Source organism: Pseudorca crassidens, chromosome X (genome assembly GCF_039906515.1).
Source record: "Pseudorca crassidens isolate mPseCra1 chromosome X, mPseCra1.hap1, whole genome shotgun sequence".
NCBI lineage: Eukaryota > Metazoa > Chordata > Mammalia > Artiodactyla > Delphinidae > Pseudorca > Pseudorca crassidens.
Genome location: NC_090317.1, coordinates 91,491,816 through 91,561,483, shown reverse-complemented (window position 1 = coordinate 91,561,483; position 69,668 = coordinate 91,491,816). Strand labels below are relative to the sequence as shown.

At 43.3% G+C, this 69,668-nt stretch overlaps 3 protein-coding genes across 3 annotated transcripts in view; all 3 read right to left on the bottom strand.

Annotated features, from left to right (window-relative positions):
• Positions 1 to 4,923, bottom strand: part of CFP (complement factor properdin) — an 8,411-nt gene extending 3,488 nt beyond the window's left edge. The window contains exons 1-7 of the mRNA XM_067722999.1: positions 3,317 to 4,923; positions 3,083 to 3,233; positions 1,725 to 1,900; positions 1,082 to 1,252; positions 753 to 944; positions 389 to 562; positions 1 to 137 (exon numbers count right to left, since the gene is read on the bottom strand). The exon at positions 1 to 137 is cut by the window's left edge and continues 55 nt beyond it. Of these exons, the coding sequence (XP_067579100.1) occupies positions 1 to 137; positions 389 to 562; positions 753 to 944; positions 1,082 to 1,252; positions 1,725 to 1,900; positions 3,083 to 3,233; positions 3,317 to 3,392 (1,077 nt within the window). The 5' untranslated portion in view covers positions 3,393 to 4,923. The remainder of the gene's footprint in view (positions 138 to 388; positions 563 to 752; positions 945 to 1,081; positions 1,253 to 1,724; positions 1,901 to 3,082; positions 3,234 to 3,316) is intronic.
• Positions 4,924 to 8,944: 4,021 nt separating this feature from the next.
• On the bottom strand, positions 8,945 to 23,108 carry ELK1 (ETS transcription factor ELK1). The gene is made up of 6 exons (XM_067722164.1): positions 22,925 to 23,108; positions 15,487 to 15,730; positions 12,375 to 12,824; positions 11,214 to 11,681; positions 10,430 to 10,531; positions 8,945 to 10,344 (listed from the first exon to the last, which is right to left on the bottom strand). Exons 2-6 carry the CDS (start codon positions 15,694 to 15,696, stop codon positions 10,246 to 10,248), a joined length of 1,329 nt encoding a protein of 442 aa, XP_067578265.1. The 5' UTR covers positions 15,697 to 15,730; positions 22,925 to 23,108; the 3' UTR covers positions 8,945 to 10,245.
• Positions 23,109 to 24,229: 1,121 nt separating this feature from the next.
• On the bottom strand, positions 24,230 to 30,786 carry UXT (ubiquitously expressed prefoldin like chaperone). The gene is made up of 7 exons (XM_067722443.1): positions 30,648 to 30,786; positions 30,364 to 30,470; positions 29,314 to 29,395; positions 29,111 to 29,178; positions 28,734 to 28,841; positions 24,541 to 24,604; positions 24,230 to 24,325 (listed from the first exon to the last, which is right to left on the bottom strand). The coding sequence occupies exons 2-7, from the start codon at positions 30,459 to 30,461 to the stop codon at positions 24,275 to 24,277; spliced, it is 471 nt and encodes a 156-aa protein (XP_067578544.1). The 5' UTR covers positions 30,462 to 30,470; positions 30,648 to 30,786; the 3' UTR covers positions 24,230 to 24,274.
• Between the last annotated feature and the right edge of the window lie 38,882 nt (positions 30,787 to 69,668).

The window sequence follows — 69,668 nt, the reverse complement described above, 5'->3', positions numbered from 1 at the left end:
TCGCTGTCCATTAAACTTGCGGCCCTTGCAGAGCCTGGAGCGGGTCTGCTGGCCTGGGATCTCCTGGCAGCTGATGTGTTTTATGCTCCGGCGGATGCAGGTGCTCCACTCCCCCCAGAGCTCCCACTCTCCGTTCACTGCAGAGACGGGGGCAGCTGGGCTTGCACCAAAGAAAGGAGCCAGCAAGGGTGTTCAGAGGAAGGAATGGGGGCTGGGAGACGGGGTGGGAATGATCAGATGTGGGAAAGGGGGATCAGAATTGGAACCAAGGCATCGGAGCCAGGAATGGAGGAATTAGAGACAGGAACAAGGTATTAACAGCGGGAACAGGGCAGCAGAGACGGGTGGGGGGCTTAGGCACAGAAATGGTGCATCTTGGGGTACTGACCAGGGCAGTGCACGGCCGTGTTGCAGATGTGGGTCCGGGTGGCATCACCGACACAGAAGGGGCCCCCGTGCTGGGGCACAGGGTGATCACATGTCCGTCGTTCCCGGGTCTGACCCAGGCCGCAGGTCACAGGGCAGGGGCTCACAGCACCCCATGGCCCCCAGCCACCAGCCACTGTTGGGGGAGACAGGAGTGAGAAGAAAGGCCACCTCAATCTCCCCCCTCAGCCCCTAGACCCTTGAGACGGACTGCCCCCAAACGAAGAGCTCCATGGTCACATGGTCTCAGATCGCTGTCCCTTGAAATGGCAGAGCATCTGTGCCTAAATCAAGAGCAGAGTGTCAGAGGCCTCATCCCCGAGTACCTGGGCAGGGTGGCAGGCCGGTGCAGGCCCGCTGCTCAGAGGATGACCCTGGGCAGGGATTCCCAGGAGGCTGCGTGGAGGGCTCAGGTGCAGAGCATGTGCGGCTTCGTCTCTCCTCAGATGCCTTGGGTCCATTGTGGCAGGTGCCTGAGCAGGGGCCCCAGGGGCCCCAAGCAGCCCAGGCCCCGTGTGCTGTGATGGGGTGGGGGTGGGGAGATGCCAAGTGTGGTCATGCATGCTGAAGTCCTCCCACCCTGGAAGTTCTGTGCTGTAACCCCCAGACCCACCCTGGGTGCCCACATCATTGCTCTGTGGTTGCCCTCACTCACTGGGGCAGACCTGTTCGGTGTCACAGGCCTCTGACTCCTGTGCCTCTCCTGGGCAGTGGCCCCCACACTTGGGGGTGGGGCGATCACATGCTCGACGACGAATCCGGGTCCCTTTAGAGCAGGTGACAGAGCAAGATGCCCAGGGCCCCCAGTCGGACCAACCGCCCATCTCTGTAGGAGAGAAAAGAGGGGGACAAGATGGAGGTGGTGGTGTCATTCAGGGGTCCAGGCTTCCTCATGTATCCCACATCAGCTAATCCTGCGCCCATTGTTTCTGCCACACCTGGCCCACCATCATTGCTCATCTGGACTATTGCAGTAGCCTTCACAGTGGTCCCTTTGCTTCACTACTCACCACATACAGTCTGTCGTCCTGACAGTGAGAGGGATCTGTCACAACTCAAGTCAGATCATGTTTTTCCACCATCACTACATCACTCAGAGTAAAAGCCAACATCCTCACTGTGGCCCACAGGGATAAGTCCCCCTCTGACCTCACCTGCCACCACTCTCCTTCAGCCACGCCAGCCTCCTCCTCGACCTCACAAACATGAAGCACACTCCCACCCTCAGGGCTTCTGCCCTGATAGTTCCCAGTGCCGGGTAACTGACAGCGCTCGCCCGCCTTGCTGCTCCTTCTCACCAGGACAGCACGGCTTGTCCTCACACGCCTGCAGCTGCCACTGGAGGGTCCCAGGCTCCACCTTCTGGGGGCATTGCCCACCCCAGCCTATGCAGCGCCGGTGCCGCAGCTGGGAGCCCTCCGTGCAGGTCACTGAGCAGGGGGCCCACTCGGACCACGGTGACCATTGTGGGAGCCTGCAGAGAGAAGCACATGTCCCATCCTGGCACGCTCTGACAAGGATGGTGTATGGGACCACAGAGGGTGGGTAGGCACAGACAGGGGTGCGGGATAAACGTATGTGGAATGGAGTGATGAGAGTATCTACCTCTTCGTGATGTTGGGGAGGAGGTGGGCACACAGCAAATACTTAAATATCATTTACCTTCATGATCAGGAACCTGGAGTTACCCTTTGAAGTCCCCCAAGGACAGTGCCAGGCACGCAGTAAACAAGTACAAGGACTAAGGGCCCAGAACTGCTGTCAGAAGCCTACCAGGCCACAGCCATGCACGGTAGCAGGCAAACAGGAAGTGCATAATAAATAGGAGCCATCATCCCAATGAGCTCAGAGACCCCATCAGAAATACCCCAGGTCCAAGCCCCTGCACGGCATAATGCTAGACAGATGGGACCTGTTGACAACCAGGAGCCCAGAGCTGCCTTCAAAAATCCCCAAGCTCCCCATCCCCATGGTGTACCTGGGATATATACAGTAAAGAGTTAGAAAATATGTCTGACATACAGAGAGGGCTCAGTACACGTAAGCTGGCATCACGATTAGGAGACTAGAGTTACCCTCAGAAATCCTCTGGCTACCCCCAACCTCTGCAATGCATCTGGTATGCTGGAAGTGCTCAATGAATATGAAGTGTCGTTATAATTAGGGAGCTGCAGCTGCCCTCAGAATTGCCCAAACTCTCCCCCTCCAGCAATGTGTCTGTATACAGTAAATGCTCCGTATGAGCTGTCATCACCATCTGGGGACTTGAGCTACCTTCAGAAATACCTGAGCTGCACCCCACCCACAATGCTTCTGGTATGCAGGAAGCGCTCAATACATGTAAGCCATGGCAGTTCTCAACTCGGGATGATTTTTACCTGTCTGGAGACATTTTAGTTGTTGCAAGTTGCTACTGGCATCTAGTGGGAGGTCAGGGATGCTACAAAACATCCTGCAACGCACAGGTCAGCCCTCACAACAAAGAATTTTCTGGCCCCAAATGTCAACAGAGCCAAGGCTGAGAGACCCGGAGCCATGGTCACAATCAGGGCCTTGGAGCCACGCTTGAGAATCTCCGAGAAGGCCAGAGCCCAAGTTCTGGGTCGCCCTGCAGACAGTCCTTTCTGCCCCCCTCAAACCCCAGACTCCCCCTAACCTGCACGCCATACAGAGCTTGCTGCCGAGCTCCTGGAAGGCGTAGTCAGCATTGAGACAGCAGTCTTCCGTGCTGACACCTCCCCCAAGGAGGCCCTTGCACTTGCCCGTGGATTCTTCATACTGGGTGAAGCAGAGTACAGGGTCTGAGCCTGTAACGGGTTGGGGGAGCACGGTCAGGAGTGTGGGAGGGCCCAGGCACCCCTGGGGGCCAGCTGGGCCCCCACCCACTCACCTGTGGCTGGCAGGGTGAGCAACAGCAGCGGCAGCGGTAGCAGCAGTAACCGATGGGCCTGCGCTCGGGTGGGCATGTTGGGCACTGTACTCCTGCAGCCCCGCCAGAAAGGAGGTCCGGCTTTATGTGGGCTTATCTGATCCTAGAGTCAGTGGGAAAGAGGAACCAGGGGCAGGAGGAACTAGGAGGGTGAAGGGCAGTGGTGGTGATGGGGGATGGCGGGGAGGGGAGGGTATCGTGCAGGTCTCTTCAGCTCCGACCTCTCCCTTGCTACCTGTCCCTGAGCTTCCTCCTCTCCTCTCCCCTCCCTACTTCCTGCCTCATGCTTGGTCTGTTTTGTTTGTCACTGTGTCCCCAGCACCCCAGGCCCCGCCCAGCAGCCCAGTGGCACTCAATCAATGCTCTTTGGACAAATTCTTACTGAGGGGGAAGTGGAGCCTGGAAGTTGGAAGCAAGATTGAACTCCCTCGCTGTGTGACCTTGAGCAAGTCACTTGAACCTCTGAGCCTCAGTTTCTCCACCTGTAAAATGCACGCCCTCTACCACAATGACAGGGCCAACCTCACGGGGGTGTTGAACAAGGGTGAAGTGAGCGTGGCATGCTTAGCGTGTCCCTCCTCATGGGGTGGAGTGGGCATCGAGGTAACTACTTCATCCTCCATCCTGACTTCACCACCACCCTCCTCTTTCCTAAAAGTGAGGTTCTTTGTGGTCAGCAATGTGGAGGGGAGGTCAGCACAAGGGAAGTGAGAAGGGGAAGTGGCAAGAGTATGGGGTGGAGAATTCAGAAGGACTGAACTGGGTATATCCACTGCCCCAGGGGCCAGCTGGGGACACCCTCAGGGCCCGAGGAAGGGGATGGTTGGCTTGGCCATGTTCCATCAAGTATCTTGGGTAGGTAATACCTGCCACCCTGCCCCACCCCATACACAGGGCATGTTAGGGTATGTTGCGAAGACTGGGAGTTAAGATTTTTAAAAGTCCTTAGCCCAGTGCCTGGCATACAGCAGGTGCTGTTTGTTAAATACACTGATGCAACATCTACTGAGCAACTATTGGGTGCCAGTTGTTCTGGGCGTTGGCTGGAACAGACAACAAGACAGCCCAAAATCCTGGCCCTCAAGGGATTTATGCTCTAAAAGAGGCAGACAATAAATGTCACCTCCCTCACAGAAGCCTTCCTCAGCTTTTTGTAGGGCACCTCTCATTCTCTATGCCAGTGGCTCTCAAACCTATATGTGTATCAGAATCATCTGGAAGGTTTGTTGAATCCAGATTGCCAGGCCCCACCCCAGTTTCTGATTCTGTAGGTCCGGGGTGGGGCTCAAGAATGTGAATTTCTAACAACGTCCCAGGTGACACTGATCCTGCTGGTCGGGGACCACACTTTAAGATCCATCATTCTAGTTCCTGACCCTTTACTTTTCTTTGTGGATCTCATGTAGAAAAATTATTCTTCATAATCCTTCTCTTAATAATTAATTCCAATGCAGCCCATTTTCCATGCTCCACAGAGCCTTTTTTGTTTTTTTTAAGTAAGGCCTAATGAGTGAAATTCCAGAGCCTGCTTTAAAAACAGGAATCTTGGGCTTCCCTGGTGGCGCAGTGGTTGAGAGTCCGCCTGCCGATGCAGGGGACACGGGTTCGTGCCCTGGTCTGGGAGGATCCCACGTGCCGCAGAGCGGCTGGGCCCGTGAGCCATGGCCGCTGAGCCTGCGTGTCCAGAGCCTGTGCTCCGCAACGGGAGAGGCCACAACAGTGAGAGGCCTGCGTACCGCAAATAAAATAAAATAAAATAAAAACAGGAATCTTTTTAATCAACAAAAAGGAGTCTAAGAATTAGGAAGGCAATGTCTCATTTCCCCTGCATCCAAGGAGGAACACCATTCTGCAAATTAAAACAAGGTTGAAGGATTTGATTTGGTCAGGCGTTAAAACAGAACTTTCTCAAGAATAGCCCAGAGATGGAAACAACCTAAGTGTCCATCATCGGATGAATGGATAAAGAAGATGTGGCACATATATACAATGGAATATTACTCAGCCATAAAAAGAAACGAAATTGAGCTATTTGTAATGAGGTGGATAGACCTAGAGTCTGTCATACAGAGTGAAGTAAGTCAGAAAGAGAGAGACAAATACCGTATGCTAACACATATATATGGAATTAAAAAAAAAAATGACATGAAAAACCTAGGGGTGAAACAGGAATAAAGACACAGACTTACTAGAGAATGGACTTGAGGCTATGGGGAGGGGGAAGGGTAAACGGTGACAAAGCGATAAAGAGGCATGGACATATATACACTACCAAACGTAAGGTAGATAGCTAGTGGGAAGCAGCCGCATAGCACAGGGAGATCAGCTCGGTGCTTTGTGACCGCCTGGAGGGGTGGGATAGGGAGGGTGGGAGGGAGGGAGACGCAAGCGGGAAGAGAGATGGGAATATATGTATATATATAACTGATTCATTTTGTTGTGAAGCTGAAACTAACATAGCATTGTAAAGCAATTATACTCCAATAAAGATGTTAAAAAAAATAAAAAATAAAATAAAATACAAAAAAAAAAAAAAAAAAGAATACTGGTCTTGCTTCATGGGTGATAAGGTGTGTTGACATTCGTATCCGTTACAGATGTACTGTTTCCTGATAACATGAGCCTGTCTTTGAAAGTGTGCTTTGAACAAAGGGGTCTTGTTATGCTTCTAGGACTTCAGACATCAGTGGTTATCCTATGAAAACAAACTCCCCAAGAAACCTGTAATTCTGGTTGGCTGCTTTATCTAATCACCTGTTGCCCTGGTAATAATGTTATAATCGATACTTCCTTTGTTCCTAAACTGTATACCTACTCACTGGATTCCCTTGGGAAGAGGACTGTCACCACTTTCATCTTCTCCTACACGTTTGGGCAATAAAATCACTGCAGAGTTCTTATTTAAACAAAGACTGAGTCGTATCTCATGTAATCATTGCAACACCACCTAATATGATGTATTTGTTTGTCTGTTGTCCTCACTAAAATGCCAGCTCCACAAAGGCAGGGATTTGTGTTTGGTTTTGTTAACTGCTGTGTCTGGAGGTCCTGGATGGGCACCAGCAAACAGTAAGTGCTCAATAAACCTCTGCTGAATGAGTAAATAAATGCAATAAACAGAGCTTTAGAGATTCTGATAAGCGTGAAGATGAATAATCTGGATTGGAGGTAAAAATGCGAGCATCACGGCAGGGAGAAGTAGTGTCTCAAGTGCCGGGACTGGACCAGACCACCTGGAGAGGGCTTGGCTTGTGAGAAGGAAGGGAAGCCCAGGCAAAGCCCCGGCAAACTCCAGCATTTCACGTTTTGGAGAACTGGGAGAAGCCAGCCCAGGGGCCTGAGGAGGAAGAGGACAGATGGAAGAGGGCTTTCCCCTAGGCCTGGCACATTCCATCCATGGGCTCTCACACACGAATTCAGCCTCAGTCATTTTCTCTTTTTCTTTTTTTTACATATTTACACACACACTTCTGAATTTACAGTCTCTCTCTACTATAGTCTCTTACGAACAAGCTTACATACATACTCAAATGCACAGCCTCTCCCAGCCACTCAGGGAGTTGTTTACTGTCATTGGCCCCCAGTCTTACTATGGTCTCCTTCGGCCAAGACCACAGTTACCCTTACGGGTCAGTTTTGCACATCCACACAGAGTCACGCCTTTTTTTTTTTTTTTTTTGCGGTATGCAGGCCTCTCCCGTTGCGGAGCACAGGCTCCAGACGCGCAGGCTCAGCGGCCATGGCTCACGGGCCCAGCCGCTCCGCGGCATGGGGGATCTTCCCGGACTGGGGCACGAACCCGTGTCCCCTGCATCGGCAGGCAGACTCTCAACCACTGCGCCACCAGGGAAGCCCCCGGAGTCACGCCTTTTGATAGGATGTTTCCACCGCTCACTCGGGCCGTCATTTTCTCACATACACAAATGGTTAGTGATTTATAGCCACCACTGGTCTCTCTGGAAGTTTCTCGTGCACACACCCACACCCACAATCACTCTTTCTCCCCTCTTCACACTCACACCCATTCTGCACACCCAGAGTCACTATGGTAAGAGTTTCACACACATACACAATCGCACAGCGTCTCAGACACTGTCTTAGTCGCCTCGTCTCACATTTCTTTGCAAGCAGCTTCCAACATGTCCAGTCCTTGCTCTACATCCTTTAATAAAGTCTCTTGCAGTTTTATAGACCCACACAGTTTCTCAGACACTCTCAGTCACTCGTTTTCTCACTCTCAGTCACCTAATCAGTGTCACGGTCACTTGCCCTCACTCAGCCTCTGACATCCTGTTGTCACTAATTCACCAATGTTACTAGGCTCTCGGTAAGTCTCACACACAGAGCCTTTCATGGCCCGTTTTAGTCGTTTACACCATCATCTGCTGCATCCAGCCAGCGTATTGTGTACCCTCAGACACAATTACAGCCTCATCGGTTTCCCACACATACTGATCACATGGTCTCTATGTCTCATTTACTGTTCCATTTTCTCTCTTTCACCAGCATGTAGTCTCTGGTTTACAGTCTCTCATGAAACCTTTCACACTCTCACATGCTGCTCAGTCATCAGTTTTCTCTCCAGCGGCACTGACTTCCTTCTTTTTTACTCATCGCCTCTCACTCACAGTGAGGTGGTCTCTAGCTTACTTTCACTCACTCAGTCTCACCATCATTTTCTCTTACAGAGTCCCTGAACCTGTGGGCTAGACTGGAGTAGTAACTGCAAATCAATCTGCCACTAGGCTCAGGTATACACCCACACACGTACACACACACACACAAATTACAGCCTCTCACGCTCTTCCAGTCGCAGCCACATTTTCTCAGTCTCTCACGCAGTCTTTGCTAGTTTAGTCTCACAGGAATGGTTTTCATACACACAATTGCGTATTCTGGTGTCTTTCATCTCAGGCACCCATCTGGCCTCACAGACATTTTCCCTCATACCATCAGCCTCTCACACATGCACTTCCATTACTTTAGTTGATCCAACAGCCTTGCATGAACAGTTTCATGCACAAGCCATCTCCCAAACGCTGAGTCACCCGCTTACTTACAGTGAAGTTCCTTACCTACGGCACGGTCCCTGAAGATCTCTATGGCACTTTCGTGCTCATACCGGCTCTCACACGTTTTGGTTACTCAGTCTGTTTTGCTCACCATCAGCCTGTTCAACAGTGACTGATGCGCAGTCCCCACTTCCTTCTCATAAACATTATTTCACACACACCACCAGTTTCTCGTATAGTACCTTAATCACTCACATTCAGTCTTTCAGTGGTTTTCTGCCACCCAGCCATGATTTCTCACATAGGCACAATGTCAAGTTTGTGGTTACAACTTCCACTCTCTCAACACATGGCTTCACAAACGAACGTGCGCAATCACAGCTTTCCAGAGTTTTCTCTTTTTCACACACCTGGTTGCCAATCTACAGTCTCTACCACTGTTTCGGACACACACCACTATGCTCTCTCGCTCTCACGATCAATCTCACACCCTCACCGCCTTTCACATAGTCACGCCTTTGCACACAGTTACTCCCAACGGCTTTAGGAGAAAAAAAAATGCTAGCAGTCTCCAGCATCACCTTTAAAAATATATATTTACAGGAACAATTCCCCATTCTCTGGGACTCTTAGAAAAAAAGATCCATTTTTGGGGAAGTAAAACAAACAGTGGAGACAGGTGTAGCACCGTCCCCCAAATCACCAACCCCCAGGTCCCCAGGCCCAGGCTGGGCCGGTGCTGACGGGAAGTGAACCCAGGAGTCCTTTGAACCCGCCCTTCTCCAGCCTGGAATTCACACAGGACAGGCATTATGTCCCTCATTCCTCCCTCCCAACTCCAGGGACACTTAAAGGGTCCTTTGTACCCGCCCGCAGGAAATTGGGGGGCTGGGAGGGAGCTGAAAATACATGTTTGGTATCAAAAATAAACACTTGGGGGTGGCAGGAAGACCCCCCCCAAATCCCTTCCTTCCCACCCACCCTATCTCAGATATAGGAAGAGATGCCTCCCTCTCCCCTATTGAAAAGCCCTGTTTAAAAATAGATTATACTATCAAAATGGCAGGGGGTGGGGGACAGGGAGACCTGGAGTACTGGTTGGAGGGGGCCCCCCAGACGGGAACCACTCCCCAAAAAAACCCTCCATTGGGAGGTAACAGGCAGGACCCCAGGAGTTTGGCAGACACAGGAATGGCTTCTCAGGGGAAGAACAACAAAAGGGGCATTCCTCCCCGGCCAAAAAAGGTGGCTGAAAAAGGACAAGCTGTCTGAGAAAGGCCGGGGAGGTGGAAATTCCCATTCCCAAGGGTGTGAGTCTTCCTTGGCCAAAACTCCCAAAATGTTAAACAGCAAAAATTCTTCCTGGACCCTTGGGGAGGGCCAGGAATAATAAACTACAGCAATCTAGCTCTTCTACCCACACCCCAAAATGGAGACAGGGCTCCCTCAGCTCCCCAAGGGCAGCCTGAGAAATAAATAAAGAAAGTTCCTTCTCAAGCCAGACCCTGACTATCTCACCTTGGGGAAAAAATGTGGAGATGGGGGAGATGCCCTCGCCAACCGCCCCCCCCCAACAAAAGAGTTGGGCCAGGCTCTTCCCAGTGGCCTTCAAAAAATAAATAAATAAACCGTCCCCACCACTGCAGTAGGAGACGTGTAAGAGCGGCCACTGGGGGACTGACCAAGAAAAGAGAAGTTGTATGTTTTCTGTGGAAGGGTTACTGAGAGATCCTTTTTCCTAAGAATCCCCACCCAACCACGACCACAGCACGAGTCTGTCAGCTGAACTACGTTTCTCCTTGAGACGGCTGGCTGGAGAGAAGTTCAGGGCATGGATGGAGTGACCCCAGAAAGGGGTGGTGGTGGTGGTGGTGATAGTCATGGCTTCTGGGGCCCTGGGGAGAGCACCACGGGGGTTGAGAGGCCATCCACGCTGATGGAAGGGATGTGCACCTGGGCGCTGCCACTGGACGGAAACTGGGGACAAAAATAGGGAGAGGTCATGGATTGGGACCGTGCTAGGGTCTCTCACCCTTTCCGAGATGGGGGGAGCTGATCCTACCTGGAAGGAGAGCTTGGCCGGGCTACGGGGTGCAATGGGACTCAGGGTGCTCCAGAAATGAATGCTGGGGGGCAGCGAGCTGGGCGTCAGCAGCACCGGGGTCTGTGGGGAAGGGGTGGTCAGGGCGCAAGTGAGCAAGAGGGCAGGTGTGGGAAAACCAAAGGAACTTGGTTCCAGCCCCGCCAGATTTCCCACTCATACTTATGAGATCACTCCTCAGAAGAGCACAGGCCTAGACCATAACTACCAAGGCCATGCCCGTGACAGCTCTCCAGCTTTACACAGACAACCCCTCCTAACTCCTGAGGGCCCATCCCAGCCTCATTGGGCAAGACCACCTACAAGACCCCACCCACATGCCGCTTTCAAACCTCACCATCCCAGTAGCTCAGGGTCAACTTCCAACTCTTATCCCCCACCTGCATACCTCACAGGAAACCCGCTAAGCAAATCCCAGACCCCAAAGCCCCGCTTAGGTTCCTCAAGCTATGTTCCAACCCAGAAACAGTTCCTGCAGAAAGCCTCTCGGGCCCCCCAGTCCCTGACCACAGAACTCCCCAGATCTGCCTTCTTTTGGGGACCCGACCCCTCGGCATTGCAGGCTCGTTCGCCTTGTAGCAATCAAGCCCCGTCTCTCCGCGCAGCCAACCCCACTCGAAGGCTCCACCCTCCCACTCACTCAGAGGTAACCGTATTGGCCCTCGCAGTCTAACTCCTCCCACCACCACCCGGCCCCAATCCCATTCATTCCAGGTGCCAGCCCCGCCCCTTCAAAGGCTCTCACCAATGTGTGCGTAGGTAGCAGGGAAGGCGTCAGCGCTGGGCCTGGCGCCTGCAGACCGGAACCAGTTCCCGATCCTGGAGTCCGTTCGGGTCCCGGCCCACCCAGCAAGCTCGGGCTGAGTGGAAGCTCCAGGTCCCGGGGCTTCCGACCCTTCTGAGGCTGGGCGTTCTCCGTGCTGGAAGTTGTGGAAGCCGCAAGGCCGCCCACCGGCGCCGCAGTTTCCATAACGACCGCAGGCAGCCGGGCTGGCACGCCCTCCGCGGGAGGGGCTTCTGGCTCGGCCTTGGGCTCAAAGGGCTCCGCCTTGACGGCTTCCAGGACAAACCCCGCCTCCCCAGTGGCTGCAGCTTCTAACTCTTCCTTGGGCTCTTCCACTTTGACTTCTGGGGGCAGTGGTCGGCCCAACCCAGGCTCCATATTTGGCTCTTCGGATTTAAGGTTTGGGGCCTCGGGTGGGGTCAGGATGACCTGGAAGAGGAACAAGTGCAGAGGGGGTGCCTAAAGATTGCTTGGGTAGTGAAGCCAATTATTTCCCTTGGAAAGCAGGACCTGGTAGTGGGAGCAGGTCCTCCAACAAGACGTGGGACTTTGCCAAGGAAGTGGGGCTCCTTCTGGAGTAGGTCCTCCTATCTGGGGGCAGGGGAGGGGTGAGACACTTGATAGCGGCACAGCTTAGGGGCGGGACACCAGGAGATACTGCCCCCATTCACGAAAGCAGTGGTTCTCAGAAATTTGCTTTATGGACCAGCAGCATACGCCTCATCTGGAAACTTGTTAAAAGTGCAAACTCTCAGACCCATCCACAGACCCACATAAACAGACATTCTGGGGGGTGGCCCCCGAAATCTGTGGCTTAAAAAGCCCTCCAGGTGCTTTCTGATGAGTGCTAAAAGTGTGAGAACCAGTGCATTAAGCAGACACATTCAGGACACCTGCTACATGTTGGGTGTACTACTAATTGTCGTGTGCTTAATTTCCTTCTTCCTTCCAAGGCTTTGCATAGCTTTCCTCCCCATCCCTTTCTCCAAGGGGACTTCTGTGTCCCTCCTTCCACTATATCTCCTTTAATAGGACGTTTATGTCTCCCCTCCTCCCAGCCCCCTCCTCACTTGGGAATTGTACATCCCTCCTCTTGCTGACTTTCCATACTCTAGTCCTTACCTGCAGAGGCAGGCCAGCCTCCTCAGCCTCCAGGCAGGCCTCCAAGGGGCTTGGACTGGTGCTCCTGCCCCCCGAGGGGGGCACTGCTGCTCCTGCAGGGGCGGTGTTGGGGAGCACTGTGGAAGGCCGAGGATGAGAGGGTGGCTGTGGCTGCGGCTGCAGGGACTGGATGGTGAAGGTGGAATAGAGGCCCGAGCGCATGTAATCATTCCGGCTGCTGCGTGCCAAACCGCCTGGGCCTGCCACTCCTGCACCCCTGGGTGTGCCTGGCTTCCCAGAGGCAGTGTCCCCGGGGATGGCGTGTACAGCTGTGGTGCCCACATTTGCCACAGTGGAGGTGACAGACACCTCAGGCTGGGGCGGGCAGTCCTCAGTGGAGCACCCCGCGACCTCGGGGTAGGACACAAACTTGTAGACGAACTTCTGGCCACTCACTTTGCGGATGATGTTCTGGGAAGGGGGAGACAGGATAGAGGGTCTTAGAAGAAAGGGCCAGGGAGGGTGTGGATGGTGAGGGGGTGAAGGGGTGTGTCTCCTATAGTGCCTTTCTTTCCTCGTGCCCCTCTCCTGTCCTTTTACATATACACCGTCCCACCTCAGTGTCTGCCTCCCCATAGGTTCCCCCTCCCAGCTTCTTTCACAGCTCACTCATCTAATTTGGGGTCTCCTCCCTTCTCTTCCAGTTTCTACCACTCTCCCCCAACCTGATTCCCCTCTCTGTATTCTCCCCCAGCTTCTCCTCCTTTTCTGTCCCCCCCCACCCATAATCCTTCCTTTAGTCTAATGCCCTTCTCCCCTCCACATCTCCTTCCTGTCCATCCCCCTCCAAGTCTCCCTCTGTCACACTCTCTTCATCTCTATCTGTCCAATTCCCCCACCCCCACCTCAGATACACAAAGCCACACCCACAAGGCTCCTCTCCACACTGGGGCCCACGTAGGGGAGTAGATCCAGGAGCAGGCTTTCCTCCTGGCTCCAGAAACCAGGAGTGTCTGTGGGCTAACAGGGCCAGGCCCTGGGGCTGGCTGCCAGGACAGTTTTGGAGTCTAGTTTATGCAGTAAGACAGGAAAATGAAGTCACTGATAATAAATGTTGGAAGAGACTAAATGAATGTAGAAGAATGTGGTGATGAATTGTTAATAAACATGAATTATTACAGGATTATTTAAAGCTCTTGACACAGACGTGGAACAGGGCAAGGTCATCAGGGAGGACAGGATGAGGAGCCTCATTCTTAATGCTATTGGGGAGGTTTAAGCTGAGGCAATTGGAAAATGAAGTCACTGATGGCAACTAACAAGAATTTAAAATACTGGTATAAATATTGGGAGAATCTTAAGGCTGGCTTGGGTGGGTCACAGAGCACGTTTGGGGTATTTCAGGACAGGTCTGGAGGGTCTCAGGGATATTCTGGTGGTCTCAGAGTACAGAGTGGGGCAGCCTCATTATTAATATTGTTTTGGAGGTTTGAGCTAAAGGATTAAAATATAAAAATGGAATAAATGCTATAAATGAGTTAAGGGTGTGCAGCACAGGTCCAGGGCTGTTCTGGGGGACAAGAGGTATCTGGAGGGCACTAGAGCACCCTGGGAACATCTTAAGTGTTGTTCATGTATATCACAGGGTGGGTTTGTGTTTCTCAGAAAAGGAATGAAAAGGGAGGTTCATTAATATTGTTTTGGAAGTTTCAAAGGGGGTTGAAAGGAAGGGGAATTGGATGAAGGCAGTCAAAAGGTACACACTTTCAGTTATAAGAAAAATAAGTACTAGGGATGTAATGTACAACATGATAAATATGATCCACACTGCTGTATGTTACATATGAAAGTTGTTAAGAGGGTAAATCCTAAGAGTTCTCATCACAAGATTTTTTCTTCCTTTTTCTTTTATTTTGTATCTATATGAGATGATGGACGTTCACTAAACTTATCATGATGAACATTTCTTGCTGTATGTAAGTCAAATCACTATGCTGTCACCTTAAACTTATACAGTGCTGCATGTCAATTATATCACAATAAAACTGGAAGATGAAAAATACTGTTTTGGAAGTTTCAGGTAAAGAAATAAGAAACTGACGGGACTTCCCTGGTGGTCCAGTGGTTAAGACTCTGCGCTCCCAATGCAGGGAGCCCAGGTTCGACCCCTGGTCAGGGAACTAGATCCCGCATGCCGCAACTAAGAGCCCGCATGCCACAACTAAAGATCCCACATGCTGCAGCTAAAGATCCTGCACGCAGCAACGAAGATCCTGCATGCCACAACTAAGACCCGGTGCAGGTTTATTAAAAAGAAATAAATAAACAAATATTTTTTTTAAAAAAGAAATAAGAAACTGAAATAACTGGTATAAATATGGGGGGTATCTAGCACTGGTTTGGGAGTCTGAAAGGATAAGATAAGGAAAATGTATAATTTTAGCTATAGGAATAAGGTGATAAAATAATTGATATAAATATTGGAGTGGACCAGTGTTGCTCTGGGAATACAAGAGGATGGGGTGTGGAGCAGGCATTATACATGTTGTTTTGGAGGTCTTAGCTAACAGAGTGAGAGATAAAAAGAATTGATTAAAATGTTGAGGGTCCTGGAGAATAAGGTAAGGAAAGGTTAGTATAATGCTGTCATGGAGGCTTTGATTCTAAGAATAAGGATATTCTAGAATTCTTATTCTGGGATAAGAGCAGATTATGAAATAACTGGGGGAACCCAGGACTGGCCCAGGATGAGGAAGAGTCATTAGTAATAGAGTTTTCAAAAGTTTTGGCCAGAGGAATAAGGCGAGAAGATGAAATGTCGTGCGGGGCACAGTGCGACAGCAGGACTTTGGGTATCTCAGAGAGAGTGGAGTGAGTAGGGGGTCAGTGTTAATGGTGCTATGAAGGTTCTAGTCGAAGCTAAAATAAAATACAATAAAACAACTGAGATAAATGCTTAGGGGCCCCCATGTTCGTGTAAGAGTACCAGAGGATGGGGTAAGAAATGGTAAATTTTAATATCGTTTTCAAAGTTAGAGCTCTATCAATTTAGGCAAGAAAATGACATAACTGATTTAAATGTTTGGCACAGGCGAGTGGGTGGGGTTCCTGGCCCTAGTCTCAAACACCTTACCTTATCATAGTAGTACCGCAAGGCCCGGCTGAGCTTGTCATAATTCATGTTGGTCTTATTCTTGCGCAGCCCCCAGAGCCGGGCCACCTCCTCAGCATCCACCAGCTTGAACTCACCGCCATCCCGGGAGGTCCAGGAGATAATGTGGCCATTGCCTTGCTCTCTCAACAGCTGCAGCAGAAACTGCCACAGCGTCACAGAAGGGTCCATTGCTGCGCAAGCGCTCACGCCATCCCAGGGGTACCTGGAGGGCAGAAAGCTCAGAGCTGAGAGGTTGCAGACACAGGAAGGGGAAGAGGTCAGCAGGAGGTGGATTCCTTTCTTGCCATCTTGCCTCCACCTCTGTCTCCAACTGCCACCACCATTCCCTGAACGCCCTCAGCCTGGCTTTGGACGACTCCTGTAATGCGATGAGACTTCTGGGGATACTAGGATAGCGTGAATGTCTTCTGCGTGTGGGACAAATGTGAACCTCTGGGGTCCAGAGGGCAGACTGTGATACGCAGAATAATGCCCCTCACCCAAAGATGTCCACATCCTAATTTCTGGAACCTGTGAGTATATTATGTTACCTGGCAAAAAGAACTTTACAGGTGAATTTAAGGTTATGGGCCTTAACCTAGAGACTATTTGGGTGAGCTCAATCTCATCACATGAACTTTTTTTTGTGGTTACAATATACCCTTGTTGCCTATTTATTTTATACAAATCCTACAACCTCAAGGAATTGAATTCTGCCAACAACCTAAACGAACAGGAAATGAATCATCCCCTGGAGCTTCTGGAAAGGAATACAGCCCTGCCAACACCTGCATTTTAGCCTGGTGAGACCTGTGCTGGCCTTCTGACCTCCAGAACTCTAAGAGAATAATTTGTGTTTTAAGCAGTTAAAAGTTTGTTATAATTTGTTACAGCATGAATAGAAAACTAGAATAAGGCCCCTCACCTGAACATTTTCATTTGCATCTTCTACCACATCAAATATTAAGTTTTCCAGGAGGTTCCTTCTGCCAGCTCCTCGCAAAGGCTGTTAACTTCATGCTGGGTTCCCTTCCTCTGCCTAGAAGTCTTCTCCATTGTTCAGTTACCAGCCCCAAGGGCCTTGCCTTTATGAAAATTCCTGACACTGAATGTCTGCTCTCTTCTGTCTCTCTATCCCACGCTCCTCTGACCTGTCTCTGTCCCTCTGTGTTCTCCTTCTTGACAACAGCAATAATGAACATTTACTGAGTGCTAAATACATGCCAGGCATTGTACCAATCAGAGGCAATATGGCCTACTGGACAATCAGCCCCTCCAGAGCCAGACCGCCAGGGCTGGAATCCTGGTTCTGCTACTTATTAGCAGTGTGACACTGGGCATGTTCTTTAACCTCTTGTGCTCAATTTTCCCATCTGTAAAATAGGGATAATAATAATACCACCTAGCTCGTAGGGTTATCGTACAGATTAAATATACTATGCCTGGGGTATGATAAGCTCTTATGAAATATTAGTTTCTAATTTGTTCATAATTCCTTATCTGCTATGCCAAAACCTGATCTGAAACAAAATAAGGCCTTTTGTGGTCTTCACTGATCCTCACTTGGTGTGACTGTTCATACATCTATCTTGCTGCAGAAATCTGAATGTGGCTGATTACAGAGCCCACTAAGGGTGTTATGTAACATCTTGTATGTATACCTTGTCACCTTTTTAAAATCTGAAAAATTCAAAATTGTGAAACACATCTGGCCCCAAGGGTTTTAGATAAGGGCATGTAGACCTGGATTGCTATTTTTATAGCTATTGACTCATTTCTCTCTCATCACAACTTTGGGAAATAGGTACTCTTATTATCTCTAATTTACAGATGAGGAAGCGGAGGCACAAAATGTCTAAATGACATGTACAGGCCACACAGCCCTAAGTGGCAGAGCCAGGATTTGGACGCAGGCAGCCAAGTTCCAGGTGTCTGATCTTTTCAACCATTAGACTAAACTGCCCCTTGCACTGACTGCTCCCTCAGCATGTCGAGCAGAGAACAGGACCCTCCTGGCGCCCCCACCCACCCCATAACTGCTCCCTTTGCTGAGTGTGAATTGGAAATAAACATGAAGTTCCTTTTCCTTAAGGAATGAGCTTTCATCAATCAACTGTTCACCCAGCTGTTGGGACTGTTGGGTTAAGAATAAGACCTTCCAAATCGGAAGGTTTCAAAGAACCTCCCTCTATTATTTATAGCTTGAGTCTTTAATCTGTAATGAAATACAGTCTGATCCTCTTATGTCTGAGCTATTCATTCTGAAGTTCATTCTGCAGACACAATTTTAGGCAATTATGTAAGTCACAAGGCCACGAAGTGTCCAGATCAGAGTCCCATCATCAGAGACCTTGCTGGGTTTTTATTTGGAAGGCCTGTTTGTTTCAGAGGCACAAAGAGACCAGTGTGACTCCTGGTGGCGACAACAGGCAATTTTACCAGTTCCTCTTTCAGCAGCCACAGAATCTTTTACTTAAGGTGAAACCTGACGGTTGGCTTCAAGCCTCAGCAGCACATGGGGTTTTGTATTTTGTTTATTATCACATCTCCCACGTGACCCCTAATAAGAGTTCTAGTCATATGCCTCACTCAGATGTGTTTACTTCTCTTTATTTCATTCATTTAGCAAGCATTTTTGGAGGGCCTACTGTGGGCCAGGTGCTGGGGATACAGCAGTGAATACAACAGTCAAAAATCCCTGCTCTGGCGGAATTCACATTTTAGTGGGGAAGACAGACAAGAAACAAGATAAACAAGAATATGTCAGATGGTGATAAGAGCTCCGGGGGAAAAAAAAAACAAAACGAAGCAGGGAAGGAGTTGTTATTTTTGAAAGGGTAGTCAGGGGAGGGTAGTCACGAGGAGGTGATATTTGAGGAAAGACCTAAGAGAGGTGAAGGCGTCAGGTCTGTGACAACCTGGGGAGCAGCCATCCAGGCAAAGGAAATAGTCAGGGTGAAAGGCCCTGAAGCTGGAGAGCCTGTCAGGTCAGAGGAAGGGAAAGGAGTCTGGCGTAGTCGGAGAGAAGGCAGTGACGGGAAAGTAGCAGGAGATGAGAACAGAGGGGCAGCAGAGGCCAGACTGAGTAAGGCTTTTTCGGGCCCCGGAAGAGCTTTGACATTGACTCTGAATGAGACAGGAGCCATGAGAAGGCTGTGAATAGAGGGGTGACAGCCTGTGATTTGGATTTTAACAGGATCCCTCTGGCTCTTGTAAGAAGAACCAACTGTACGGGCTGAAGAGGCCACTGCAATAGTCCACGTAAGAGATGGTGGTGGCAGCAGTGGAACTGGTGAGAAGTGGCTGAGTTCTGGATAAAATCTGAAGATAGAGTGAACAGGATTTGTTGGCAGATAGGATGGGGGTGGGGTGGAGTGAGAGAGGTGCCAAAGGTGATTCTAGGTTTGTGGCCTGATCACCTGAGATGGCAGCACTGTGGGAGAGCAGGTTTTGAGGGGAGATCAGGAGGTCAGTTTTGGAGATGGTCAGTCTCAGAGGCCCTGTGAGATACCTACGTGTATGCCAGGAATAATACTAATCTAAAAAATAGGAACCAGTCACAGAGCCCTTACTGTGTACTGCAAACCATTTTAGTCACTTAACTCATTCAATCCTCAAACCAACACTATGGGTGGGCATTATTATTACTCTCCCGTTTTCCAGATGAGGAAATGGAGGCACAGAGAAGTAAAGTAACTTGGCTAAGGTCACACAGCTGGAATTTAGCAGAGCCAGGGTTCAAACCCAGGCAGTTTGGCACTAGGCAGTGATCCTGGACACCTTGCTCCACCAGCTCTCTATAGAGCAAAACAGAAGGGTAAGGTCCTACAGGGGGACAGGGATGCTAATTTACACAGGGTGAGCGGGGGGGGGCTTCCCTGAGGAAGTGACATTTAAGCAGAGATCTGAAGGAGGGGAGATGGCAAGCCATGCTGACATCTGTGGGAAGGGTGCTTCAAGCACAGGAACAGTGTGCACAAAGGCTCTGAGGTGGGCCCAAGCTTGGCATGGGCACCCTGAGTTAATCCAGTTCCCATCTCTGAAAATATGTATGTGCTGTTCTCCCTGCCAGGAGTGCCCTTCCCCCTTCCCCACACATGATGAACCCTTTATTACACACATCATCAAGTTCTGGTATCTCCCAGGCAGAATTAATTCTTCCTCTGTGTGATCCAATGTGTCGAATAACCTGTCTGTCCTTGCAAATGTGTTCTTCTCTCTGGGTCTCCAGCCTCGTACTCCTGTCCTGTTCTAGCTGTGTGACCTTGAGCGAGTTACTCAACCTCTCTGGCTCTGCTTCTGTACCTGTAAAATGGGGGATATGTCACCCTCAAAGTAAAGTATCTGCAAGATACACCTACTCTCAAAGGCCTTTGTGAGGATTAAAGGTCAGTGTATGTAAAGGACTTAGAAAAGTTATCTCTGGGACATAGCAGACACTCAAATGTTACAATTAGCTGGCGTGACACTCTTCTTCCTCCCCAGCCCCTCCCCCACAATCTTATGTATCAGCATGGCCTCACCATCTGGCTCCCACCACCTTTCTGACCTTGCCTCCTACCTCTCCCTCCACTCTGGCCTCCTTCATGGCCCTTGAACATGCCAGGCACAATCTCACCTCAGGGCCTTTGCACCGGCTGTTCCTTCTGCCTGGTACACTCTTTCCCTAGGCATTATGGCTCCCTTCCTGAACTCCTTCAGGCCTTAATGCAAGAAGCACCTTCTAAGTGAGGCCTGCCCTGTGCCTAAGATTTCAACCACCCTGATACTCTATTCCTACCTTCCCTACTTCACTTTTCCTCCTTAGCACTTGTCTAACATACTAACTAGACTTATTTATTTATACAGTCTGCACTCTTAGCAAATGTCTGTTCCACAAAGGCAGGAATTTCTGCCTGTTTTGTTCCCTCCCATATCCCCAGAACCTAGAATGCCTGGTGCTCTGTAGGTGCTCTGTAAGTGTTTGTTGAATGAATAGTCCCAACTAACCAGCCTCTTTTAACTAGCTCTCTTATGCCCTCTTCATCTCCATCTGCCCCCTACCCTGATTTATCTGATATTATATTTTTCCATTCATTCGTGCAATAAATTCTTATCAAGTACTGGATAAGAATTTTAGGTGCTGGAGGCCCAGCAGTAAATAAGCAGACAAAAAGAGTCCCTCATGGGACTCCCATTCTAACGGGGAAAGACAATAAATATGACAAACTGGTAAAATATACAGTGTGCCTGACAGTGATAAAGGGCAAAGACACAAATAAAGCAGAGAAGGGGTCTAAGTCCTGCTGGCTGTGCAGGTTCAGATGGTCAGGGACGGGTTGACATTTGAACAGAGCCCTGAAAGGATCCACACAGAGAGGGGGGTAGAGTGTTCTGGGCAGAAAAAATAGCCAAGGGAAAGGCCCCAAGGCTGGGTCGCACCTGGTGTTTTTGAGGATGAGTTAGGAGGCCAGTGTGGCTGGAACAGAGTTGGGGGGGCGGCGCATAGGCGGTAAGGCCAGAGAAGTTACTTGTTTTATTAACTCACAGGTATTCTTTATTTACATTGGAGGGTATTCTAGTTCTGATTCCCCCATTTAACCAGTGAGGAGAGAGGTGCAGAGAGAAAGTGGTTAAGCCACTAAGGTCACATAGCTGCTGGGATCGGGGGTGGATGGGTGCTGAGACAAGGTGTGGAATGGAGACAGCTCTGCAGGCAGAGGGAACAGCAAAAACAAAAGCATGGAGATGGGAACTAATTTGGTTTTTAAGGAGTGGGGCCTCGCGTGAGGTGAGATGTAGTGAGAGAGGAAAGCCTCAAAAATTATCCTAGGGGGCTTCCCTGGTGGCGCAGTGGTTGAGAGTCCGCCTGCCGATGCAGGGGACACGGGTTCGTGCCACGGTCCTGGAAGATCCCACATGCCGTGGAGCGGCTGGGCCCGTGAGCCATGGTCACTGAGCCTGCGCGTCCGGAGCCTGTGCTCCGCAGCGGGAGAGGCCTCAACAGTGAGAGGCCCGCGTACCGCAAAAAAAAAAAAAAAAAAGTTATCCTATGTTCTGAGGGGTAACCTAACCTGGTACCTACTGATCACCTCTGTGTAAGGTATTTAACCTCCCTATGCCAAACTTCCCTCAGTACCTAGCTCATAGGGTGGATTAAATGAGCTCATTAACATACAGTATTTTGCCTGGTACACAGTAGGTGCTCAATAAGTGTTAGCTCCTATTGGCATTATCACTATCACTAATGTATTCATTTACTGGAGGGAGGCAAGATGTCTTAGTGGTTAAGAGTGTATATGAGAGGGTGTGTTCTAGAGTAAAAAAGTCCTGGGTTCAACAAGCACACAGGCTGATCCACTATTAAGGAGGGAGGGTGGCAGGGAAGGCCACAGACTGATGCAGCACAAGGAAAGGAGGCGGGAAATAAAAGCACAGTCTGACCCTCCTGGAGGGATTACAAAGCACTGGACTCACAGGAGGGTATACTGGAGGGGTGTGAATGCAAGCACATGGGTGGCAGGAAGGCCAATGAACAGATCCACTGCAAAGTTGTGTGTGTGTGTGTGTGTGTGTGTAAAGGCTCACCTTATTTACTAGGGGCAAGGAGAGAAGAAAAGCACATTGACTCATGCACAATAGTGGAGAGGGAGAAAAGCCACCCCACAGACTGATTAAAAGGAGAGGGGGACAAGGCCATGGACTGGGCTACTGAAAATGGGGAGATATAAAGCACTAAACTGACCCACTAGTAAAAGGAAGGGAGAAGAAGCCCAAGGACTGGACTGACAGTCTACAAAAAAGGGAGGACAGGGCAATGGGCTGATAAGCAGGAGGACGTGAAAACAAGCATTTAGACTGATCCACTGTAAAATGGTGTGTGTGTGTGTGTGTGTTTGATAAAGCCATAGACTGATGCATTGGGGGACTGGAGGCAGGAATACAAATTCACAGATTAACTCACTGTTGCGGGGGGGGTACAAATTTAGAATTTAGAACCGAGCAGCTACGGATTGACTCACTACAGGAACAGTAGGGATGAAAAAACAAGGCCACAGACGGGGCCCCTGAAAGTTGAGGACAGGAGAATACAAACACTCAGACGCACCTACTGTCAAGGAGGTGGACATTGCCAGAGACTGGTTCCCTATAAGCGGGGATCTGGGGCAAGACCACGGCCGAGTCTACTGTAAGGTGGGGTGGGGAGAAATTCAAGCACGCAGACCGACCCATTATAAAACAGGAAGGGGGGTTAAGCTACGGGGCAAAGGGCCAAAGGGAGGGGACAATGGCACAGGTAGGTCCACCAGCCGAGGTGGTGGTGGTGGGGAGTCGAACACCAGCAGGCCACGGGCCAAGCCACATCCCCCCGCGCGGGGGCGGGAAGGATACGTAGGGTCACGGACCGGGCCCTCCACCCTCCAGGCCCCGGGCTCACCTGTGTGTAGCGCAGCGGCGGTGTTGGCAGCTCCGGGGGGCGGGGGCTCCATGCGCGGCCCCACCGCCCCCCAGGCCCGGGTTCCGAGGCGACGGTGGTGGCGGTGGTGGCGGCGACAGCACCTAGAAGCCGCCCCTGCGTTTCCCCACTGCTCACGTGGGCCCACGAAGGAGGAGCCGAACGTTCCGCTGTTCGCTGATTGGCCAAAGTACCGTGGATCAACGGTGCGGCTTCCAGGGCTGGGGAGGCGGGCCTTGCTCCACAGAGCTATGTTGTGATTGGCCCGAGGGGAACTGATGGAACGCAGATGGCCGCCTGGGTTCCGAGGGGGCGTGCTCGGCCCCGCCGGTGCTCCACACTGATTGGTTCAAGACAGATTGATAGGCCATGGGCGACAGACAAGGTTCGGGGGACGCCTGCCTCGCGCTGATTGGCCTATATGGGATTGATGGAAGACAGCCAGCGTCCGAGGATAGGGGTGGTTAGGCCCTGCTTTCTGCTGATTGGCGGCCGAGGGACTCTTAGCTGCCAGAACCCCTAACGGGGAGGTGCCAAACTCTACGCAGCTCAGCGGAAGCGGGACTTGTATAGAAGTACACAGGCGTAGCAGCCCGCAGGGAGGAGGTCTGGCCAGGGTTCTGCGTAGGCGGGCAGGGTAACTCTGTAGTGATTGGCTAGAAAAGACGAATTTAGAACCGAGCAGCTGCCAGACAAGCGAAGGAGTGTTGAGTGGCGGAAACTAAATGCCTACGGGGGCGGGTCGAGCTGCGGCCAGTAATAAAGCAGTGGAATCAGGCTCTGCATCGATTGGCGGAAGCTGGACTCAACCTAGAATAGGGGCTGGACCAGCCCTAGGCCCATTGCTGGAAGCTGGAACTATTGATAATTAGAAGCTGGGGCAACGCCAAGGTTGGGCCTAGACGGGTGTGGGTGTAATTTAAGGTACCTGAGAAACGATTGGGGTGTGGGAGAAGGGTAAACCCTAGGGCCAGGAGTGAAAGGCTGCCTTGGGGAACAAACCTCCACCCTGAATCGGGCCATTCTCTAAGGTAATTGAGAGTATTGTACAGGAAAAGAAATGGAAGGGTCAGGTGGGGGCCCAGATTGTCAAGGCGATGGTATAGAGGGCAAATCAGAAAGTCAAGTGGCACATTCTGCCAGGGGACAGGATGAAGACGGGACTTCAGTGGTTTTTAAAGGTTCCACACAGACTGGATCTCTGGGCCTCCTAGTAACTTTGTGCTTTAGAAACAGGGCACTTTCGCAAACAGCAAGGGTTAAGGGGGGAAAGAAGGGCCATATGACTCAAAGACATTCAAGCTCTTTAATGTCAGGGGAGGTAGGAAGAAGTCAATGGTGAGGCTCCGGGAAATTCTGCAGGCCTTGTAGTTCTCTAAGCCCCTGAAAAAGAGAACAGAAAAGACTGAATGGAGCCTGGGTCCAGGCCCCACCCCAGGCTTGCTCAGAACTCCCTTCCCTCCGAGCCAGCTTGGCTCCAATTTGACTCCAGTTTAGGGGGAAAGATGGTACTTCCCATCTCTGGCTCTCTCTCTTCCTCAGGTCACCGCCCTAAACATTTGGAGATAGTGTCTGGGAATGGGGTGAGTTGCTCTCACCTCTAGCAACATGTGGATATGGGCCTTGATATTCATGGAGTCCTTGGTGAGGCTGTCGCTGAGCCTGGAGAAAAGAAACAAGAAAGGGCAAAGTGGGCCCCACTTATGATCATGAGGATGATGCTTCCTCATCATTTCAGGAACTACCTACATCATGGATGACTTCCACACGGCAGGTGGTAGGACATCCGATTACCTGACCTGCTCCTATGCAGAGATGCCTGGCTGCCATCTGGACGGCACAGATTCAGAGACATTTATTGAACGTCTACTCTCTGCCGGGTCGTTTTAGGTACTGGGGAGACAGCAGCAAACACAACAAACAAAAATCTCAGCATCGTGGAGCTCAAATTCTCATTAAGAAGGACAGTGATGGAATAAAACACGGAGTATGTCAGATGGTTATAAGTACAATAAAAAAAATTAAATGATAAGAGAGGATAAGGAGTGCAGGCATGGGGGCTGTAATTCTAATTAGAGTGCTTAGGGATGGCTTCACTGAGAAGCAGTTGAGTAGACTTAAAATGAAGAGGCGAATCATGTGAATACACGGAGGATGAGTGTTCCAGACACAAGGGGCAGCAAATGCAGAGGCTCTGAGGTGGGAGTGTACCTGGCATGTCTGAGGCACAGCAAAGAGGCCAGCATGGGTGGAGAAAAATAAGCGAAGGTGGGGTGTAGGAGGTAAGGTCACAGAGGGAAGTGGGGGAGACAGATCATGTAAAAGCTGCCAGGCCATGGTAAGGACTCTGGCTTTTACTCTAAGTGAGATGGGAGCCAGGGGATGATTGTGATCAGAGAAGGGATATGAAACAACTAGGGTTTAAGAGGATCCATCTGGCTGCTGTGCGGAGAACTGACTAGGGATAAGGACAGCTAGTGTGGAAGAGGAAGCCCAGTGAGGAGGCTATTGAAATAGTCCAGGTGAGAGATGCAGACTCACACCACAGCAGCAGCAGTTGAGGTGATGAGAAATGATTGGATTTGGGATATATTTTGAAGGTAGAGTCAACAGGATTTACCAAAGGAGGATGCTGGGTACGAGAGAGAGGACTTAAGAAAGACACCAAGGCCTAAGCAACTGGGAAGCTGGAGCTGCCTGAAACCACTCTGGCTCTGGACTGTTGAGTTATGTGAACTAGTCAATTCCTTATATCTATGCCAACTGGGACCAGTCTCACCCAAAAGAATCCTAATTGATACAAAGGATCAAGGAAGGCCTTTCTGAAGAATGAGTAGGAGTTAAACAGTAAGACGGTCTTTTCCACAAAAAGTCCAAGAGGCAGGAAAGAGCTTTTTGAGGAGCTGTCAGGAGACCAGTGTTAGAAATTAAGCAAATGGTGGAAGGAAAGAAGCACAGGATAAAATCCAAGAGGTAGGAAGGGGCTAGATCATGCAGGGTCTTGATATCATGATAGGAATGTGGATTTTATTGGCTGAGCTATCTGTCAGTGTAGGAGTGTTTTAAGGAAACAAAATACTGTTACGAAAAGTAGAAGGCAACAACATAGGATGTCAAATTGGGAAAAAATAGTATGAACCCATTTATATATCACTATCTCCCAAATTTATATTTTCAATGCAGCCCTCTCTCCCGAGTTGAGGAGTTTTAACTACATCTTCAGAAAATCTACTTCAGTGTTTAACGAGCACCTCACACTTAACAGGTCCTAGACTGAACTCCTGATCTTCCCCTCCAAATCTGCTCCTCCCTTATCTTCTCCATCTCATAAAATGGCAATTCCATCCTCCTAGTTGCTCAGCCAAAAACCTAGACTCCTCTCTTTTTCTCACACCCCACATCCAATCAAGTATTCTATTTAAAATTGCAACTGCTCCCTCGGAGGCAATGTTTCTCACCTCCAATCCTTGTTGTTCTCTGCAACATTGTCAACCTGTGACATACTACATCCTTTACTTATTTGTTTACTGTCTGTCTTCCCTGACTAGAATGTAAGCTGCGTAAGGGCAGAGATTTGGTCTGCCTTGTTTCCCGCTGTATCCTCAGGAACAAAAACAGTATGTGGCACATAGTAGGCACTCAATGTACAAGCTTAGTCTGTGAAAGGTTTCAATGCTTAAAATAAAAAAGGAGGAGAAAAGTATAAAGTTCACCAAATGCTAGTTGTAACACAAAAGGGATATGTTTAATTTATTGCTACTGATTAGTATATAAGGCAGTGTTAATAGTCATATGGTTATTCTGTTTCTTCTATAATCATGTCTGCTTATGGGTATGGATGTGTACTCCTTTCTCTGTAATCAGAAAGAATGTACACAGAGACCTGATCCTCCCACTCCTCAAAGAAACAGACTAAGAACAGGAAGGACTGATAGGCCATTTCGGTTACATAAAATAACCTGAAAGAAAGTTACTTTAAAATGTGTCCAGAATAACCAAGTATTTTAAAGAAGAGAGCGAGCTACACAGACTCAAATCTTCATCTCCTAGAAAGATTCAATTACTATGGAGTCCTACTAATTATAAAGTAGTAAGAGATTCACATTTCTCATCACACTAATAGACCAGGTCAGTAAATCAGAAAGACCAGACAGGGGGCAGGCAATGACAAATACCTCATTTTGGGGAAAGACATCAAGTTTCATAAAATTAAAACCTATTTGAAAGGCTCAGGAATCCTGTGTCATAACAAGGAAAGCTTTGTCATAAAAAATTGGATTTGGTCTAAATGGCCACCAAGTTCAGAATTGCATTGGCCTATGAAACCAGGTCCCTCGACCAAACTATTCACCAACTGGCCTGATCAGTAAGACTTAGAAATCCCAGTGGGTCTGAGGCTCATTTGGGTCTACGGACACTGAAATCCTGAAAAGGTTTGAAAAGAGAAGAATTACTGAAACCTAAGGGAGGCAACTCTGGAAGAAATGAATGTAGGAATAAAGAGAAATATAACCTAGAAGGAATCTTAGATCGGTGGGGTTCACACTTGTGAGATGTTGTTAATCTAAGTGTATTTGCTCAGCATCCCCTCACTCACTCCTTCTGAGTGAGTGAATGCTCACCATTCTCGGCAGCTCCTCCTAACATGGCAGGCACACTGGTTGCCTTGCCAGGAATGCTCTTCCCCAGAGAGCCCTATGGCTTGTTCACTCAACCAAGTGACTCAAATGTCACTTCCTCTGGGAGGCCTTCCCTAGCCACATTTCAGACCTCCCGTCCACACTCCCAATTCCCGTTCCCTGCACAGAACCTTAAACTCAACTGGAGCCCATCCTTTATCCCCACATTACCTCCCCATCACCACCAACAGAGATCTGCTTCAATCCCCACTTAAATCTATTTCCAGCATATGCTTTTAAATTCATTCAACAGAGTGCCTACTATGTGCTATGTGCTATTCTAGTGACTTGGGATATAGAGAAAATCTCTCTCTTTGCAAAGCTTATATCCTAATGCGAGGAGGCAATGAACATTGTAAAGAAGTAAATTACACAGTAAACATTAGGAGGTCATAAGTGCTAGGGAAAAAAAGAAAAAGTAGAACAAGGGAGGGGAATCAGGAGTGCCAGGGGTTGCAATTTTAAAGTTAGGTTATAGAAAGCCTCATTGAGGAAGTGACATTTAAGCAAGACTTAAATTGAATAAGGAGAAAGGAAGCAATGCAGGTACCTGGGGAAAGAGTGCTGTAGGCAGAGAGAAGAGCCCCTGCAATCACGCTGAGGTGGGATCATTCTGAGGGTGTTTAAAGAAGCCTGTGAAGGTTAGTGTGGTGAGAGCACAGTGGATGAGCAGGAAAATTAGCAGGTGAAGTCAGAGGTAATTTGTTTTATTGTTTCTGATTTATAGGCTGAGACCTCCAGGATCTGGTCAAAACTGTGCTGATGTGTAACAGTTAGTCCTTCTAGAAGGTAAGCCTTCTAGAAGGTAAGCCTTCAAGGAACGCTTCTGTCTTGTTCCCTGCTGCCTCCCCACCACCAAGCACAGAGCCTGGCACACAGCAGATGCCCAATAAATTTTTGTGTGAGTGAACAATACAAAGACCATTTATCAGTGCTTATTATGTTCTACACCTGGGACTAAGCTTTGCATCCCCACTTTCCTCAGCCCTAGCTCTGAGGGGGAGGGGAGATGGGTTCCTAAGTATCATCCCAGGCAGCCATGGGGAAAGGGGGAAGAAGGGTGTGGCAAATGGTAGTGCTTTTTAGGCACTATCCTCATGCAATGGACTTACTCTGTGAGGAGACTGCTCTTACGATCAATGAACCTGAGAGCTTCTGCCAGTGTCAACTCCAGGAAAAAACCATATCCAAGGGCCACATAGATCCGTGAAGTGTCTGGGCTAAGGAAACAGTGGTTAGAGGAAGCGGGGAAGTTCTTATCACTGTTTAGCACACCACACAGTTTGAGATTTTTTTTACTCCCCTCTCCCCCACCTTCCCCAAATTGAAGCTCTGGGTGGGCAGGAATTTTGTCCTATCTTATTTACTGTCACATCTCCAGCACCTAGCAGTGTCTGGTACATAGCAAATACTCAAAAAAAATTTTTTGTTGAATGAAGGAAAGGGGAAGCTGAACCCTGTGGGCTCAGAGGGGTGGGTAGACACTCACACCACTGTGTCAACGAAGAAGTTACAGCCCAAATCCACCTGCATATATAACTCCGAGTGATTAGCTTCCTGTGGGGCCGGGGAAAAAGAGGTAGGGATCAGTGGCCAAGTTTTAGGTTAGGTGACAGGTTTTGGTCTGGGGTATCTCCTCTCTTCCCCCTCCTTTGCCCACAAAAAGATGGTACCTAACCCTGGCACCTTTACCTGGAGTCGCTCAATGACATTTCTCAGTTGAAGGTATTTGGCCAGCTGCTCATATACCTTGTCGCGATGGTCCAGCACCTTTCTAATGGGACAAGAGTAAAATGGTGACCAAGAGGAAACCCTGTCTCTCTTGGAATACCTCATATCATGACCCTCTGAGACTCTCATGTCACCATGTCCTAAAGAGGTGTTTTAGTGCAGAAGTCAAGATTTGAACTCTGGGTCAGACTACTTCGGTTTGAATCCAGGCTTTCCATTTTACTAGCTGTGAGACTTTGGCAAGTGAGTAACCTTTTTGGAACTCAATTTCCCCATCTTTAAAATAGGAATAACGAGTATTACCTCACAGAGTCATTAGAAAGATTAAATGAGTTTACTAAAAAGCATTTAGAATAGTGCCTGCCAAACAAGAAGCTCTATATATGTGTTAGCTATTATTTATTAGTATTATTTCACTCTACTCCCAATGCCTCCCTCCAATCAGGATACCCTATTCTCACCCTAGAAAAAAATCCTCCATCCCTTTTAGGATGCTCATAATCCTAGACCTGAAAACTCTACTTCCTCCTCAGATTAATAATGATAGGAATAATAATTTTTCATACTCATTGAGCCTCTAGTATCCAAGTTAAATCCTTTACAAGGACTGAACACGCTGAAAACTCAAAACCACCACATGAGGAAGGTTGCATTAACTTCCCCATTTCACAGATGAGAAAACTGAGGCACAGAAACTCGAGGTGAGGTACAACGTGTTCACACGTAAAACGAAACGGCCAAGTCAGGATTCGAACCTGAAAACTCGCTCGTAACCCTTAACGCCATCTGAACCCGCGCATGCGCGGACACACCCTCCATTAAGACCGCCATGTCTTCCCTCTCCCGCCCACCGTCGCACCCCGGATATCGCCCCTCCTACCCCCTCGAAAGGCGCGCGGGGCCGGGTTCCGAACGCCTCACCCACCAATCAGAAGGATACGCCCTGACTTCGAACGCCCCGCTCACCACGTGCACCGCTCCAAGCGCCCCGCCCCCTATTCTGTCACTCACCTCAGGTCCCGCTGCAGTACGTCAGAGATGAAAGCCTCGTAGCGCAGCACTTTCTCCGCGGTGGCCTCCACCGCCCGCCGTTTAGGGGGCGTCGCCATGATGGGCTCCTGAGGAATGAGGAGGGGGAAGACCACGATAACCACTCAGTTTGCTCTCAAGCACAGTACATCTGCACCCTCTCAACGTTAGGAGTGGGGTCATCCGGCTCAAACTGGGGGTTCAGCCTTCTGCCCCTCCCAACTCTGGGACCCGGTCACACAGGCACACCCAAACACGGCCGTTACCTGAGAGCCGCCGGCAAAAACAAGGGTTGGTAAGAACCTTAGCTTCCGGGTGGCGCGGGTAAATGACGTACAACGAGGGTGCTGGCCAACCAAATAACCAGGTGGTGTGGGATGGTCCTGAACGGAAGAAAACGCGTGAGAGAAGAGAAGGGCGGGGCTTTACAAAATCCGATGCGATTAAGGAAGGCTGCAGAGGGTGGGAACCGGGACTGAGCGCGGAGCCTATGAGGACAGTGCGTGGTTGGTGGGGGTGAGGTTTAATGGGATTTGGCGGGTTCCAGAGGAAGCGGGACGCACAGGTGGAAGTAGAGAGAGTAAAGCGTTTAGTATTTAAAAGTAGGAGCTTCACAGGGAGATCAACTCGGTGCTTTGTGACCACCTAGAGGGGTGGGATTGGGGTGGGAGGGAGACGCAAGAGGGAGGAGATATGGGGATATATGTATATCTATAGCTGATTCACTTTGTTATACAGCAGAAACTAACACACCATTGTAAAGCAATTATACTCCAATAAAGGTGTTGAAAATAAATAAATAAATACATAAATAAGTCCGAGCTTCAGAAGCAGACGGGCTAGAATCGATCATGGATCTGGTCTGTAAAAAGGAAAGTACATCCTTGTATCGCCCTGGATTTTGATTTTTCACACGGGAAGTTTGGGTTTGACTCCCGATAATGGAAATGACTGTGAGCATTAAAAAAACGTTTTTAAAAGGAGACAGTTTTTCTAAAATGCACCTTTGATGACTCCAGCTCTATGGCCCGCAATCTAACTGAGGTTCAAGAAGAGATTGACAATGCACTATGTCTAATCACGTCATTTAATAGGGGCGTCAAATGGAGGGTCGCTGAAGTCCTCTGCCCAAGACAGGTTATCCTGTAGCTGAAATAGTTCCTATGTTTTTATTTAAATGTGTAAGCTTTTTATTACTTTATTTTTAAGCGCTCAAATTACCGAATGGATTTATTTCCCACGTTAAATTTTCAAATAATAGCATCTAACCCAGTAAGTCCAAGCCTGAGCCTGGAGGAGAACCTGGATGCTGGATCCCCCAAATGATATTCCCACCTTCAGGGCCTAGAGCACCCACCCCTATCAGGGAAGTCTCCCCAGATAATTTGCGGGTTTACGTGTCTTTTAAGCAAGCTTTGTTTCAAATACTCAAAACCTGAGCAAATCAAGCTTTTCTTTGCCCTTAGAACAAGATGATTGCAAAGGAAGTATTGTGAGTTAAAAAATTTTTTGGTAAATCTTCTCATGTTACATATGGTTACAATTACATTTAGTTTGATCAAAACAGACACTAGGTAGTTAGACAAATATTATCGAGTTAAGCTATACCATTTTCTTGTGAAAAAAGGTGTTACATTTATTATCTTTACTTAACATGGAGAGCACAGAGTTCTGATGAGCTGGAGATGGGTTTGTGCAAGTCTATTAACTTACATTCCCCCCAAAACATTTTTTTCTTTTTAAAAATGTTTCCAACTTTATTTTTTACATTTCAAACCTACAGAAAAGTGGGCACTGAACACCAATATAGCCTTCACTTAGATTCACCAAATGTTAATATTTGATAGCATTTGCTTTCTCTCGTTTCAGACCACGCAATAATTGTTGACATGGCTGCATAGCATTCTGTCTTTTGGATGGCCTCAGATTTTTGATCCAGTCTTCTGTTCCTCGATGTTTGGATGTGTCCAGTTTTTTTCATTGTTATAATCCAGGATAAGATAACAGTCTTTGCTTTCAAAATTTTGTGTGCAACCATGTTTATTTTCTTGTGACAAATTTCTAGGACTGTAATTTATTGATCTAAAGGAGGTCACTGTATTGTAAAGCAAGTGTTAAGTGACAATTGTACACCTACTCCCAATAACAAACTTCCTCATCCAAGTTTTACATCGAGGTCAGCACACTGTGGCCCCCAGTTTGCTGACCCTTGTTTTCCTACTGCCTGCAAGCTAAGAATACTATTTACAATTTTTAAAGGCTTGAAAAAACGTTTAAAGAAGAATATTTTGTGACATGTGAAAATTATATGAAATTCAAATTTTAGTGTCCAGTAGTAAAGTTTTAAACATAGCCACACTCATTCATTTACTTTGATGAAAGAAATTTTCACACATTGAGGTATGGGGAAGTCATTCTGGCTTATACATGAGTTAACCTGAATTTTATGCTTACTAAAACAAAACAGCCTGTTTGTGGCTTATCAAACTTACACTGTACATCTGTTTTAATTATTAAAGAAAAGGGCGCATTGACCAGAAGTAAAGAATATCCATGTTAATGATAAAGATTAAATGCCTCCCTTCCTGGGATGCCAATGCTGGTACTCCTTCAGTGATAGGACTCCCTTTCCCGGTGCTAAGGCCATACTGACTTGCTCTGCATGTGCTGATCTGTTTTTTTTTTTTTAACTTTGAAGGAATGTAACCCTGACCTGTTTGATATTCTTTGTTCTGACAAGATATAAAACTCGGCAAGGGGGGACTTTGAAACTACAAGGTTGCAACTAGCAGCTGCTAGCAGATATTGTTTTGAAAAGGGCCCCTGGTGTCCTTGAGTTTGATACAGTTCAGAGAAAATTCAAGTTCTCAGTGGTGCAGGGATGTGTCTGAGACCAGATCCCCAACAGCTGCCCGACTCCATTTTTTGTATGTCTGAACTGTGATTACTCCATTATAATTTCAATTTGTCATCACTACAATGGCAGAGTTGAGTAGTTGCCAAAGAGACCATATGGCCTAAAAATTCTAAAGAATTTACTATCTGGCCCGTTACAGAAAAAGTTTGCCAATCCTAGCTCTACACAATCATGTCAGTCACCAATACATAGGTTGGGACTATAATAAGCACACGGGCCTCCCTGGCTTCAACTTGTGACCTCTTACTGGCTTATGGGTGGGCGTTTTAAGGCTTCTGGGAGATATGAGGCTCTTATATCTCTATTTATATTTTCTCTTCCTCCGGTCCAACCTCCTATTCCCTAACCTCCCCCAGCTCTGACTTAGAGATCTCTGCCTTTGCCTTTACCCAAGAAGAGTAAGAAATAACTGAGGCCCAGGTGAGTTATAGCTCATTTGTTCATTCACTACCTACTTTATTTTCCACTGGATATTTGGAACCTGATAAAAATACATCCCATTAAATTGAAAAGTAAAGGTAAGATCACAGAAAATATAAAGCAAGTAAAAGATTAACATCAAAGAATATTGGGAAGTAGGTATGAAATTCACATCTGTGCATAGCTGTGAATTTTTCTCTGATCTTCCCACAGCCATAGCAAAAAGGAAATTGGGTTAGTTATGTCGATGAAAATAATCATTAAACAATCTAAATATAATAGGAATAGAAAAGAGTTTTATTTGAGCCAAATTGAGGACTCTAGCCCGGAAGGCAGTCTCTCTCAGATAACTCTGAGGAACTGCTCCGGAGAAGCTTGGTTTTATATCATGTCAGAAGAAAGAACATCAAACAAGTCAGGGATACTTCCTTCAAAGTTAAAAAAAAAAGAAACAGATCAGCACGTACAGAATGAGTCAGTACAGCCTTGACACCTGGGAAGGGCGTCTTAAACATTGGAATACAACCATTGGCAACCCAGGAGGGGAGGCATTTAATCTTTATCTTTAACATGGACATTTTTTACTGCTGGTCAATGCACCCTTTTCCTTAATAATTAAAGCAGATGCACAATATAAGTTTGATAGGCCACAGGCAGTTTTAGTTAGCATAAAATTCAAGTTAACTTATGTATATGCCAGGATGACTTCCCTATACCTCAATATGTGAAAATTTCTTTTTCTTTTTTAACATCTTTATTGGAGTATAATTGCTTTACAATGTTGTGTTAGTTTCTGCTGTATAACAAAGTGAATCAGCTATATGTATACATATATCCCCACATCCCCTCCCTCTTGCGTCTCCCTCCCACACTCCCTATCCCACCCCTCTAGGTGGTCAGAAAGCACGGAGCTGATCTCCCCGTGCTATACAGCTGCTTCCCACTAGCTATCTATTTTACATTTGGTAGTGTATATATGTCAATGCTACTCTTTCACTTTGTCCCAGCTTACCCTTCCCCCTCCCCGTGTCCTCAAGTCCATTCTCTACCTCTGCGTCTTTATTCCTGTCCTGCCCCTAGGTTCAACAGAACCATTTTTTTTTTAGATTCCATATATATGTGTTAGCATACGGTATTTGTTTTTCTCTTTCTGACTTAAAACCATAATTCAAAAAGAGACGTGTACCATAATGTTCATTGCAGCACTATTTACAATAGCCAGGACATGGAAGCAAACTAAGTGTCCATCAACAGATGAATGGATAAAGAAGATGTGGCACATATATACAGTGCAATATTACTCGGCCATAAAAAGAAACAAAATTGAGTTATTTGTAGTGAGGTGGATAGACCTAGAGTCTGTCATACAGAGTGAAGTAAGTCAGAATGTGAAAATTTCTTTCATCAGTTATGTGATTTGTATTGTTTATGAAGGAAAAGCATACCAGTTCATCAGCAGAAGGAAATATTTCATGGCACTCAGCAGGAAACTATAAAATTAGAACTCTCCTTCACTTCCTGCACTAAAATGAATTCCAGATGGATTAAAGATTTAAATGTAAAAATAAAACTATGAGTGTGCTAGAAGGAAATAAATGGAAGAATCTTTTATTATTCTCTCAGAGTGAAGTCCTTTCTAATCATGACATAAAATTCTCAAGTCATGAGAGAATATATTGATACATTGTGTGCATAAAATTAATGTATGCATGATTAACTTAAAAAGCCTTAAAGCCAAATGACAAATGTGAAGAAAAATTTGCAAGAGATACAATCAATGGCTAGTTTACTTAATATATAAAGAGCTCTTACAAATCAATATAAAAGGCCAATAATTTAAAAGGAACTAGACAGAGACAATTCATAGATATACAAATCAATTTTATTTATTTATAATTTTATTTATTTATTTATTTGGCTGTGCCGGGTCTTAGTTGCAGCACACGAGATCTTCAATCTTTGTTGCAGCATGCGGGACCTTTAGTTGCAGCATGCAGGATCTTTAGTTGTGGCATGCAAACTCTTAGTTGCGGCATGCATTTGGGATCTAGTTCCCTGACCAGGGATTGAACCTGAGCTCCCTGCAATTGGGAGCACAGAGCCTTAGCCACTAGACCACCAGGGAAGTCCCACAAATCACTTTTAAATACATGAAAATGTGTTCATCCTAAATCATAAAAGAGAAATGCAAGATAAAGATATGAAATGCTGTTTTTCATCTATCAGGTTGGAAAAGACCAGAAAGATTTGTAATACAGTTGACCCTTGAACAACAGGATTAGGGTTTGATCTGCATGGGTCCAATAAATATATTGGAAAATTTTTTGGAGATTTGCGACAATTTGAAAAAACTTGCAGATGAAACATGTAGCCTAGAAATATTGAAAAAAATAAGAAAAAGGTATATCATGAATGTGTAAAATATATGTAGATACTGGTCTATCCCTACACAGGCATAAGATGAGTGATATAAATATAAAATTAATAGTGTTAGTTTTCTTACTGTTTTATAACTTTGCTTTCAAAGAATAACATTACCATACAGTATTCCTCTCTCCTCTCTCTCTCTCTCTCAGTTGGAGAAACTGAGTATCAGCCTATAATCACAGGTAACTGTTGGTTTTTTAACAGTAAACTTGTTTCTAAATTGGGAGATTGGGATTGACATATACACACTACTATATATAAAATAGATAACTAATAAGAACCTACTGTATAGCACAGGGAACTCTACTCAATACTCTGTAATGGCCTATATGGGAATAGAATCTAAAAAAGAGTGGATATATGTATATGTATAACTGATTCACTTTGCTGTACAGCAGAAACTAACACAACATTGTAAATCAACTATACTCCAATAAAAATTAATTAAAAAATTTTTAAAAAGTAAAAATAAAAAAGTAACAGTGTTTCTAATATTGTATTATGAATATGACAAATACTGTATGCCATAAAAATTTTATAATGATTCATTTATTAGTGTATAGGCTAGGCTACTGTGAAACAATTGTATCAGTTATACTAGCCTATCATAAAGCAATCATATTGTGCTTCTTCACTATCAATGCATGAAACATAACTATAAATAAATATGAATATCTTTTTCACATTATCTTTTCATTTTTGATGTCTAGTGTTAGTAATACAGATAACATCTACAGTGTTCTGTTTTTAATGTTTCTTTATTTATTTGGCTGCACCGGGTCTTAGTTGTGGCGTGCGGGATCTTTAGTTGCAGCACGTGGGATCTAGTTCCCTGACTAGGGATCGAACCCAGGCCCCCTGCATTGGGAGCGTGCAGTCTTAGCCACTGGACCACCAGGGAAGTCCCTACAGTGCTTTGTATCATATAAGGCAATATTGATGTAGGTACTGACAGACGATTCATCTTGTAAACAGATGATTTAAACTTATCAATAAATACAGTACAGTACTATAAATGTATTTTCTCTTTCTTATGATTTTATTAATATCATTTTCTTTTCTCTAGCTTACTTTATTGTAACGATACAGTATATAATACATATAACATACAAAATATGTGTTTATCAACTGTTTGCCTTATCAGTAAGGCTTCTGGTCAACAGTAGGCTATTAGTAGGTAAGTTTTAGGGAAGTCAAAAGTTATACGTGGATTCTTATGGGGAGCACCCCAAACCCTGTGTTCTTCAAGGGTCAGCTATATACTGTTGGTGTCACAGCTTAAGTTCTCTGGGAAGTAGATGCTGAGATGGAGTTAGAAGTGCAGGTTTATTGGGCAGTAACACCTGTGAAAGAAAAAGGGGGGAAGGAAGATTGGGCAGGATTGGAAGCTGTCAGACCATGATGCCAGCCTGACAAATTTGCAGCTAGCCGAACGAGGAGCTCCAGAGCAAAGATTACCTGTTAGAGGAGTCCTGCCTCACACTTTGAACCACCTCATTGCTCAGTAATTGGCTGGGGATAGTGGGACCTTGGCACTAAAGCTGAGGTGAACCGCAGCAGAGCTAACAACTGGAGACTCTCAAGTAACCATACCTCTCGAAGCTGGGCAATGAGTCCTTTCTTGAAGAGGAGTCTGACAGGCTCATCTCCACGTTGGCCGCACTTGACAGCTATGTGGGAAAGCAAATATTGTTACATGCTGTTTGGGGCGTAAACAGAGGAATATATATATATTTGAATTTTTAAAATTTTGTTTATTGTAAAATATACCTAAGGTAAAATTTACCATTTTAACTATTTTTAAGTGTACTTCAGTAGCATTAAGTACATTCACACTGTTCTGCAACCATCACCACCATCCATTTCCAGAACTTTTTCATCTAGAATATCTTTAACTAGTTTAAAGTACACCTAACTCTTTGATCCAGAAATTCCACTTCTAGGAATTTATCCTACAGGTATATTAGCACCATTATGTATTGAAGTACAACCAGAACATGCATGGCAGCATCGTGTGTATTAGCAAAATATTAGAAACAACCTAAATGTCCATCAATGGTGGACGCGTCTAATTAAGGTACATCTGTACAAGAGAACATGAACTATTCACCAGAAAGTTATAATCCAGGACCTGTATGTACCCAACAACATGGCCTCAAAATAATAAAGTTTACAAATAAAATTCTAAAACTTCTTTTACGATTTCTTGTAAGCCAGACAGACCACCCAGCAAAGAATTCTCTTAGTCTTTGTTTCTCTAGAAATGTATTTTGTCTTCATTAAATTTTTGAAATTTTAAAATAATTGTAGTTTCACTAGAATTTGCAGAAATATCACAGAGAGGTCCTGTGCACGTTTATCCAGTTTCCTGCAATGGTTAAATCTTACATAACTATAGTACAATATTGAACAAAGGAAACTGACATCAGTATGATGTGTGTATATAGATAGTTCTATGCTGTTTTATTACATGTGCAGATTCAATAACCTCTACAACAATCAGGATACAAAAATATTCACTCACTGAAATTATCTGCCTCATGCTACCCTTTCATAGTCACACACCACCCCTCCCTAATATCTCTTAACTCCTGGCAACCACTAATCTGTTTTCCATTTCTATAATTTCGAGAATGTTTTATAAATGGAATTATACAGTATGTGTCCTTTTGAGCTTTATTTTTTTTCTCTCAGCATAATGCCCTGGAGATCCATCCAAGTTTTGCAGGTATCAATAGCTCCTTCTTTTTGTTGATGAGTAGTATTCCATGGTATGGATGTATTACAGGGTGTTTAACCATTCACCTATTGAGGGACATTTAGGTTGTTTCCAATTTTTGTTTTTGTTTTTTAAAATTAATTTTTATTGGTGTATAGTTGCTTTACAATGTTGTGTTAGCTTCTACTGCACAGCCATACATATACATATACATATATCCCCTCCCTTTTGGATTTCCCTCCTATTTAGGACACCACAGTGCATTAAGTAGAGTTCCCTGTGCTATACAGTATGTTCCCCTCAGTTGTCTATTTTATACATATTATCAATAGTGTATATGTGTCAATCCCAGTTTCCCAATTCCTCCCATCCCATCCCTTTCCCCCTCGGTATCCATACATTTGTCCTTTACATCTGTGTCCAATTTTTGGCTATTACTAATAAGGTTGCTATGAACAATTGTGTACATATTTTTGTGTGGATTTAAGTTTTATGTCTCTAGGTTAAATGTCCAGGAATGCTATTGTTGGGTTGCATGGTAGTAATGTTGAATTTCTTTAAGAAACTGCCAAACTATTTTCCAGAGTGGCTGTAATATTTTATAGTCCCACCAGCAATGTATGAGTGACCCAGTTTATCTGCATCCTCTCTAGCATTTGGTGTTGTCACTATTTTAACAATTTTAGCCATTCTAATAGGTGTGTAGTGATATCTCATTGTGGCCTTAGTTTGCATTTCCCTGATAGCTGAAGATGTGGAACATCTTTTCCTGTGCTTGTTTGTCATTCGTATATTCTCTCTGGTGAAATGTCTTTTCACATCCTTTGCTCATTTTCTAATTGGCTTGGTTTTGTTTTTTTTAAAAAAATCTTTTGAATTTTCAGAGTTCTTTACATACTCTAGATACAAATCCTTTGTCATACATATGGTTTGCAAATATTTTCTCCAATTGTCTTTTTGTCCTCTTAATGGGGTCTTCTGTGGAGCAAAAGGTTTTAATTTTTGGAGTCTAAGTTATTGATTATTTTTCTTTTTGGATCATGCTTTTGGTGTTATATCTTCACAAGCCTAGCTCCCAAAGATTTTCTCCTATATTTTATTCTAAAAGTTTTGTAGTGTTATGTTTTACACTTAAGTTTACGATGCTTTAAAAAACAGCTTTATTGAGATATAATTCATATGCAATAAAATCCACACATTTGAAATGTACAATTCAATGGTTTTTAGTATATTCACAGAGTTGTGCAACATCACCACAATTTAATTTTCAAACATTTTCATCACCCCAAATCGAAGAATGTGCCCATTCTTCAGTCCACTCCAGCCCTAAGCAACCACAAATTTATTTCCTGTTTCTGTAGAGATGCATATTCTAGACATTTCATATAAATGGAAACATACAATATGCGAGCTTTTGTATCTGGCTTCTTTCATTTAGCATGATGTTTTCAAGGTTCATTCATTTAACATTTATTTGTATTTTATTCCTTTTAATGTAACATTTATTTGTATTTTATTTGTATTTTATTCCTTTTTATGGCTGAATAATATTCCATTGTGTGTATATACCACATTTTCCCCTATTTTGCCAGTAGAGTAAAATGTAAAGTCCTTACATCCATTTAAGTCCCTTTATCCTCCTCCTTTTATAATATTAAGTATTTCCTCTACACACATTGAAAACCACATCAAACAATATTATAATTTTTGCTTCAACCATCAAACATGATTTAGAAAACTCAAGAGAAATCAACTCTATTTTATTTACCCCTGTTTTACTCCTTCAGTTGTTCTGACTTCCATTCTGGTGCTCCAAGATTCCTTTTTTCATTACTTTTCTGTTACAAGGATTTCCTTTAGCCATACTTTCAAAGTAGGTCTGCAGGTGACAAATTCTCTAAGATATTTTCATCTGAGAATGCCTTGATTTCCCTTTTATTCCTAAAGCGTATTTTTGCTGGTTAAAGACTTCTTGGTTGACATTTTTTTTACTTCATCACTTGAAAAATGTTATGCCAATTCCTTCTGGTCTCCACGTTTTCTGATGAGAGATTCACTGTCATCCAAATTGTTTTCCCACACATATAAAGTATTGTTTCTCTCTCTTTGCTTTCAAGAATTTTTGTGTTTAGTTTTTCAGAAGTTTGACAATGATATGTCCAGGCATGGGTTTCTTTAGATTTATTCTGTTTAGAGTTTGCTCAGCCTCTTGAATCTGTAGGTTTATATTTTTCACCAAATATGGCAAAATTTCGGGCATTACTTTTTCAAATACTTTTCCAGCCCTGCCCTCTTTCGCCTCTCCTTCCAGGACTTTGATGACACAAATGTTGGAGTTTATGTTCTACTGGTCCCTGAGGCTCTACTCATTGTTTTCAATCTATTTTTTCTCTGATGTTCAGATTAGGTATTTTCTATTGTTCTATTTTCGGGTTCACTGATTCTTTCCTCTGTCCTCTCCATTCTGTTTTTGAACCCATCCATTGAGCTTTTTAAATTCAGTTATTGTATTTTTCAGTTATAAAATTTCTGTTTGGGTTTTCTCTGTATCTTTTGTTTCTTTGCTTATGCTTAGATTCTCTGTTTTTTCATTTGTTTCAAGTGTGTTCGTAACTGAAGCATTTTTATGATGGCTGCTTTAAAATCCTTGTCAGATAATTCTAACATCTGTATTGTCTTGGTGTTGGCATCTGTTGTTTGTTTTTTTCATTCAACATAGGATTTTCCTCATTCTTGGTATTACGAGTGATTTTCCATTGCATCCTTCACTTGTGGGTATTATGATATGAGGTACTGTGCTGACAGCAAAAAGGGAGTATTGCCTCATTACTGCCAGGTAGTGGTCAAAGTCCTAGTTCCCCCCATAGCCTCTGTTGATACCCTGGTGGGGGTACCTTATTATTGCTGGGTAGAGGTGGGAGTTAATACTACCCACTAGGCCTTTGCTGACACTGCCCTGGCTAGGAAGGGGTCAGGGTCTCATTGCTGCTTCCCACATGGCCTCCATTGACACCAGTGGGTAAGATCTTTGTTACTGCTGGGTGTGGAAGTCCAGGTTCCTTACGGAGTGTCTAGGTGTCTGGGGCATCACAAGGGGTGTAGCTTCATTACTGCAGGGTGAGAATGAAAATCTTGGCTTCCCATTCAGCCTCCTCTGAAACTACAATGACATGAATGGGCAGAGATAGTTTGCCTTCATTTTGAAGCACATATTTGATATAGAGTTATTGATTGACAGTGTTTTTCTTTCAGCACTTTAAATATTATTCTATTGCCTTCTGCCCTGCATTGTTTCTGATGACATGTCAGCTTTAATTGTATTGTGATTCCTTTTTTGTGTGATTTTTTTCTTGTCAGTTTCTAGGTTTTCTCTTTGTCTTTCAACAATTTAACTATGGTGTGTTTAGGTGTGGATCTGTTTGTGTTTTCCCTTCTTAGAGTTTGTTGAGCTTGTTGGATGAGTAGGTTAATGTTTTTCATCAAATTTAGGAAGTAAGTGGACATTATTTTTCAAATATTTTTTTCCCTATTCATTCTCTTCTCTTTCTGAGACTCCTATTACAGGTATGTTTGTACACTTAATGTTGTCCTATAGGTCTCTGAGGCTCTCTTCATTTTTCTTCATTCTTTTTTTCCTGTTCTTCAAGTTAGACAACCTCTATTGATCTACAACTCACTGATTCTTTTTTCTACCAGGTCAAATCTGCTTTTGAGATCCTATACTGAAATTTTCATTTCAGTTATTGTACTTTTCAACTCCAAAATTTTCATTTGGTACCTTTAAAAATAATTATCTTTCTTCATGGATATTCTTTTTTTTTTTTTTTTTTTTTTTTTTTGCGGTATGCAGGTCTCTCACTGTTGTGGCCTCTCCCGTTGTGGAGCACAGGCTCCGGATGTGCAGGCTCAGCGGCCATGGCTCATGGGCCCAGCCGCTCCATGGCATGTGGGGTCTTCCCGGACCGGGACATGAACCCGTGTCCCCTGCATCGGCAGGCGGACTCTCAACCACTGCACCACCAGGGAAGCCCTAAACATGATTTTTGTATGCACTGGGAAACCAAAAATTCAGGTGACTCGCTTTATTGCGATATTCATTTTATTGTGGTGGTCTGGAACTGAACTCAAGATATATCGAAGATATGACTTTAGACCTAACCACTGATTTACCAGAAATATAGGGAACAGAGGAACATGTAAAATAACACCCTGGAGTGCAATTGGAAATTCATTCCAAATACATTCATTTGGAACTTCTTCAAGACTATCTCTTTTAATCAACAAATACATGCAAGAAGGGATAAAAGAGGTAAATGAAGAGCATATAGATGAAGAAATTTAAGAAATATATCAACCAATTATAATCTATGAGCCATATGTACTTTCTGATTCAAACAATTCATTAAAATATATATGAGACAACTGGGAAAATTTGAACACTGGATACTTGCCATTAATCTGGAATTGTCAGATTTTTAGATGTGGTAATGATATTACAATAATTATTTTCAAAGGCATTCTTATTTGGGAAAGTAACATTAAAAATATTTAAGAAGAAATAATAGTATGTCTGCAATTTTCTTCAAAATAATCCGGAGGGAATAAGGCAGGGGTATAGAAGAAGGTTCACACCTTGTATTTGGCTGTTATGTCTCAAGTCATAGCAGTCCTCTCACTTCTTTAATGAAATCGATTTGGTGGAGAATTATTATTTGCCCTGTACAACGGTTCACAACCTGGATTCAGCTGACTATTTTCATCATAATGCCTTTTAAATTTTCTCCCATTCTTTGTAGTATTTCTTGTAAACATGAGCTAGATCTAGATGCTGGATTAGATTTAGCTTGAATTTTTTTTTTTGTCTTGCTTCATAGGGGTGTTGTGTACTTTCTTTTTCTATTTATTTTTTTATACAGCAGGTTCTTATTAGTTATCCATTTTATACTTATTGATGTATATATGTCAATCCCAATCTCCCCATTCATCACACACCCCCGCCACTTCCCCCCTTGGTGTCTATACATTTGTTCGCTACATCTGTGTCTCTATTTCTGCCCAGCAAACTGGTTCATCTGTACCATTTTTCTAGGTTCCACATATATGCGTTAATATATGATATTTATCTTTCTCTTTCTGACTTATTTCACTCTGTATGATATGCTCTAGATTCATCCACATCTCTACAAATGACCCAATTTCATTCCTTTTTTATGGCTGAGTAATATACCGTTGTATATACGTACCACATCTTTTTTTTTTTTTCCACATCTTCTTTATCCATTTGTCTATCAATGGGCATTTAGGTTGCTTCCATGACCTGGCTATTGTAAATAGTGCTGCAATGAACATCGGGGTGCATGTATCTTTTTGAATTATGCTTTTCTCTGGGTATGCCCAGTAGTGGGATTGCTGGGTCATATGGTAATTTTATTTTTAGTTTTTTAAGGAACCTCCATACTCTTCCCCATAGTGACTGTATCAATATACATTCCCACCAACAGTGCAAGAGGGTTCCCTTTTCTCCACACCCTCTCCAGCATTTGTTGTTTGTAGATTTTCTGATGATGCCCATTCTAACTGGTGTGGGGTGATAACTCATTGTAGTTTTGATTTGCATTTCTCTAATAATTAGTGATGTTGAGCAGCTTTTCATGTGCTTCTTGGCCATCTGTATGTCTTCTTTGGAGAAATGTCTATTTAGGTCTTCTGCCCATTTTTGGATTGGGTTGTTTATTTCTTTAATATTGAGCTGCATGAGCTGTTTATATATTTTGGAGATTCATCCTTTCTCCATTGATTCATTTGCAAATATTTTCTCCCATTCTGAGGGTTGTCTTTTTGTCTTGTTTATGGTTTCCTTTGCTGTGTAAAAGCTTTTAAGTTTCATTAAGTCATATCTGTTTATTTTTGTTTTTATTTCCATTACTCTAGGAGGTGGATCAAAAAAGATCTTGCTGTGATTTATGTCAAAGAGTGTTCTTCTTCCTACGTTTTCCTCTAAGAGTTTTATAGTGTCCAGTCTTACATTTAGGTCTCTAATCTATTTTGACTTTATTTTTGTGTATGGTGTTAGAGAGTGTTCTAATTTTATTCTTTTACATGCAGCTGTCCAGTTTTCCCACCACCACTTATTGAAGAGACTGTCTTTTCTCCATTGTATATCCTTGCCTCCTTTGTCATAGATTAGTTGACCATAGGTGTGTGGGTTTATCTCTAAGCTCTCTATCCTTTTCCATTGATCTATATTTCTGTTTTTGTGCCAGTACCCTATTATCTTGATTACTGTAACTTTGTAGCATAATATGAAGTCAGGGAGTCTGATTCCTCCAGCTCCATTTTTTCCTGTCAAGACTGCTTTGGCTATTCGGGGTCTTTTGTGTCTCCATACAAATTTTAAGATTTTTTGTTCTAGTTCTGTAAAACTGCCATTGGTAATTTTATAGGGATTGCATTGGACCTGTAGATTGCTTTGAGTAGTATAGTCATTTTCACAATATTGATTCTTCCAATCCAAGAACATGGTATATCTCTCCATCTGTTGGTATCATCTTTAATTTCTTTCATCAGTGTCTTATAGTTTTCTGCATACAGGTCTTTTGTCTCCTTAGGTAGGTTTATTCCTAGGTATTTAATTTTTTTTGTTGCAATGGTAAATGGGAGTGTTTCCTTAATTTCTCTTTCAGATTTTTCATCATAGTGTATAGGAATGCAAGAGATTTCTGTGCATTAATTTTGTATCCTGCAACTTTACCAAATTCATTGATTAGCTCTAGTAGTCTTCTGGTAGCATCTTTAGGATTCTTTATGTATAGTATCATGTCATCTGCAAACAGTGACAGTTTTACTTCTTCTTTTCCAATTTATATTCCTGTTATTTCTTTTTCTCTCTGATCACCATGGCTAAGACTTCCAAAACTATTTTGAATAATAGTAGTGAGAGTGGACATCCTTGTCTTGTTCCTGATCTTAGAGGAAATGCTTTCAGTTTTTCACCATTGAGAGTGATGTTTGCTGTGGGTTTGTCATGTATGGACTTTATTATGTTGAGGTAGGTTCCCTCTATGCCCATTTTCTGGAGGGTTTTTATCATAAATGGGTGTTGAATTTTGTCAAAAGCTTTTTCTGCATCTATTGAGATGATCATATGGATTTTCTCCTTCAATTTTTAATATGGTGTATCCTATTGATTGATTTGCGTATACTGAAGAATCCTTGCATCCCTGGGATAAATCCCACTTGATCATTGTGTATGATCCTTTTAATGTGTTGTTGGATTCTGATTGCTAGTATTTTCTTGAGGACTTTTGCATCTATATTAATCAGTGATATTGGTCTATAATTTTCTTTTTTTGTAGTGTCTTTGTCTGTTTTTGGTATCAGCGTGATTGTGGCCTCATAGAATGAGTTTGGGAGTCTTCCTTCCTCTGCAATTATTTGGAAGAGTTTGAGAAGGATGGGTGTTAGCTCTTCTCTAAATGTTTGGTAGAATTCACCTGTGAAGCCATCTGGTCCTGGACTTTTGTTTGTTGGAAGATTTTTAATCCAGTTTCAATTTCATTACTTGTGATTGGTCTGTTCATATTTTCTATTTCTTCCGGGTTCAGTCTTGGAAGGTTATACCTTTCTAAGAATTTGTCCATTTCTTCGTGGTTGTCCATTTTATTGGCATATAGTTGTTTGTAGTAGTCTCTTAAGATGCTTTGTATTTCTGCAGTGTCAGTTGTAACTTCTCCTTTTTCATTTCTAATTTTATTGATTTATATCCTCTCCCTTTTTTTCTTGATGAGTCTGGCTAATGGTTTATCTATTTTTGTTTATCTTCTCAAAGAGCCAGATTTTACTTTTATTGATCTTTGCTATTGTTTTCTTTGTTTCTATTTCATTTATTTCTGCTCTGAACTTTATGATTTCTTTCCTTCTACTAACTTCGGGTTTTGTTTGTTCTTCTTTCTCTAGTTCTTTTAGGTGTAAGGTTAGATTGTTTGAGATTTTTCTTGTTTCTTGACGTAGGATTGTATTGCTATAAACTTCCCTCTTAGAACTGCTTTTGCTGCATCCCATAGGTTTTGGACTGTTGTGTTTTCATTGGAATTTGTCTCTAGGTATTTTTTTATTTCCTCTTTGATTTCTTCAGTGATCTCTTGGTTATTTAGCAACGTATTGTTTAGCCTCCATGTGTTTGTGTTTTTTACGTTTTTTTCCCCTGTAATTGATTTCTAATCTCATAGCGTTGTGGTTAGAAAAGATGCTTGATACAATTTCAATTTTCTTAAATTTACCAAGGCTTGATTTGTGACCCAAGATGTGATCAATCCTGGAGAATGTTCCATGCGCACTTGAGAAGAAAGTGTAATCTGCTGTTTTTGGATGGAATGTCCTATAAATATCAATTTAATCTATCTGGTCTATTGTGTCATTTAAAACTTGTGTTTCCTTATTGATTTTCTCTTTGGATGATCTGTCCATTGGTGTAAGTGAGGTGTTAAATTCCCCCACTGTTATTGTGTTACTGTCGATTTCCTCTTTCATAGATGTTAGCAGTTGCCTTATATATTCAGGTGCTCCTATGTTGGGTGCATATATATTTATAATTGTTATATCTTCTTCTTGGATTGATCCCTTGATCATTATGTAGTGTCCTTCCTCGTCTCTTGTAACATTTTTTATTTTAAAGTCTATTTTATCTGATATGAGTATTGCTACTCCAACTTTCTTTTGATTTCCATTTGTATGGAATATCTTTTTCCATCCCCTCACTTTCAGTCTGTATGTGTCCCTAGGTCTGAAGTGGGTCTCTTGTTGACAGTATATACATGGGTCTTGTTTTTGTGTCCATTCAATGAGCCTGTGTCTTTTGGTTGGAGCATTTAATCCATTCATGTTTAAGGTAATTATCGATATGTATGTTCCTATTGCCATTTTCTTAATTGTTATGGGTTTGTTTTTGTAGGTCCTTTTCTTCTCTTGTGTTTCCCACTTAGAGAAGTTCCTTTAGCATTTGTTGTGGAGCTGGTTTGGTGGTGCTGAATTCTCTTAGCTTTTGCTTGTCTGTAAAGCTTTTGATTTCTCCATTGAATCTGAATGAGATCTTTGCCAGGTAGAGTAATCTTTGTTGTAGGTTCTTCCCTTTCATCACTTTAAGTATATCATGCCACTCCCTTCTGTCTTGTAGAGTTTCTGCTGAGAAATCAGCTGTTAACCTTATGGGAGTTCCCTTGTATGTTGTCATTTTTCCCTTGTTGGTTTCAATAATTTTTCTTTGTCTTTAATTTTTGTCAATTTGATTACTATGTGTCTCTGAATGTTTCTCCTTGGGTTTATCCTGCCTGGGACTCTCTGTGATTCCTGGACTTGGGTGGCTATTTCCTTTCCCATGTTAGGTAAGTTTTCGACTATAATCTCTTCAAATATATTCTCGGGTCCTTTCTCTCTCTCTTCTCCTTCTGAGACCCCTATAATGCGAATGCATTTAATATTGTCTCAGAGGTCTCTTAGGCTGTCTTCATTTCTTTTCATTCTTTTTTCTTTATTCTGTTCTGCAGCAGTGAATTCCACCATTCTGTCTTCCAGGTCACTTATCCATCCTTCTGCCTCAGTTATTCTGCTACTGATTCCTTCTAGTGTATTTTTCATTTCAGTTATTGTATTGTCCATCTCTGTTTGTTTGTTCTTTAATTCTTCTAGGTCTTTTTAAACATTTCTTGCATCTTCTCGATCTTTGCCACCATTCTTTTTCTGACGTCCTGGATCATCTTCACTATCATTATTCTGAATTTTTTTTCTGGAAGGTTGAGTATCTTCACTTCATTTAGTTGTTTTTCTGGGGTTTTATCTTGTTCCTTCATCTGGTACAAAGCCCTCTGCCTTTTCATCTTGTCTATCTTTCTGTGAATGTGGTTTTTGTTCCACAGGCTGCAGGATTGTAGTTTTTGCTTTTGCTGTGTGCCCTCTGGTGGATGAGGCTATCTACGTTGTGTACTTTGTATTGCCATATACTCCTGTTGACTGACAATGTCTGTCATCCTGCCTTTAATAATGCTAAGATTGGTGTGCAGATTCAGGTAGTATCAACTACGTTTTGAATTAATGCATAATTGTTTACAATATTCTGTAAGTCTTTTAAAGTGACTGTTGTCTATATTTGGGATGCCTTTTCTCTCCTTTCTTTATTAAATCGTTTTGTGACGTGTTTGCTTTATGAAATATTTCAAAGCATCAGAATGAGCTTTTTTCTCTAAAATAGTTTTGTTATGGATATTCTCATACATACTTTAAGGTGAAGAAAAGAATAAAATGACTTCACCTTGTACTTACCACCCAGCTTCAACAAGTATCAACCTTTTGCCAGTATTTGAACTGAGGGTTTTTTTTAATTTAACTTTTAATTCAGAATAATTTTAGATTTACAGAAAGGTTGTAAAGATAGTGTGAAGAGTTTCTGTATAACTCTCGCCCAATTTTCCCCATTATTAAGATTTTACATTTCCATGGTTTATTTGTCAAAAACAGATAAACCAACAGTGATACATTGCTGTTAAGTAAAACTCCAAACTTTTTTTGGATTTCAGCAGTCTTTTCCATTAATGTTCTTTTTCTGATCTAAAATCCAATCTAGGCACCACGTTGCATTTAATTGTCATGTTTCTCCAATCTCTTCTAGTCTATGACAGTTTCTCACTCCCTCCTTGTTTTTCATGACCTTGACAGTCTTGAGGACTATTGACCAGGTATTCTATAGAATGTCCCCCAATCTGGATATGTCTGATGTTTTTATCTTGATTAGATTTTAGTATGGATATAGAGAGGGATGACAATAGAACGTATTTTTGGCTTGGGGACTCTTTAGACCCTCATTGCCCTGCCTCTTTACATCTCAGGCGGAGACCTAAGTTCTGCTCTCTACAGATGAAGGGGGCCAAGAACTATTTGATTACAGCATCTCCTGGTTAGGGTAAGTTGAAGTAGACCAACATCAGAAATCTCTCCTGAGATTTTGAAAAACCATGACATTCTACTTCTTTCTAATGCTTTGGGTGTTTCAGTAACAGTTTTAAAAAAATTTTGGGCTGCGTTGGGTCTTCATTGCTGCACGTGGGCTTTCTCTAGTTGCAGTGAGTGGGGGCTACTCTTTGTTGTGGTGCTCGGACTTCTCATTGCGATGGCTTCTCTAGTTGTGCAACACAGCTCTAGGCGTGCGGGCTTCACTAGTTGCAGCACGTGGGCTCAGTAGCTGTGGCTCGTGGGCTCTGGAGTGCAGGCTCAGTAGCTGTGGTGCACGGGCTTAGTTGCTCCGCGCAGCATGTGGGATCTTCCCGGACCAGGGATCAAACGTGTCCCCTGCGTTAGCAGGCAGCTCCTTAACCACTGCGCCACCAGGGAAGTCCCCAATAACATTTTTTTGAGCAAACCAGGTCTCAATTTATAGTGCTCTATGAAATAGTTATTTACCTTTCTGCTCAGAAAGATAATTATTTATCTTATCTGGCTCAAAATCAGTCGTGCTTCTCAATACAAATACTTTTGGCTGTGTGCATGTCTTTGGCATGTTTTTCCAACAGAACTTAATATCATCCAATATATAATTTATTATTAGTTTAATCTCTGCCTTCCACCAGTAGATTGTAAATTCTCCATGTGTGCTGTGATTTGTGATTGTTCACTGATGAATCCTCAGTGCCTCAGTGTAGCAAGTTCTGAATTTAATAAATGAGCTAGTAGAGGTAAAGGCCTGAATGCAGGCAGTGGGGCCTGAAACACAGGTATTTTGCCAGCAGGAGGAGCTCCAGAACATCAGAATGGAATAGACCATTTCATTTGCTAGTAATTTATGGTGACCAGCAGAGTTCTACCCTAGTGTTTCTCCAATTCAACCATGCACCGGAAACCCCTGAGCATCTTGTTCAGGATAATGCTCATTTTTACATAGGAGGTCTGAGTTGGGGCTCAAGATTCTTCACTTATAACAGGTTCCCAGGTCATGCTGCTAGTCCACACACCACACATGAATTAGCAACATTGTATAACCATCTCCTAGTTATGTTAAGGAATTATAACATTCCCAATAATTCCAAAACTTTATGGTTCTTTTTATAGAAATGTAGTGGTTAGGAGAGTTTAGCCTTTGGAGACAGACAGACCTGCATTCAAATCCTAATTCAGCCACTTTCCCATTGGGCATGTTAATAACCCTGTCTGTCTTAGGTTAATATTCATCTTTGTGCCCAAATTTCCTCAGCTATTAAATGGGAGGAATAATATATACTTGGCAGAATTATGAGTTAAATGGACAAATGCAGGTAAAGTTCTCAGGACAATCTCCAGCACACAGTGAGTCCTCAGTAAATGGCACTTAAAAATTAATATGAATATAGTAGAGCACTTTACATTTTAAAAGACTTTCCCATGTGTGGTCTGGTCCACTGCCATGAGATAGCTAATGATTTAGGTCGCATTACTGTTGGTTGATGATTGGTGATAATACAGGACTCCAGGTTCCACTGGATCAAGGGGGAATGAAGTTGACCTGGCCAGCTATATTCTCAAGCTGGAACTGTTAATCTCTTCCTCATGGGCAGCAAGGCCCAGAGTCCTATTTTCTTTTTTTACTCCAGTTTTTTTTTTATAAAGTTATTTATTTATTTTTGGCTGTGTTGGGTCTTCGTTGCTGCACGTGGACTCTCCCCAGTTGCGGCAAGTGGGCGTCCCACTGCAGCGGCCCCTCTCGTTTTGGAGCACTGGCTCTAGGCGCGCAGGCTTCAGTAGTTGTGGCACATGGGCTTAGTAGTTGTGCCTCACGGGCTCTAGAGCGGAGGCTCAGCAGTTGTGGCACACGGGCCTAGCCACTCCACGGCGTGTGGGATCTTCCAGGACCAGGGCTCAAACCCATGTCCCCTGCATTGGCAGGCGGATTCCCAACCACTGTGCCACCAGGGAAGTCCCACTCCAGTTTTATTGATATATAGTTGACATACAGCACTATACAAGTTTAAAGTGTACAGTATAATGATTTGGCTTACATACATCATGAAATAATTACCACAGTAAGTTTTTAAATTTTTTTATTGAATATAGTTGATATACATATATATATTCTTTTTCAGATTCTTTTCCATTATAGGTTATTATAAGATATTGAATATAGTTCCCTGTGCTATACAGTAGGTCCTTGTTGTTTATCTATTTTATATATAGTAGTGTGCATATGTTAATTCCAAACTCCTAATTTATCCCTCCCTCCCTTTCACCTTGGCAACCATAAGTTTGTTTTCTATGTCTGTGAGTCTATAAATATGTTCATTTGTATCATTTTTTTTAGATTCCACATATAAGTAATATCATATGATATTTGTCTTTCTCTTTCTGATTTACTTCACTTAGTATGATAATCTCTAGATCCATCCATGTCACTGCAAATGGCATTATTTCATTCTTTTTTTATGACTGAGTAGTATTCCATTGTATATATATATACCACATCTTCTTTATCCATTCATCTGTTGATGGACATTTAAGTTGTTTCCATGTCTTGGCTATTGTGAATAGTGCTGCTATGAACATTGGGGTGCATGTATCTTTTTGTATTATAGTTTTGTCCGGGTATATGCCCAGGAGTGGGATTGCTGGATCATATGGCAACTCCATTTTTAGTTTCTTGAGGAACCTCCATACTGTTCTCCATAGTGGCTGTACCAATTTACATTCCCATCAACAGTGTAGGAGGGTTCCCTTTTCTCCACACCCTCTCTGGCATTTATTATTTGTAGACTTTTTAATTACAGCCATTCTGACTGGTGTGAAGTGATACCTCATTGTAGTTTTGATTTTCACTTCTCTAATAATTAAAGATTTTGTGCATTTTTTCATGTGCCGATTGGCCGTCTGTATGTCTTCTTTGGAGAAATGTCTATTTAGGTCTTCTGCCCAGTTTTTGATTTTGGGGTGTATTTTTTGTTGTTGTTATTGAGTTCTATGAGCTGTTTGTGTATTTTGGAATTTAATCCCTTGTCAGTTGCATTGTTTGCAAATATTTTCTCCCAGTCTGTAGGTTCTTTTCACTTTGTTTATGGTTTCATTTACTGTGCAAAAGCTCTTAAGTTTTATTAGGTCCCATTTGTTTACTTTTGCTTTTATTTCCATTACTCTAACAGATGGATCCAAAAACATGTTGCTGTGATTGATTACCACAATAAGCTTAGTGAATATCTATCATTTCATATAGATACAAAATAAAAGAAAAAGAAAAAAGTTTTTTCCTTGTGATAAGAATTCAGGATTTACTCTCTTACAACTTTTTTTTTTGGCCATGTCATGTGGCTTGTAGGATCTTAGTTCCCCAACCAGTGATTGAACCTGGGCTTTTGGCAGTGAAAGCACAGAGTCCTAACCACTGGACTGCCAGGGAATTCCCAACAATTTTCATATATAACATACAGCATTGTTAATTATCTTAATCATGTTGTACATTACATCCCTAGTATTTATCATACAACTGGAAATTTGTACCTTTTGACACATTCATCCAATTCCCTCTCCCCCTGCCTGCCATCCAGAGTCCTCTTTTCTGGTGCTGGATGAGACATGACTACCCTGAATTCTTATACCCTGACAGCAGTGTGTAACTGTGTAAGGAGAGAGGAGGAGCTCAAAATTAGTGTATGTGGAAGCATCCAGGCTTGTGACTATGAAATGTAAGAAGCCTGTATTCTCTTGATTCCACTGTCTCATTAGCCTGCCTGTCTCCTGAAAGAGACACAAGGGGAGAAAATAATGGCTCTGGGTTGATGACAAATTTTTCACAGGTGAGTAGGAATTTCATTCGTTTTCAAAAAGCAGACACCAGGTAGACATTTCTCCTTTGCCTGGCTAGGAGTTTCCTAAAACAGACTGCAGCAATAACTGCCTGGGTTCCTGATCATGTTTTGTCAGGTCTCTGGGCTGCTTGTGGGTAGGGGGGACTACACAGAAATGCTCCCATTCAACTCTTCGCCTGGGCTGACATGCCCTCCCCTGGGCATCACATTCTGCTGAGTGCTACGGTGGACACTACAGAATGAGATAAAATGTCTTTGCCTCAAGAGATCCATGTTCTCAGTGGGGAAATAATTTTTCAGTTACTGAGTGTTTTGCTCATGCCTACATTGTTCTTGGGACTCTGCTCAGTGTTGGAGAAAGAGAGGAATCAGTTTGGAGGAACTCTAGTATTAGAAATATAAGCTAAGGCATGTGTTAGAGGTGCTATTAGAGTCATGAGACTGGATATGGTTGCTTTGGGAGTGAGTGTGGACACTGAGCCTTAAGGGGAGAAGACCCATCTCAATTTCCTGTGAATGTGGTCTTCATACCACAGGGCTATCACCTCATTCGTCCTCATATGAACATTAAAGGATATAGTATCTCACTAAGACAGAATCTGTATGATTTTACTAAAATCAGCAGTCTTCAGGTATATGGCTATGGACTTCCCCTGGGGAGGAGTGGAATCTGTTGGACCTCATTCAGCGTGACTTATACAGAGATGTGATGCTGAGGAACTACAGCAATCTGGTGACAATATGCACAGATGGCATCATTCCTTCGCTTAGTCATTTATGAGGCAAGTATTTCTTAAGCATGTATTCTGTTCCAGGATGTGGGCTTGGGACTGGGAAAACACCAGTACATGAGACAAAAATGATCCTTGCCATCATGAGACTTCCCAACGAAAATGAAGACCTGTACTTTTTTACTGACTTTTTATTTCCTCCATGGTTAAAATGCTTGGGATTCCTTAAATATGTATCTAAGCTTGGGCATGGGTTTCAGATCAGAGATCCTCAGTATATTAGAAGCACAGAATGGAAATTTGAGTTTGGGATCCTTTTTAAAGACTTTTATTTGATTGATGAGAGATTTGGTATGCTCATTTGCTGCTCTCACATTCACACTTGCCTATCTTTATAATCCCTGAGGGTGAAAATGTTGGCAGCTGTTTCATGGAAGGTCTTATTTTCTATACAGTCATCCCACTTCATGTACTCTTTCCCATGAATAGGACATTAACCATGCAAACTCAGCACAGAAATCCCAGAGAAAGACCTATTTATCTTCTTTAATTTTAACATTTTAGCAAATTCCCTGGCGGTTCAGTGGTTAGGGCTCTGCACTTAATATGGGCTTTTAATTTCTCTCCACTGGAGATTTCTTTCTTTCTTTTTAATTTTAAAAATAAATTTATTTATTTATTTTTGGCTTCATTGGGTCTTCATTTCTGCACGTGAGCTTTCTCTAGTGTGGCGAGCAGGGTCTACTCTTTGTTGTGTTGTGCTGGTTTCTCATTGCGGTGGCTTGTCTTGTTGCCAACCACAGGCTCTAGGCACTCGGGCTTCAGTAGTTGTGGCTCACAGGCTGACTTGCTCTGTGGCATGTGGGATCTTCCCGGACCAGGGATTGAACCCATGTCCCCTGCATTGGCAGGCGGATTCCTAACCACTGCGCCACCAGGGAAGTCCCTCCACTGGGGATTTCTGATAATAACTTCTTTTTGTCAACATCAGTCTCAATTGTCATAGAATTATTGTTAGCAAATTAACTAAACGTCTACACCTTATCCCTGTAATTGCCAACACGTTCATATAGCCAAGGTTCTCAAAGTATGTCTTTGCTCATGATTGCATTCTTTTCCAATTAAGGGTCTGTATTTTGAATTTGGAAGAAAGCTGTATTGGCTGTACTGACTTTTTTGGACATTACATCCCCATGACTTATTTATTTTATAAGTAGAAGTTTATACCTTTTGACCCCCCATGTTGACTTTCTAAACCTTTATTCTGGTGTTTCTTTCTCCACATTTTAAATATTTGTCAAGTTTGTTTCTGATTGGGAGTTTACTTAAACACCCAGGGTCAACTTTTCAGTGGGAGATGTTTGGGGGAACAGCCATGCAATGACCTGAACTGTCATGGTAAGAGTCACAAGGGATGATTCTATGTCCTTTACATTAAGAGAATATTGAAAAGGCCCTGAATTAGAAAAGCCATGTGTGGAAGGCTAAATAATAGCACCCCCAAAGATATCAAGGTCCTAATCCCTGGAGCCTGTGAATGTTACCTTACATGGCAAAAAAGACTTTGCAGATGTGATTAAGCTAAGGATCTTGAGACAGAGAGACTATGCTGGACTATCCAGGTGGGCCCTAAATATAATCACAAGTGTCCTTATACAAGGGAAGCTGAGAGAGTTTTGACTACAGAAGAGAAGGCAATGTGATGAGAGAATCAGGTTTTGAAGATGGAGGAAAGACCCATACTCAAGGAATACAGGTGGCCACTACAAGCTGAAAAAGGTAAGGAAACAGATTCTTTCCTCAGAGCTTCCAGAAAGAACCAGCCCTGCCAACACCTTGACATTAGCCCAGTGAAACTGATTTCAGATTTTGACCTCCAGATCTGTGAGATTAAAAATTTGTGTTGTTTTAAGCCACTAAATTTGTAGTAACTTCTTAAAGAGGCAACAGGAAACTAATATGCAATCTAAGAACTGGGAAATTCATTTAGGCAAGTGGAATTCACACAGGAGAAAGCAGTATCTCAGGAAAGATACTATAAATATTATTAACTTAGCTCAAAACATGTTTTTCACTGGGAATTCATACATACATATTTCCATTAATTTGACTCAGATATTGAGTGTTTATAAAATAATTCAGCCTTAAACAATTATCAGAAAATCTCCATATGAAGATAATGAGCATGATAGAGCCTTATTGCAGAAGAGTCACCCTTTCAACCTGAAAAAGAAAAAAACTTAAGGCAGGAACCATATACACCCACAGGAAATCATTAAAAAATATAATGTCCACTGTATATATAACAGAAGGGGAGAATTCCAATGAAGGTAATGAATAGAAGAATTTCTTCAGTCATAGCTCATCTCTTCATTAACAGGAGAGTGTATTCTGGAGAGAAACCCAATTAATATAATATTTCTTTTGAAATTTCCAACATGAGGACTAACCTTACTCAGCACAGGAGAATACATACCAGGGTAAAGATCTATGAATGCAATGACTTTGGGAAAGCCTTCAGGGATCTCCCTTCTCTTAGGAAGCATGTGAAAACTTACACTGGAGAGGGACTTCCCTGGTGTCGCAGTGGTTAAGAATCCACCTGCCAGTGCAGGGGACACGGGTTTGATCCCTGGTCCAGAAAGATCCCATATGCCGTGGAGCAACTAAGCCCGTGTGCCACAACTACTGAGCCTGCACTCTAGAGCCTGCGAGTCACAACTACTGAGCCCACACACCACAACTACTGAAGCCCACACCTAGAGTCCATGCTCTGCAACAAGAGAAGCCACTGCAATGAGAAGCCCACACATTGCAATGAAGAGTGGCCCCCACTTGCTGCAACTAGAGAAAGCCCATGCACAGCAACAAAGACCCAACACAGCCAAAAATAAATAAATTTTTAATATTTATTTAAAAAAAAAAACCCTTACACTGGAGAGAAATCCTTTGGATAAATTCTGTGTGGAAAGACCTTTGGTGTAAGTATATCCATTAAGGCATACATGAGAATTCACAGAAGAGCAAATGGTATGAGTGAAATCAATGTGGGAAAGCCTCCAGCACAAACTCTTACCTTAAACAGCAGAAGAGAATATATAATGAGGAGAAACTCTATGAAAGTTATCCTGAAAATGTCTCTAGTTGTTCTACTTCCCTTAGGAGTCACATGAAGATTGCACTGGAGAAAAATCTTATGAGTATAATCAATGTAGAAAAGACTTCCGTCTGAGAGCTCAGGATAATACATACTGGGGAGAAACCTCTATGAATGCAAGTGATGGAAGAAATTTTCACATATTGAGGTATGTGGAAGTCGTTCTAGCTTATACATGATTTAACTTAAATTTATATTAATTATTACAGCCTGTTTTGTGGCCTGTCAAACATACATTGTATATCTGTTTTAACCATTAAAGAAAAGAATGCATTTAAAAATCAAAATGGAGTAACTGTGGTTCAGGAATCCAAAATGAAGCTAAGTGGCCACTGTGGTTGTGGTTTCAGACACATTCCTGCATCACTGAGAACTTGAATTTTCTGAACTGTGTCAGACTCAAGGACACCACCAGCCGTCCTCAAAATAATATCCTGCTAGCAGCTGCCAGCTGCAACCTTATGGTTTCAAGGTCTCTTGTAACTATGCAACCATTTCAGACCCCAACAAATCCTTACTTAACAAGCACACTTAGTTCTTGCTAGCTCCAATCCTAATTCTTAACAAACAACTTATGAAATTTTGTGTTTTTTGCCATTATAACACCCCCTTCTCCCATTCTGTAGTCCTGTAGAACACAGTTCAGTGCTTCTTGAATCTGTGTCTCCCAGGCTATTGTCCTCAGTTTGGCTCAAATGAAACTCTTTTCTATTCCTATTACAGATTGTTTATTGATTCTTTCCATCCACACAAGTTCTGTGGGAAAGCCTTTGGTGATTATTCTTCCTTTAGGAAACATGTGAGGACTCATGCTGGAGGGAAACTGTGGATGTTTTCACTTACTGTGCATAAAAGGAGTTAAAATGGGAGCAAGACTTTATAAATATTATGGATATGTAATTGCCTTTGTCAGTGTCTCATCTTCAGAGTGGACCACTAAAGTCATTAATTTTTGTTCTTTTGCAATGTAAACTTTTAAGACTATAAGTGTCCCTTTAACTAAGTCCTTCATTACATCACACAAGGCTTATATAGCATTTGCATTAAGGGTTCATTATAAATATCATCAAATCTCCACAATGGCAATTTAAGTGATCCGTGGATTATTTACCGGTATTTTATGTAATATTAGTATGTGGATATTTCAATAACATTTTTGTTTTGTAACATCAAATTTTGTACAAAGAACACTGCCTTTATTAAATTGATTCTTTGATATTTGTTGGGACTTGTTTTCTGTCATAGCTGAAAGTAACAAATACTTCTAACTACTTATTATCCATTCTCCCCTTCTTCTGTGCTTAGGAAACTCTGATTTTTCTTAGCTTAGTAACATGTACTATAAAATATAATCTCTATCCCAGCCATTTCTTTGCAGCCTAAAATCCATAGTCCTGGCCAGTGGGAAGTTGGCATAATCACTGGGTGGTAAAAGAATCTAAAAAAAAAAAGTGGATATATGTATATGTATAACTGATTCACTTTGCTGTACACCTGAAACTAACACAACATTGTAAATGAACTATACTCCAATAAAAATTTTTTAAAACAATCACTGGGTGGTGCTTCAAAGAAACTCCTGAAAAGGGAAGTGTGTCATCAGGCTTACTCTCTTCGCAATTTTCTCTTTGCCTCTTCCCACTGTTCCTGTCAGGAAAGTAGGCACAATGCCTAGGGTTGGAGGAGCCCTTTTATAGCCACAAGGATTATCTTAGTCTACTCAGGCTGTTATAACAAAATACCATAAACTGGGTGGCTTATAAACAACAGATATTTATTTCTCACAGTTCTGGAGGCTAAAAGTCTGAGATCAGGGTGCCAGCACATTGGGTTCTGGTGAGACCCCTCTTCTGGGTTGCAGACTGTCAACCTCTAGTTGTATCCCCACATGGTTGAGAGCGGACCAGAAGAAGCAAACTCTCTTGTGACACTTATAAGGCCACTAATCCCATTCATGAGTGCTCCACCCTATGACTTCATCTAATCCTAGTTACCTCCCAAAGGCCCCACTTCCTAATACCATCACATTGGGAGGTAGGGTTTCAATATACAACTTTTGGGAGGACACAAATATTTGGTCCATGACAAGGATTAAAACTACAGGCTAAGGATGGAGTTACAAAAAACACATCTTGGCTCCACAATGCCATCTTTGAGTGGTTGCATCAATCCTAGACTGCCTATTTCTGCACTTCTTGTGACATGATAAAAGTAAACTTGCTTTCGGTTTAAGTCACCATTTTGTGTGTAGGATGGTGTCTATCACAGCTGAATAAAACCCCGGAATAGGTTAAAAAAATTATCCATGTGTAGTTGAAAAAATGTATATTCTATAATTTTATTACAAAACATCTTATATATGTCTATTAGATTGTGCTTGTGTTAAACGCACTTAAATGTGTTTTCAAGTATGATATGTACTATTGAATTTTTTTTTTTGTGGTATGGGGGCCTCTCACTGTTGTGGCCTCTCCCGTTGCGGAGCACAGGCTCCGGACGTGCAGGCTCAGTGGCCATGGCTCACGGGCCCAGCCACTCCACGGCATGTGGGATCTTCCCAGACAGGGGCATGAACCCGTGTCCCCTGCATCGGCAGGCGGACTCTCAACTACTGCACCACCAGGGAAGCCCTGTACTATTGAATTTTTATTTCTACCTGTCACTTGCTGCTAGACATGTGTTGCAATCTTCTTTTATGATTATGGATTGTTAAATTCTCCTTGTAATCTTAATATCTTTTTCTCTTTTCTTTTTCCTGAGGCCGTGTTACTAAGTACAAAGAAGTTTGAACATTTCATTTCTTTCTGGTTAATTGTTCCTTTTATTCTTATGTAGCAATCATCTTTTTGCACTAACAGTGAATTTTCATTCATTCATCTTGCCCTCATGGTGCTTACATTATAGTGCCGGGGGTGGGGTGGGGTGGGAGTAGATGGATGATAAACCAGTAAATGCAGTGAAAGAGCATGCAGAGGGAGATGGAGAGTGGGGAGGTTGAGGTTAATATTCTGTAGAGGATGGGCAAGGAAAACCTCCCAGTTAAGGGATTTGAAAAGAGACCAAAGTGAATTGAGAAAGCAAAGTTTCTGAAGCTGGGCTGGGGTGTTCCAGCAATTGCAAGGAGGACAGTGAGCCTGAATTTGAGCAAATAAAGGCAAGGGTGGAAGGAAGTAAAATCAGAGATGTAGTGGGTCCTGACCATATAAGGCCTTATAAGTTGCCATAAGAACTTTGCCTTTTAACTCTCAGTGAGGTGGGGATCCATTAGACGGTTCTGAGCAGAGATATCAATGATATCACATATGGTTTTAAAGGATCATTATGGCTATTATGTTTAGAATCAACTATAGAGGGATGAAGGCAGAAGCAGGAAGACCAGTTAGAAGGCTTTTATGAAATCCAGGTGAGAGATAATAGTGGTTTGGACTAGGGTGGCAGCAGTTGTCAGATTCTGGATATATTTTTAAGATAGAACTGACAATATTTTCTGATGGGTTGGATGTGGTATGTGAGAGAAAAAAAGAAGTAAAAAATGACACAAAAGTAGCAGCTAAGTATTTCTGACATGAGCAAATCAGAATATCATAGTTTCTAGTTCCTCAAGGGGAAAGGCTGTGAGAACAGTAGGCATGGGTGGCAGCGGTGAGGAGAAAGGAGTTTGGTTCTTAACATGTTAAATTAGACATGCCTAGATGGCATCTAAGTGGAGAATGTCTGTGTGCAGTTTTCCATGAGTCTGGATGTAGAGGTAAAGCTATAGATATAAATTTGAATGTTTTGGGCCTATAAGTGGTACTCAAAGCCATGAGACTAGATGTTATCACCTAGAGAGTGAGTATAGATAGGAAAGAGACGAGATCTGGGGACTGATCCCAGGGGTACTTCAACTTTTACAGCTTGGGGAGATGAGGAGTAACATGCAAAGGAGACTGGGAGAGTGGAGAAATAAGAAAATCATATCTAGGAAATTAGTGATTAACATGTTTCAAGAAGAGAGGGATCAACTTTATCAAATACTGATAGGGTCAGGTAAGATGAGGAATTAGTTTTGGACTGAAAATTGTGAAGGTCATTGGTGACTTTGTCTAAGTAGTGATAGGGGCAAAATCTTGATTGGAGTGGATTAGAGAGAAAGTGGAAGGACAGGAATTGGAGACAGTCAGGAAAGACAGCATTTCTTTTTGCCCTTAATGTCTGTTTTGTCTAGTATCAATATACTATATCAGCTTTTTTGTTATTGTTTATTTGGTACATCTCCATTCTTTTTTATTGTGGTAAAATATATATAACATAAAATGTGCCATTTTAACCATGTTTACTTTTTCCATTCTTTTACTTTCAATCTTTCTGGAAATTTAGGTTTTTATTGTGCCTTTTGTAAACAGGTGAAAAGTCAGGCTGGATTTAAAATTTTCTAGTCCTTTGTACTATTTTGATATAGGTAAAAATACTAACAGACATTTATGTAGTTATGGATGCTTAATAGTTCAAATAGCCTTTAGAAGAATAGACATGAACAACTTACAAGTCAGAGCAGGAAAAATGGAATGATAGAAAATTGAGAACAAAAAAACTTTGGTCTTAAAAAAGAGCTAGAAAGCAAGAAAAATAAACAAACAAAAATAGAAAAGGGACTTCCCTGGTGGTGCAGTGGTTAAGAATCCACCTGCCAAGGCAGGGGTCACTGGTTTTATCCCTGGTCCGGGAAGATCCCATATGCCATGGAACAACTAAGCCCTTGCGCCACAACTACTGAGCCTGTGCTCTAGAGCCCACGAGCCACAACTACTGAGCCCTCGTGCCACAGCTACTGAAGCCCACGCGCCCTAGAGCACAAGCACCGCAGCTGCTGAGCCCACGCACTCTAAGGGCCCACATGCTGCAACTACTGAGCCCGTGTGCTGCAACTACTGGAACCCACATGCCTAGAGCCCATGCTCTGCAACAAGAGAAGGTGCCACAATGAGAAGCCCATGCACTGCAACGAAGAGTAGCCCCCGCTTGCCACAACTAGAGAAAGCCCACGTGCAGCAATGAAGACTGAATGCAACCAAAAATAAAATTTTAAAAACTATAGAAAAAATAAGACAAATAGAAAGCATGCAATAAGATGGTAGAAATAAATGCAAATATGTTAATAATCACAATAAATATAATAGAAGAAATTCGCCAGCTAAAAGATTAAATTTTGTCACTGGGATAAAAAATGCAAGTTACCATCTGTTTATGGGAGACATCTAAAACATAAGGACAGAAAAGGTGGAAAGTCAAAGGATGGTGTGGTTATATTAATAGCAGACAATACAGACTTTAAGGCAAAAAATACTAAAAATAAAGAGAATAACTGCATAATGATAAAAAGTTCAATTCACTAAGAAGTTTTAATTCTAAAATCATACGCATTAATACGTAATAGTCTCTTGTGGTTGCCAAGGGGAAGGTGGTGGGGAAGGGAAGTATTGGGAGTTTGGGATTAGCAGATGCAAGCTATTATATATAGGATGAATAAACAACAAGGTCCTACTGCATAACACAGGGAACTATATTCAATATCCTGTGATAAATCATAATAGAAAAAAATATGAAAAAGAATATATATATGTATAACCGAGTTACTTTGCTGTACAGCAGAAATTAACACATTGTAAATCAACTGTACTTCAATAAAATTTTTTAAAAATGAAAAAAATAGTCTCAAGACATACAAGACAGAAGTTGATAGTACTAGTAGGGAAAAAGAAAAGAAATCTAATGTATATCATACATTACTGCTCTCAACTATCACTTGTACTTGGCTAGGATGTCGGGGGACAACTCAGACGAGATGTCTCTACTGAGCACCTTCAGATATCACTCCTGCGCTGAGAGATATTTGACTCTACCACAGAATTTATGTGAATTCGGACATGTTAATCTAATCTCTCTAAGCTATAGTTTTCTTTTCTTTTTTTAACTTTTAATTTTATTTATTTGTTTATTTCAGTTTCCTTATCTTTTATTATTTATTTAAACATCTTTATTGCAGTATAATTGCTTGACAATGTTTTGTTAGTTTCTGCTTTATAACAAAGTGAATCAGCTATACATATACATATATCCCCATATCTCCTCCCTTTTGTGTCTCCCTCCCACCCTCCCTATCTCACCCCTTTAGGTAGTCACAAAGCACCGAGCTCATCTCCCTGTGCTATGCAGCTGCTTCCCACTCGCTATCTATTTAACATTTGGTAGTATATATTACTCCATGCCACTCTCTCACTTCGTCCCAGCTTACCCTTCCCCCTCCCTGTGTCCTCAAGTCCATTCTCTACATCTGCATCATTACATTATTCCTGTCCTGCCCCTAGGTTCTTCATAACCATTTATTTTTTTTAGATTCCATATATATGTGTTAGCATATGATATTTGTTTTCCTCTTTCTGACTTACTTCACTCTGTATGACAGACTCTAGGTCCATCCACCTCACTACAAATAACTCAATTTCGTTTCTTTTTATGGCTGAGTAATATTCCATTGTATATATGTGCCACATCTTCTTTATCCATTCATCTGTCAATGGGCACTTAGATTGCTTCCATGTCCTGGCTATTGTAAACAGTGCTGCAATGAACACTGTGGTACAAGACTCTTTTTGAATTATGGTTTTCTCAGGGTATATGCCCAGTAGTGGGATTGCTGGGTCATATGGTAGTCCTATTTTTATAAACTTTTAATTTTATATTGGAGTACAGTTGATTAACAATGTTGTGCTAGTTTCAGGTGTACAGAAAAGTGGTTCAGTTATAAGCTATAGTTTTCTCATTAGTAAAACGGCAATAAAAATCTTTATCCCTTGGGGATATAGTTGGGAATAAACTATATAGTGCATGTGTTGGAAAGTTTTTTCTGCCCATCACTTCCATCACTGGTTCTGCCTAGATGAAATGCCAAGGTTCAGCGGGATCTCCCTTCCCAAATCCCATTACCTTTCTAGGCTCTCAGCAGGTCACTGTTATTCTGTGAGGGGCTTGTGAGTGCCCTGGGCCATGGAAAACAGAGCTGTCACATGAAGTTTTCATAATATGTGCAACAGGAATGACATATTTATCATAGCAGAATGTGGACACTACGTTCACTTGTGGCCAATTATGTAGGATGAGGTACTCCAAGTGTTTTCTCTCTTCCTCATTGCCACCCCAAGAGTTATGTCCCATAAGCTCTGGGAAAGACTGAACATAATTATGCCCTAATTGGGATCTGGAATGCTCATGCCTAGGTCCTCTGCCTCTTTGTCTTCTCCTAACATTTTCTATTCTCATCAGCTGAACATGTAACTGGACCTAGGATCTCTCCCTGTCCAACCTACCCATAATATATCACAGAAAAGCCCTGTTTTGTGGTGTGCAGAAATCCCTTCACTTTGACACCTTGTTGGGGGGACTTGTTCTGGAAAGCTCTCACTCTCCTTTCCTGAAGTTGGTAAAAAATTTTTTTAAAACCCTGTCGAAACTTTTTTATTAGTTTATCTTTCTAGCTACCCTGTATTAGCCATGAGGACCACGGCCAGCTTCACAACACATTCCTTTCCAAGTTGCATTTTCTTTCTCTTTCAGTGACTTTGGGCTTCCTGTTTTTCCTCCCGACCATCTATAATGCAAGAAATAAGTCAAGGATGGAGTTATAATGCATCTGGTAAGTCTTAGAATTCATTCGTAATAGGGCAAAACAGGAAACAGTCCAAATATCCATCAGCTGGTGAATGGATAAACAAATTGTGATACATCCATACAATGGCTAATTACTCAGCAATAAAAAGAAGCAAAAGTGCTGACATACAATACAAATGAGTTTCAAAAGTGTTATGCTGAGTGAAAGAAGCCAGACGCAAAAGACCATACTGTGTGACGCCATATATCTAAACTCCATATCACTCTATAACTCCATATGCATGCCTCTGTACTGTATGTTTACCTGAAACTCCAGAACAGGCAAATCTAGTCCATGGTGACATAAAGAAGGTCAGTGGTTACCTCAGGTTGGAGGCGGTGTATAGACCAGAAGTATCATGAGGGAGACTTCTGGGGACTATTCTATATTCTGATTTGAATGAGTTGTCAAAACTCATCAAATTGTACACTTAATATGTGAGCACATTATATACCTTACTGTGTATATTATCCCTCAATAAAAGAAAAGTTTTTTAAAAAACAACAAAACTTAGAACACAGGATTTACCTCAGAATAATACTAACCCACACCTTTTCCAAGAGGCATAGGTCTGTTTTTCCCAAGCATATTGATGCTTCGACAGATTCTAATTTTCTAACGTTTGCACCCATGGGATCTTCCTCTGTGGTCCTCTCCCTGCCTGAAGTCTCACCTGAAGGCGTTGGGGACTGAGTGATAGCTGCCTGAGTAGAGGGGATGGATCCATTTTGTTTTTTTTGTTTTTTGTATTTTTTTTTTTTTTTTTTTTGCGATACGCGGGCCTCTCACTGCTGTGGCCTCTCTTGTTGCGGAGCACAGGCTCCGGACGCGCAGGCTCAGCGGCCATGGCTCACGGGCCCAGCTGCTTCGCCGCACGTGGGATCCCCGCGGACCGGGGCACGAACCCGCGTCCCCTGCATCGGCAGGCGGACCCTCAACCACTGCGCCGCCACTAGGGAAGCCCTCCATTTTGTTTGATGCTGTCTTCCTCACACCTCAACAATGCCTGGACCAGGGTTAGTGCCATAAATATGTGCTGAATGAATGACACTGGAAAGCCTCCTACAGTAACTGCGAGGACATTTCATCTCGTGAACTTTTTAAGGTGCATGGTTCCCCACAACTTACTTGGTTTGTGTGCAAGAAAAATCCTCACTCAAGGAGAGAGGGCTGCAGTAAGGTGGAACAGTGGGAGCTGTTTGTCAGTCTCTTCCCATGATCTCCATTTCCGTTGGTTCCCAGCAGATCTTTTCCCAAGAGTCAGTATCCAGCAGATTTTACATAGACGTGCATACAAGTAACTATCTTGCTGGTACAAACAGATCCAAAATAAACATTCCCACAGTATTTCTGATTATTTTCTTTATTGGGGTATAATTTACATACAATAAAATGCTACCATCTTAGGGTATGTAGGGTGTTGAGTTTTCACAAATATATAGACCCATGTAACCTCAACCCGTACCAAGATATTTCTATCACTCCAGAAAGTTTCATCATGATCTCTTCCCAGTCAATCCTCCCCACCCATTAGTAACCATTATTCTGACTTCTATCACAATAGATTAGTTTTGCTTTTCTAAAACTTCAAGTAAATGGAATCATACAGATTGTACTCTTTTCTTTGTGGCTTCTTTTACACAGCATATTGCTTTTGAGATTCCTCCATGCTGTTGCATGTATCAGTTTTTTTGTTCCTTTTTATTGCTGAATAGTATTTCATTGTATGGATGTACCAGGGTTGTTAACCTAGTCACCTGTTGTTGGATAGTTTGGAGCTATTATGAATAATGTTGCTATGCACATCCATGAAGGGCAATGAGTTGGTTTCTGAAATGAAAGTCATAACATCCTTCAGGAAAGCTCAGTGTTTGGCTGCTCCATAGTTTCGGTTTTAGAAACTATGTGGGTCAGTAACTGGCAGTCTGGGAAGATGGATGATTGGAAACCTGCTGGGGGTGTGGAACTGGTGTGCCTGTGTTGGGCATTATTCAGGGTTCCTGTGGTCATCACTGTGGATTAGTGATATGAAGAGCCTGGCCATGCCAGTGACTGGGGGACTTTGAAGTGTCCACTGGCAGTCCCTGTAGTTCAGCCATGGGTGGCTTCTGCTGGTCAGTGAATGATTGGCAGCCAGAGGAATCAGGGGCATGGTCCCAGGGATTTGGGACCTCACATGACCAGAGATCAACTTTCCTGAGTTCGTCAATCACTGGAGGACCTGGTGCACACCTGGTTTTCAGTGTCTAAGAAGTGGGTGGGGAGGGTGAGTTTGAGTTTTCATCTCTGTCAGAAGAGGGAGGACCAGGTAGGTTGCCCTGGATGTGCACTGAAACATGCAGAAGCTCAGTTTATGCACACAAGATGTTGTCTCCCCTCAGCCTGAGCACTTTGAAGACAATGGAAAATAGGAATATTGTTTATTGGGAGCCAACCCTGCATGGGGTTCAGAATCGCAGAGTGACAGGGACTTCCCTGGTGGTCCAGTGGTTAAGACTCCGCGCTCCCAATGTAGGGGGCATGGGTTTGATCCCTGGTTGGGGAAGATCCCACATGCCGCATGGCACGGCCAAAAAAAAAAAAAAAAGAATCGCAGAGTGACTGAGTATGGGCACTTTGGAGTCAGCTGAACTTGGCTTAAGTATTTCCTGGTCCTTCTACTTGCTAGCAGTGTGACCTTGGGCAACCGACTTCACCTCACTGTGCTTCCGCTGCTTCTACTGTCAAATGGTCCAAATGATGATCATTGTCAGGTAGCTGACAAGGTTGCAGTGAAAATTAAATGAGGTACCTGATATTGATCACCAGGGCCTCAGGGCAGAGGCAAGTTCCAGACTTGGTGTCCCTGAGACAGGTCACCATCTTCCTGCTGCATGAGCACTACGTGGCTGGTGTCCCACATCCAGAGCCCTTCCTGTTTCAGTGGAAAATGTGGTGCAGCCGATGGAAGAAAGGTGAGATGGGAGGGTCAGCCCCACAGCCTAGAGGAGGGGGAGGCAGCTCCCTGCAGGGTGTCTGCGAGCGAGGTCTGGGTCGGGGTGACCACCGGCCCCAGTCAGGGAGACGCTACCCCCTGATGCCCCGCACAGGCCCTTCAGTCCTCACTGGCTCTGTGCACATGCTCAGTTGATCCCCACCAGAGCTGCTTTCCCCCAGCACAATACTGTTAAATAAGCTATAGACCTAATTCAAATTTCACCATTTTTCCCACTAGTGTTCTTGTTTCAAGATCTTCTCCAAACTTTGACTGTTCCTCCGTCTATCCTTGTCTTTAATGACCTTGACACTTTTGAAAAGTACAGTTCAGGTATTTTGTAGACTGTCTCTCAACTTAGGTTTGTCTGTTATTTTCTCATGATTAGATTGTGGTTTTGCATTTTAGCAAGAATGCCACAGAAATGTCCTCAGTGCACTTCTTGAGGAGGTACGTGATGTCGATGTTAAACTTGATCATTTGGTTAAGGTAATATCTGCTGGTTTCTCCATTGTAAAGTTTCTATTTTTCGCATTGTACTTAATAAATACCTTGGGGAAGATACTTTGAGACTATGCGAATATTCTGTTTCTATTCAATCTTTTGCCCACTAATTTTAGCATTTATCAGTGGATCTTGCCTACAACAATTATTACCGTGGTGTTTGCCCAATAGTGGTTTTGTATTTCCTTCATTCCTTCTACATTTATTAATTGGGATTATTCTCTAAGAAAGAGCTGTCCCTCCCCTCTCACTTATTTATTGTCTTTTTATTCACTTTTTAATTTATATCAGTATGGACTCATGGATATTTATTTTATTCTCTGGGTTATCCTCCAATACAGTAGCCCCTCCTTATCCGCAGTTTAGTTTTCCACAGTTTCAGTTACCCATGGTCAAATGTGGTCCAAAAATATTAAATGGAAAATTCCAGAAACCAACAATTTATAAGTTTTAAAATTGTGTGCCATTCTGAGTGGTGTGATTAAATCTCCCGCCATCCCGCTTCGTCCTGCCTGGGGCTGTGAATCATCCCTTCATCCAGTGTATCCCACCCGTTTGTTGCAATATAGCAGTGATTGTGTTCAAGTAACCACTATTTTACTTAATAATGGCCCCAAAGTGCAGGAGTAGTGATGCTGGCAGTTTGGCTATTCTCTACTGTGCCTAACTTATAAATTAAACTTTATCATAGGTATGTATGTGTATAGGGAAAAATAGTATGTATGAGGTTCGGTACAATATGTGGTTTCAGGCATCCATTGGGGATCTTGGAACATATCCCCCATGGATAAGGGGGGAGCTACTGAACTAGCATTATTTATTGTGTTGTTCACATTTTCCCAGCTGTGGCCATTGGGAGCTCCTTCACGTTGGCTCCTGTGTCCTTTTTTTTATTGTTTAAATAAACTTTAAAAAACTACAATAGCTTTCGATTTATAGAA

Bases quoted from the DNA above. Each gene is read 5' to 3' on its own strand.
- UXT (XM_067722443.1), bottom strand. From the start codon at position 30,461: ATGGCGACGCCCCCTAAACGGCGGGCGGTGGAGGCCACCGCGGAGAAA. The intron at 28,842-29,110 runs GTGAGTGTCTAC...CTGTTTCCTTAG, and splicing joins TTCTTCGTTGACACAGTGGT to CCCAGACACTTCACGGATCT. The intron at 24,605-28,733 runs GTAAGTCCATTG...TCTTTTCTCCAG, and splicing joins AAGAGCAGTCTCCTCACAGA to GCTCAGCGACAGCCTCACCA.
- ELK1 (XM_067722164.1), bottom strand. From the start codon at position 15,696: ATGGACCCTTCTGTGACGCTGTGGCAGTTTCTGCTGCAGCTGTTGAGA. The intron at 12,825-15,486 runs GTAAGGTGTTTG...CCCCCTTCCCAG, and splicing joins TGCGGTACTACTATGATAAG to AACATCATCCGCAAAGTGAG. The intron at 11,682-12,374 runs GTAAGGACTAGA...TTCCTCTTCCAG, and splicing joins AGGCTGGCCTGCCTCTGCAG to GTCATCCTGACCCCACCCGA.